The 72,089-nt window shown below is 38.0% G+C and overlaps 1 protein-coding gene across 2 annotated transcripts; it reads right to left on the bottom strand.

Moving 5' to 3' along the window:
- Positions 1-26,758: 26,758 nt before the first annotated feature.
- Positions 26,759-50,783, bottom strand: LOC131144466 (calnexin homolog). Of its 2 annotated transcripts, none has more exons than XM_058093137.1 (7): positions 50,524-50,783; positions 50,273-50,365; positions 50,060-50,129; positions 27,681-28,810; positions 27,513-27,584; positions 27,308-27,424; positions 26,759-27,210 (listed from the first exon to the last, which is right to left on the bottom strand). In XM_058093137.1, exons 2-7 carry the CDS (start codon positions 50,351-50,353, stop codon positions 27,049-27,051), a joined length of 1,632 nt encoding a protein of 543 aa, XP_057949120.1. In that variant the 5' UTR covers positions 50,354-50,365; positions 50,524-50,783; the 3' UTR covers positions 26,759-27,048. The 2 variants fall into 2 exon arrangements, with proteins under 2 accessions (XP_057949120.1, XP_057949121.1); XM_058093138.1 differs by having other exon boundaries at positions 50,514-50,655.
- Between the last annotated feature and the right edge of the window lie 21,306 nt (positions 50,784-72,089).

Raw genomic sequence — 72,089 nt, 5'->3', positions numbered from 1 at the left:
TCTTTCAATTATTAAAAGAATTAATCGGTGATATACTCCCTTGAGCTTCAAGTTAAATTCCATATTGTTATTTACTTTTAAGTGTATTATAGTGCTAAATTGTTGTACTAATCAGCTCTTTGTGTGAACAATTCTTTGTACACAAATATTTGATTTGTTTCTTGTAGATTGACGATTCCAAGGATTGTTTGGATCATTGGCTAAGTAAGGGGATGTTACTTAGAGAGGCGGGCTCTAGCCTAATTGAAGGAGTGACCGAACGAGGGTACATCGTTTGGAGAGGCGGGCTTTAGCCTACTGAAAGAGTGTGTAAACGGTATTGTTCTGCCCGAAAAAGGAACTGAATTTAGTAATCCTTTGGTGGTTTGCCAAAGGCGAGGACGTAGGGTGGGTATAAGCCGAACCTCATAAAAATCTCGGTCTCACTCTCTCTTTCCCTTACACTTTATTTTCAACACATATAAATTGCGTGGATGATTTAATTTTTAATCATATATACTACGTGTATTTGGAAATCAAGTAAACTTAAAGTCTAATTTTGATTTGGGTTGCGAAAACCGAAAGGGAGTACATTGGTTAAACCATACTTTGCGGAAACCATAAGGGAGTACGTTACTTGGTTAACACTCAAAGATAAATTAACTAAGAGTTTATTTGAATTCTGAATTTTGGGAAGAGTGTGAATGTTTTGTTGGGAATTACTTTGAGAAAGCTAATTCATTATCAAAAGGATTGCAATTTAATCACAGGGCTTGAATAAAACTTTCATATTTTCAGGGCTGCAAATAAACAAGAGCTGAAATCTTGTATCCTATATATCTTGGTTTGAATATTGTGTTTGATTGGATAATTGGTTTGGTTGATTGATTGATTATTTGTTTGTTTAAGCAATAATGTTGTGGATTAAAAGAACTAAGTTCTTGTGTGATTGGTAAATTAAACAAACAAGTCAAGAATTGGTTAAAAGAAATAAAAAGAAGTCTTAAAAGGAATTAAGAGAAAAATTTTAAAATCCAATTCACCCTCCCCCCCTCTTGGGACTACACCTTTGTTTTCAGTCATGCTGAAAGATAATTAAGACCCCAAAGCTTCCTGTAAGCTCCTCCAAAACCATGACGTGAAACGTGGGTCTTGGTCTGATACTATAGACGCTGGCACACCATGTGATTTTATAATCTCCTAAACATATAATTTCGTCAGTCTGTCCATGAAGTAGTTGACTTTAATAGGAATGAAGTGAGCGGTCTTCGTCAATCTATCAACGACCACCCAAATAGTATTCTGACCATGCGGTGCGTAAACCTGTCACAAAATCCATAGATATATGATCCCACTTCCACTTTGGGATGTAAAGAGGCTGCAACTGACCTGCTGGCCTCTGATGCTCAGTCTTTACTTGCTGGCACGTCAGACACTACTACACAAACTTGGCAATTTCCCTCTTCATGCTACTCCACCAATATGACTCCCGCAGATCCCTATACATTTTAGTACTACCGGGATGAATCGTGTACAAGGACCTATGAGCCTCCTCTAAAATAGTCCTTTTGATATCAGTATCTACAGGCACACATAATCTGGTACGGAACCACAGAGCTTCGTCATCTAAAATACTGAACTCCTCCTCCTGTTTGTCCTTTACCTTAGTTATTAGCTCCGCTAATTCTGCATCATCCCTATGAGCGGTTTTAATCCTTTCCTATAGAGTAGGCTACACTAGTAGGTTGGCAATAAATACCGGAGGATCACTCTCTGCTAATTTTACATCGAGTCTCTCCAGATCCATTTGGATCGGATGCTGAACCTCCATAGCTGCCAGTGCTGGTCCCACTAATTTCCTACTCAGAGCATCAGTTTCCACGTTTGTTTTCCCTAGGTGGTAACCAATAGTGTAGTTATAATCTTTAATAAGTTCCAACCACCTCCTCTGTCTTATGTTCAGCTCCTTTTGAATGAAAAAGTACTTCAAACTTTTGTGATCGGAGAATATCTCGCATCTCTTACCATGCAAGTAAGGCCTCTAAATATTTAACGCGTGTACCACTGTAGCCAATTACAGATCATGGGTAGGGTAGTTCTTTTCATACTTTTTCAACTTTCGGGAGGTATAAGCTACAACCCTACCATGCTGCATCAATACACAACCGAACCCTTTCAAAGATGCGTCATTGTAAATTACATAACCATCACCCCCTAATGGGATGATCATCACTGGTGCAGTGACAAGCCTCTGTTTCAGTTCTTGAAAGCTCCATTCACAACTGTCATCCCATTCAAACTTGACATTCTTCCTAGTCATACACGTTAGAGGCCCTAATAACGCTAAGAATCCCTCAACAAACCAACGGTAATAACCTGCTAGCCCCAAAAAATTCATGATTTCCTGAACGTTCTTCAGCCTGGCCCAACTCATTACTACTTCAATCTTGCTGGGATCCACAGAAATTTCATCCCCTGATATAATTTGCCTTAGAAATGCCACTTTCTCCAACCAAAATTCACATTTACTGAACTTAGTATACAATCTCATTTCCCTAAGCGTCTGAAGTACCAATCGTAAGTGTGCCTCATGCTCCTCAAAACTCCTCAAATAGACCCGTATATCATCAATGAAAACCATAACAAAATGGTCTAAATACTAATGAAAGATTATACTCATCAAATCCATGAATATAGAAGGAGCATTCATTAGACCAAAAGGCATAACGAGGAATTCATAATGCCCATATCTGATCCTAAAGGTTGTCTTTGAGACATCTTCTGCTTTTACTTTCACCTGGTGGTAGCTTGATTTGAGGTCAATCTTGGAATAGACCCGCATAACCTGAAGTTGGTCAAATAGATCGTCTATACGGGGTAGAGGATACTTGTTCTTGATTGTCACCTTATTAATTTCCTTGTAATCTATACACATCCTCATAAACCCATCCTTCTTTATTGTTGGCCTAACTGGGCTTTTCAATCAGTTTTGGTGATAACAAACAAAGGATATTCTAACTTGGAATGGTTGAGTAATGGTGTTTCAGGTTTGACAAGAAAACAAGGATCATTATGGACCATCAAGCTACATTAATTAACAAGTGATCCAAGAGAAGCTCAAAGCAGCACTAGATCAATCAAAGCATGGGAAACTAAAACCAGCTCAAGCTAAAGTCCAAGGGATTTCAAAGTAACCATGAAGTGGATGATTTCAAGCTTAGAGTAAAAGGTTTTAGGATGAGCAATGTAAGTACTTCAAAGTTAAATATATATTAAAATATCATTTAAAGCTCTTTAGGGGAATTATATGGACTTAGAGACCTATTTTAAAACTTCAGAAAATGTTTTATAAAAGAATAAAAAAAAAAAAAAGCAAAACATATTTTGAAATGGAAATGGAAAATCAGAAAATAAACTGCTCAGAAGACTGAAGTGGCAACTTTAGAAGACTAAACTTTAAGTTTAGTCGTCTGAAGAATTATTTTGAAACATAGAAACTAGCAGAAGCATCTCAGAAAACTGAACTTGACTTCAGTCGTCTGAACCCGAAACTTCAAAAATCTGAACCCTAACCTTAGTCATCTGACCCTATATCCAGTTCAAAATTTTCAAAGGTTAAGGAACTTTAGAAGACTGACCCCGAAGGTTCAGTCATCTGAACACTGTTAACGGGCAAATTTTTTAAATGTTTCAAATTTTAAATATCAGTTGCTTGTGCTCCAAAATTTAAAAAAACTTGGGAAATACTCCAAGTAAACTTGGGCAACACAAAATTACTTATGAGAGGCTATAAATACATGGTTTTGCAAATTAAAACATACTAAGATTTGAAAAATCTGCTCTAAGCTCTCTTGCATTCAAAGTTTCTACTTGCTCAACTACTTACAATCTGAAAGTGCTGACATTCTGAACGTGTTGATCATCAATCCCTGAGTTCTACATACTGATTGCTCATCTAAAAAAAAGGGAACTTGGTGAATTCTAATTTAAAGCTCCAAATTGTATTTCATTCTTGATATTTAAATTCTGAAGTATATATATTTGAATTGTACTAACTTGCTCTATGTGTGAGCACTCTTTGTACACATCCACTTGCTATTTCTCTTGTAGTTATTGGACGATTCCAGGCTTGTTGGATCATTGACCGAACGAGAGTACATCGTTTGGAGAGGCGGGCTTTAGCCTGCTTGAAGGAGTGGTTGTAAAGGTGTTGTTCCGCCCAAGAAAGGAACTAATATAGTGGAATCCTTTGGAGGTTTGCCAAAGGCAAGGACGTAAGTTGTGTTGAAGTCGAACCTCGTAAAATATCTGTGTCTCCCTCTATTCCTTACTTTTTATTTTTTGCACAATATATTCTTGTGTATGATAAGTGCAGGTTGCAGGGCTTAAAATCCATATTTAAAGAAGACTCTTGATTTTTAGAAGGTACGTTTTAATTAACAGTTTGTGGAAATCCACAAGGGAGTACGTTGGTTAATTTGTGGAAATCTTGATCAAGAGAAGCGCAATACAAATTTCATTCAAAGCAGGTTTGCAAACAACTACAGAGCAGCTGACAAAAAGTATAAAAAATCTTGAATGATTGTTTGACTTTCTTACTTTGGTTGATTGGATTGTGTGTTTAATTTTTCAGTATCTTGTGGTGTGATTTGGTTATATTTATAAGCTGATTAAGTTACTTTCTTGTTGTTGCATTTAGACAAGTAAAAAGTTTAAAAGAAGATAAATTTTTAAATAATCCAATTCACCCCCCCTCTTGGGAAAGATATTCTAATTTCATTTTCAAATAACACTGGAGCTCCCCATGGTGATACACTGGGAAAACATCTAGAAACTCCTTAACCACTGGTGTATTGCCAAGTTTCAATTCATTTCCTGATTCCTCCTTTACAAAAGTCATAAACCCCTAACAACCATCCAGAAGTAGCCTTCTCACTTGTATACCTGACACTAACTAAGGTGGGGAACACACCTGCGACCCCACAAACCTGAATTCTTGCTTGTCTGATGGTTTGAAGATCACCTCTTTCAAATGAAAGTCAATATTAGCATAGTTAGCTGTCAGCCAATCCATACCCAGTATTACATCGAACTCATGCATGTCAAGTATAATTAGATTAGCAAGTAGTACTCTCCCCTGAATTTTGACGGGATAACCTATGAGCACCCTATGACACTTTACCACTGAACCAGCCGGTGAAGCTACTAACATTTCTACATCTAATAACCAGGTCTCACCTCCAGACAATTTAATGAAATTCACAAACATAAAAGAATAAGTAACACCCGAATCAAATAAAACAATAGCATGGCATGAAAAAATAGTAAGGGTACCTGTCACAACGTCTGCGGTAGTCTCAACGTCTCCTGGCGTCAGAGCATAAACCCTCGCTGGGGCTGCATTCCTCTACTGACCTCCCCTAAACTACCTGGGAGTAGGAGCAGTACCAATAGGTGTAGGAAAATCTCGTACCAGATGCCCCGATCCTCCACAACGATAACTTACACCTCTCCTTGCTCGGTACTCCCCTAGATGCCTCTTTCCACATATTTGACATATAGGGTAGGTCTGAGCACCCTGAACCTCATGGCCACCAATCTCCTACCTCTGACCACTGCCGCAATTTCCTTTCCTCCACTGACCCCAACCAAAGTCCTACTGAAAGCCTGAACGTGTGGACCTCTTCTTCTGTCCCTGCTCCTCTGCACCCAACCGCTCACCGGCCTCAACCAAAGCTGCTCTATCAACTAACTCAGCAAAGTCCTGTATTTTCAACACCATAACTTGCCTGTAGATCTCAAGCCTCAAACCCCTTTCCAACTGCCTTGCTTTCTTTGCTTTGTTAGGTATGATAAATGGGGTGAAGCGGGACAACTCGATAAACCTCATCGCGCACTACTGGATCGACTGTTGTCCCTGCTTCAAATCCAAGAACTCTTCCACTTTAGCTTCCTTGACAGTGGTTGGGAAATATCTGTCAAATAAGTTCTTTAAATTGGTCCCATGTCATAACTATTAGCGTCGTCCTCTGCTGCTTCAGAAGTTTCACCGCAGTCCACCACATCTTGGCCACCCCTGTCAGTTTATAGGTGACGAAGAGGACCCTCTTCTCCTACGTGCACTACAATACTGCCAAAACCTTTTCGATCTCCTGCATCTAATTCTCGGCAGCTGCAGAATCAACTCCTCCTGAAAATTTCGGAGGATTCATCTTGGTAAATTTCCCTATCGTGCACCCATGGCCTGTAGACGAGCGTCCTTATTCTCTGGAGTTTCGTGCAATCTTAGTCATAACATGCTGAGCTACACTGCGTAATACGGTGTCTAGATCACCCCCGCCTACACCCGAAGGTCCAACTCCATCACTGCCACTCGCAAGAGCACTACCTCCTCCAGGGTCCATCTTAAAAATACAATAAACATGACTTAGGGACCCTATCCTTATAACTTACGCATCTAACAAAAATCCCTCATCTTGACATCTTTATCTTATTTCAAGATTCAGTCCTACACTTTAGAAACACAATCCGGCAATAGTTTACTATGACTTTCTTGAAATCGTCACCCCAGGAAAGACACCGAAACCACCACGGAAGTCCTACCTTTAAACCTAAAAAAAAAAAAATCTCAAATCATTTTCCTATACTCTGGTATTGTTTCCGCTTCACTTTTGAGTGTACAGAACCTAGTAACCTAGGCTCTAATACCAAACTATAATGATTTGCCTATTTTACCATAATCATTCTTTTTCCATAATAATATTTAATATAATAACCATGTTCAGCTGATAAAATATAATCAACTTGGACCCATGAGTACCACAGATATACCTAAAATACAATTCTAATACCTAAGTAGCGGAAAACATAAAAACATATACATAACAAGTCATCCAACCAATACAATACCAGAGTTTTCCAAACCTGTCAAATACATATACACATCTCAAAAAGACAAAAAAAAAAAAATTGTGCCCTAGGACCATAACCCAAAAACCCTAGCATAACGGCTTACCTTTCTGACAGGTAGGACAGTCGACTTCTAACGTTGCGGAGCTCTATCTGCACTTCTATCTGGGACTCCTAAAATGTTAATATAGTTAGGGTGAGACACCTCTCAGTAAGGAAAATAAACTAACATCAGTGTGTGGCGTTATGAGCATTTTGGTGTTATACATATAAATAGTATAATAAGCATATTTGGTAAAATCTGTCTGCAGCATAACTGAGTAAAACATCATTCGTCATATCATAATAAAGCATACTAGATTTCTATACATAAAAATTATCTTATATAACTGTACAGTACTAAAATAACACCCAGGATGGATAGCTAGCTGATGTCATGTCTTACCCCGACATGACTAGGTTGTGCAGCCCAAAGGCAGGACCTAGCAATAGCTGGCCGACCATAGTAGATCAATCATAAGTTTGTAAGTAGAATGGCCCTATCCCACCTAGTTCTGTACTGCCAGGGGAACAACTCCACTCTACACTGAAACCACATCGACTGCCATCTCCCACACTACTGGTCATGTGGAAGCACTATCATAATTCTGAACATATAGTTACAGTACTATGCTCCTGAAAACTGAACTAAACCATACTATCCGGATTCTGATAACATATAATATGTTTCATATACTGAACATAACTATTTCATATTTCATAATAATATCTGACATGATAATATTTCATGAATTTTGTCTTATCATACATGATAATGGCATCTGCGCCAACATGAATCACGACATCTGCGTCGGCATAACATAACATGAATCATGGCATGTAACGCCCCAACCTGGGTCTGCCAGGGAGCACTGTGTCTCTCCTCGTCCACCTGGACTAGATAACAAGGGGGCGGGCCTTATTGGACTAATGACTAGCCCCACAAACTAACACGTGTCATTTTCAGTGTGTTTTTGTCCTCACTTGCACACTTCCTGAGAAAACTTCCCAGGTGGTCACTCATCCCAAGATTGCTCCAAGCAAAGCACGCTTAACTATGGAGTTCTTATAGGAAAGCTCTCGAAAAGAAAGGTGCACCTTGTTGATATGGGTAGTAACATCTAATCTTTTAAGTCTTTCATCCGTGGGGTATCACATTCTCCCCCACTTATAGAATGTAACATCCTCGTTGCGAACTCACATTTCCAAACCCAGGCGATGTGAATCTTATCACACTTCCGGCTGGGTGTTGGCTCTAATACCATTTTTCATAATTTCATAAATACGGCCTCGTGCCGAACATTTCATACATATCATTCTGAAAATAAATCAATTATCATGTATTTCAAAATCATCATATACTGTATTATTACGTAATTCCTGAAAACATGTTTATTCGTAAAATTATCGAAACATAATACATTTCATGAAAAATAATACTCATACCACGCAATGCTGAATTAAATCATACGTTCCATCTAAAATCGTAATTCCTATATACCGCAGTATTTTCCCAAATATACATTTACTCAATAATATTCATATATAATATGTGTTTTTATGAAAATCAATTTGCTGAGAAATAATGGTAATTTGCGTGGAAAAATAACTTCTTTAGTTTATTCCCTTACTTGGTCCTAAAAGCCGTCTTTGATACATCTTCTGCCCTCACCTTTACTTGATGGTAACCTGATCTGAGGTCAATTTTAGAACATACCTGTGTACCTTGGAGCTGATCCAACAAGTCATCGATATGGGGTAGAGGATACTTGTTCTTGATTGTCACTTTATTAATCTCCCTGTAGTCTATGCACATCCTCATAGACCCATCCTTCTTCTTCACAAACAGTACTGGAGCTCCCCACGGAGATACACTAGGACGTATGAAGCCCTCATCAAGTAAATCCTATAACTGATCCTTTAATTCTGCTAATTCTTATGGCGCCATTCGGTACGGTGCTTTAGAGATGAGTGTTGTACCTGGAAGTAGATCAATAGGGAAATCTACCTCAAAATCACGTGGAAAACCTGATAATTCATCTGGGAACACATCTGTAAATTCTTTTACCATAGGCATATTAATAAACTTCAATTCATTTTCTAACTTTTCTTTCACAAAAGCCATGAATCCCAGACAGCCATGTGAGGTAAGGATTGCACTTGTGACCCTGTGAATCTGAATTCTGGTTTTCCTAGAGGTCTGACTATCACTTCTCTTGCACGACAATCTATAATAGCATAATTAGCTGCTAGCCAATCCATGCCGAAGATGATGTCAAACCTGTGCATATCCAGCACCACCAAATCAGCAGATAAAATTCTCCCCTGAACATCAACTGGACAACCATGGAGCATCCTACTACATCTCACCGCTAACCCGGTCGGTGTAGCCACTAATAATTCGACATCTAATGATTGTGTTTCAATCCCACACAATTTAACACATCCCAAGGACACAAATGAGTATGTGGCACCAGAATCAAAAAGTACAATAACTTTAAATGAAAACATATTAACCGTACCTGTCACCACGTCGTCGGCCGCCTCAGCATCGCCCGACGTCAAAGCAAAAACCTTGGATGGGGCCATATTCCTCTGCTAGCCTCTACGTGGCACCTGGTAGCCACCTCAAGCAGGTCTAGGAGTAGGAGCAGCACCAATATGTGTCGGACACTCCCTCATCATATGTCTTGGCTCCCCGCACCTGTAGCAGACACCTCGCCCGGCACGACACTCCCCTAAGTGTCTCTTCCCGCAAGATGGGCAAGCTGGAGATGGCTGCACATACTGGAAACCGCGATTCTCGGTCTCCTATATACGGTCTCTGTAATAGCCACCTCTCTTCCACGAAGCACGACCGACTCCCTGCTGGGAACCGGAAGGTGTGGATCTCTTCTTCTGCCTCTGCTCATCAGCCTCCAGCCGATCACCAATTTCTGCTATAGTGGCTCGGTCAACCAGCTCGGCGAAGTCTTGCAACTTTAGTGTCAATACCTGCTGTATATTTCTCTCCTCGGGCTTCTTTCAAACTGTCGTACCTTCTTTACCTCATCTAGAATGATGTACGGAGCGAAGCGAGATAGCTTGATGAACCTCATCGCGTACTGCTGCACTGACAGCTGTCCCTGCTTCAGATTCAGGAACTCTTCAATCTTAGCCTCCATGGACAAGACTGGAAAATACCTATTGAAGAATATTTCTTTAAACCGCTCCTACGTCATCTCCACAGGTGCAGTCCTCTGCTGCTCTAATAATCTCACCGTAGACCCCCATCTCTTGGCCTCTCCAGTCAGTTTATATGTGGTAAATAGTACCCTCTGCTCCTCCGAACACTGCGGTACTGCAAACACTTTCTCTATCTCCTGCACCCAGTTTTTAGCGATTGCAGGATCTGTCCCTCCTAAGAAAGCCAGAGGACTCATCTTAATAAACTTCTCGATCGAGCAACCATGGCCTACCAATGGACCACCATGTTCCTTTGAACTCCTGACGATTTCTGTCATAACCTGCTATGCCACGCTGCGCAAAACGGCATCTGAATCACTACCCGCAGTGCCTGAGGGTCCAGCACCCTCACTCCCACTAGCGTGGGAACTACTACCACCAGGGTCCATCCTGAAGAAAAAGTAACTTAACTCAGAACCCCCTTCACTATATATATCATCCAACTCATATAATATATTCTCCTAATTAATTCATCATTTCTAATCTTAATTCAAGGTTCAATCCTACAACCTAGATACTCAACCTGACGATAGTTTACCATGACTTTCCTGATATCGTCACCCCAGGAAAAACACACAAACCACCACGGAAGTCCTGCATCTAGACTACAAAAACATACCTCGAATCCCCTTATCCTATATGTAACGTCCCTCAATTTCTTAACATAAAATGTCACATAATAGATAAAATGGTTAACCCGAACCCATGGGTAACGGGGACACCTGTTATTTACAGCGAAAACCTAAGCAGCAGTAAGTATAAAATTGAAATCATCCATCCATCATACATAATACCAGAGTTTATTACATCATCAAAATATTGTATTTATACACAACTATCAAAAAGTCAAAATAACACTAGGACCATACAACAAAAATCTCCTGGTCATAGTTCAACGCTTACCCTTCTAGTAAGGAAGCTCCACTCACTCAACGGCGGCCTTGACTCACCAGTTTCTCTGGGTTTCCTGAAAAGTTAAATAAGTTCGGGGGTGAGACACTTCTCAGTAAGGGAAAGTAAACTAAATACAGCTGTGTGGCAACATGAATATTTAATATAATTATACGTATACAGTACATTTCATATTTCATAAATGTTCATCATACCATACTGAAAAATCACATGCTTTCGTATTTTCTAGTAAGTCATCTCATACATAAAACATTTGCTATACTAATAATACTGAAAACAAACTCAGGATGAATAGCTAGTTGGTGTCATATATTACCCCCCATGATGGGTTGTGCAGCCCGAAGGCGGGACCCGACAATGGCTGGCCGACCACTGCCGAGTCAAATATGTCTGTAAGTACGATGAGCCCACGACACCCTGGTCCAGACTGCTAGATGGACGTCCACACTCTACTGAAAGCCACATCGACTATCCATCTCTCATCCCCTCGTGGAATGGTTAGCACTAATATGAGCGTAAATATCTGATCTACATATATAGCTATGGTACCGAGCCCCTGAACTGAACTAAACTAACATCCTGGTTGTGATATCATATAGTACATAATCATATATATAACATCATTATGGCCTCGTGCCGAAAATATAGTAATTACGGCCTCGTGCCGAAATCATAAATACGTGGCCTCGCGCCAATAACGTAAATACGGCCTTGTGCCGATAACATAAATACATGGCCTTACGCCAATAACATAAATACGACCTCGTGCCGATAACATATATACGGCCTCGTGCCGATAACATATATACGTGGCCTCGCGCCAAAATCGTTTCAGGTATTTACATTCAAAAAATAACTCATTTACCATATATTCGTCAAACTCAATATAACATAACTCGTCTTTTCAAAATACCTAAAAATATGCTTTACTCGTAAAATCATTCATATCATGATTCACTTCACATAAAATAATGTTCATGCCACACATATGTCGTTTAAAGTCATACCTCATATTCTAAAATCATCATTTCTAGCATCTTATACATACATATACATTTAAATCATAATAGAAGTAATTTCCAAACATACATTTCATATGAGATAATCAAATATAGCATATGTTTTTCTGAAAATAAATGTGCTCATAATTAATAATAACTTGCGTGGAAAATAAATGCTTTAGTTTATTCCCTTACCTGACTACTGAGAAAGCCCCCAAAATATCCTAGGCTAACCCCCGTATGACTTCCTGATCAATACTTTGAAACTCAAAACCCCCAGTATTAAACATCAATATTTTCATGCGTACATCATTTCCTATAACTACTATAAAGTCTAATTTGGCTTAAAAAACCTTACCTCAACCTTGGGATGATTTCCAACTTCGTCTTCCCAACGATCCGCTCCAGTAAACTTGTAAAGAACTCCGCCAGGAGCGTCGTGGTAGCTTTGGATCGTCGATCCGGCGTAAAAATAGCCCAAAAATGAGGAGAGAGAGAGATAGAGCACCGAAGAGAGGAGAGAGAGAGAGTGGAGAGGAAGCTTAATAATGAAGATAACTCGGATTTTCCATATTTATAGACAGGGGATTTCATCGACGAGCCCATCCTTCGTCGACGAGTCCTTCACAAATTTCGTCGACGAATTCCACTCCTCGTCGACGAAATTCAGTCGGCTTCAGAACCCCTCTCGGTATTTTCTCGTCGACAAAGCCCTGTGTTCGTCGACGAAATCCTTAAATCCTTCATCGACGAAACTCTATGTTCGTCGACGAAGCTTGGCAGCTTCCCTTCTGTTCCTGTTTTCATTTTCCCCTCCTCTTTATTATTTAAATTCCATTTTAAACTTGGGTCGTTACATCCTCTCCTCCTTATAAAAATTTCATCCTCGAAATTTATCATTCATGTAATTCATCATCCCCTATGACGCAAAATGGTCTACTTATTTTATTACTTACCCTCACTTATGGCGGAGGAATACCGTGGTTACAACTCAAGTTCTGGGAGATTACATATATCAAAAGAAAATTCCTCCTAAAACTAAAATATCTCACGCTATCTAAAACATTACATGTACCTGTACAAAACCATTACATATTCTACTTACATTTCTAATTACATTTAAGCTTCTGGGAATAGTTGCGGATATTTCTGTCTAATCTGTTCCTCGAGTTCCCAAGAAGCCTCTTCTATTGCATGATTCCTTTATAGAACTTTTACCATAGGAATCTTCTTACTACATAGTTCCTGCTCTCTCCTATCCAGAATTTCCACTTGTACCTCCTCATAGGCTAGTGAGTCACTGAGCTTCAACTCACCATAACTGATAATATGAGAAGGATTTGGGATGTATTTTCTTAACATCGATATGTGGAATACGTCGTGAATTCTGGATAATGAAGGTGGTAAAGCTAACTTATAGGCCACCGGTCCCACTTTCTCTAAAATCTCAAACGGACCGATAAACCTAGGGCTAAGTTTACCCTTCCTACCAAACCTCATAACTCCTTTTAACGGAGCTATCTTCAAAAACACGTGATCACCCACGTCAAACTCTAAATTCCTGCTGCGAGTGTCAGCATAACTCTTTTGTTGGCTCTAAGCTGCACTAATTCTTTCCCTGATAATCTGAACCTTATCGCATGCCTGTTGCACCATCTCTGGACCCACAACTCGCCGCTCACCCATCTCATCCCAATATAAAGGAGATCGACATCTCCTACAGTATAATGCCTCAAATGGTGCCATGCCAATACTGGATTGGTAATTGTTATCATATGCGAATTCTACTAGTGGCATAAGCTGAGTCCAGCTACCCCCAAAGTCCAATACACACGCTCAGAGCATATCCTCTAATGTCTGTATTGTCCTCTTAGTCTGTCCATCTGACTGCGGGTGGAATGTCGTGCTAAATGATAATTGAGACCCTAGAGCCTCCTGCAAGCTCCTCCAAAATCGTGACGTGAATCGCGAGTCTCGATCTAACACAATGGATACAGGCACCCCATGAGAACGAACTATCTCCTAAATGTAAATATGCACTAAACGGCTGAGGAAATAGCTGATCTTGATTGGGAGAAAATGGGCAGACATAGTCAATCGATCTACTATCACCCAGATGGCATTATGGCCATGTAATGCCGTCGATAGTCCTGACATGAAGCCCATAGATATATGATCCCACTTCCACTCTGGCATAAACAACGGCTGCAACTGGCCTGCCGGCCTCTGGTGCTCAGCCTTTACCTGCTAGCACGTCAAGCACTGGGCTACATACTCAGCAATTTCTCTTTTCATTCCACTCCACCAGTAAAATTCTTGCAGATCCCTGTACATTTTCGTACTACCAGGATGAACTGTATACAAGGATCTATGAGCCTCATCTAGAATAGTCCTCCTAATGTCAGCATCAGTAGGAACACACAATCTAGAATGAAATCGTAAAGCTCCGTCATCTGAAGTGCAGAATTCCTGCCCCTAACCATTCTGCACTCTGTCCATCAACTCTACCAATTCTAGATCTTCTTTTTGGGCAGCTTTAATCCTTTCCTGCTGGCGATACATACTGGAGTATTACTCTCTATCAATTCAATGCCGAGTCTCTCTAGATCCATCATAATCGAACGCTGGATCTCCATAGCTGTCAACGCTGATACTCCAGACTTCCTGCTCAGTGCATCACCTACCACGTTTGCTTTCTCTGGGTGGTAACTGATAGTGCAATCAAAATATTCAATCAACTCTAACCACCTTCTCTGTCTCATATTCAATTCCTTCTGGGTGAAGAAATACTTCAAACTCTTATGGTTAGAGAAAATCTCGCACTGCTCGCCGTATAGGTAATGCCTCCAAATTTTTAGTGCGTGTACTACTGCAGCCAACTCAAGATCGTGAGTAGGGTAGTTCTTTTTGTATTCTTTCAACTGTCTAGATGCATACGCCACTACCCTACCATGCTGCTTCAACACACAGCCAAGTCCCTTCAGGGACGCATCACTGTAAATAGTATACCCCTGACCCCCAGATGGGATGATCAGTACTGGTGCTGTGACTAACCTCTGCTTCAACTCCTGAAAACTCTGCTCACAGCTATCGTCCCATTCAAATCTGGTATTCTTCTTTGTCAGTCGTATCAGAGTCCCTGATAAAGCTGAGAACCCCTTGACGAAACAACGGTAATAACCACCTAACCCTAAGAAACTCCTAATCTCCTAGACGTTCCTCGGTCTAGCCCAATTTTCTACCACCTCAATCTTACTGGGATCTACAGAAATTCCATCTCCTAAAATAACGTGTCCCAAAAACACTACTTTCTCGAGCCAGAAATCACATTTGCTGAACTTGGCATATAGCTTCTTCTCCCTGAACATCTGTAAAACCTGCCTCAAATGTACCTCATACTCCTCATAGCTTCTCGAATAGACCAGTACATCATCAATAAAAACAACCACAAACTGGTCTAGATATTGGTGGAAAACTCCATTCATCAAATCCATAAATACTGCAGGAGCATTCATCAGACCAAATGGCATAACGAGAAACTCATAATGCCCATACCTAGTCTTGAAAGCCATCTTCAAGACGTCTTCTGCTTTTACTTTCACCTGATGGTAGTCGGATTTGAGGTCAACTTTCGAATACACCCGTGTACCCTAGAGCTGGTCAAACAAGTCATCTATACGTGGTAGAGGATATTTATTCTTAATAGTCATTTTATTAATCTCTCTGTAGTCTATACACATCCTCATGGTCCCATATTTCTTCTTCATAAATAAAACTGGAGCTTCCCATGGAGATACACTAGGTCGTATAAAGCCTTTATCAAGCAAATCTTGTAACTGGTCTTTCAATTCGGTCAACTCTGTTGGCGCTATTCGGTACGGTGCTTTAGAAATAGGCGCTGTACCTGGAAGTAGATCAATGGGAAAATCTACTTCACGATTAGGTGGCAAACCTGGTAATTCGTCTGGAAACACGTCTATAAATTCTTTCGCCATGAGCGTATTGATAAGTTTTAATTCATTTTCTGACATTTCTTTCACAAAAGCCACAAATCCCAGACAGCCATTCTGAAGCAGTCTCCTCACCTGAACAGCTGAGACCATCTGAGGTAAGGATTGCACCCGTGACCCTGTAAATCTAAATTATGGTTTCCCTGGAGGTCTGAATATCACTTCCCTGGCACGGCAGTCTATAATAGCAGAATTAGCCACTAGCCAATCCATGCCGAAAATAATGTCAAACTCATGCATATCTAATACCACCAAATCAGTAGATAAAATCTTCCCCTGGACATCAACTGGACAACCACAGAGTACCCTACTACATCTCACCACTGACCCGGTCGGTGTAGCCACTAATAATTCAACATCTAACGATTGTGTTTCTGCCCCACATAATTTAACACACTCCAAGGACACAAACGAATGTGTGGCACCAGAATCAAAAAGTGCAATAACTTTAAATGAAAACATACTAACAGTACCTGTCACCATGTCGCCAACTACCTCAGCAACACTCGGCGTCAAAGCGAAAAACTTTGGCTAGGGCCATATTCCTCTGCTGGCCTCCTCGTGGTGCCTGATAACCTCCTCATGCAGGTCTAGGAGCAGGAGCAGTACCAGTCTGTGTCGGACACTCTCTCATCATATGCCCTAACTCCCCGTACCTGTAGCAGACACCTCGCTCGGCACGACACTCTCCCAGGTGCCTCTTCCCACAAGATGGACAAGCTGGAGATGACTGCACACCCTGGAAACCGCGATTCCCGGTCTCCTGTCTCTAGTCTCTATAATGGCCACCTTTCTTACACGCAGCACGACCGACTCCCTTCTTGGAACCAGAAGGTGTATACCTCTTCTTCTTCCGCAGCTCCTCAACCTGCAACCGCTCTCCAATCTTTGCTATAGTGGCTCTATCCACTAGCTCAGCAAAATCCTGCAACTTCAGAATCGATACCTGTTTGTATATTTCCCTCCTCAGACCTCTCTCAAACTGTCGTACTTTCTTCGTCTCATCCGGAATGATGTACATGGAGAAACGAGATAGCTCAATGAACCTCGACGCGTACTATTGTACTGACAGTTGCCCCTGCTTCAGATTCAAGAACTCTGCAATCTTAGCCTCCCTGGAAAAGGTTGGAAAATACCTGTCGAAAAATATTTCCTTAAACCGCTCCCATGTCATCTCCACATGTATAGTCCTCTGCTGCTATAATAACCTCACTGCTAACCACCATCTCTCGACCTCCCCAGTCAGTTTATATGTGGCAAACAGTACCCTCTGTTCCTCAGAACACTGTAGCACTGTAAATATTTTCTCTATCTCCTGCACCCAATTCTTAGCGACTGCAGGATCCGTTTCCCCTAAGAAAGCTGGAGGACTCATCTTTAGGAATTTCTCGATCGTACTACCGTGGCCTATAGATGGACCACCCTGTTCCTTCGAACTTATGGCAATCTCTATCATCACTTGCTGTGCTATGCTGCGTAAAACGGCATCTGAATCCCTACCCGCAGCGTCTAAGGGTCCAGCACCCTCACTCCCACTGGCGTGGGCACTATTGCCACCAAGGTCCATCCTGAAAAACATGTAACTTAACTCAAAACCTCATTCTCTATACATATCACTCAGCTCATATGGTATATTTTCCTAATTAACTCGTCACTCTTGATCTTAATTTAAGGTTCAATCCTGCAACCTAGATACCCAACCCGATGATAGTTTACAATGAATTTCCTGAAGTCGTCACCTCAGGAAATTCACACAAACCACCACGGAAGTCCTGCATCTAGACTACAAAACTAAACCTCAAATTCCCTTATCCTATACTCTAGTATTATTACTGCTGCACTCTAGAGTCTACAGAACCTAGTATCCTAGGCTCTGATACCAAATGTAACGTCCCTCAATTTCTTAACATAAAATGTCACATAATAGATAAAATGGTCAACCCAAACCCATGGGTAACGGGGACACCTGTTACTTACAGCGAAAACCTAAGCAGCAGTAAGTATAAAATTGAAATCATCCATCCATCATACATAATACCAGAGTTTATTACATCATCAAAATATTGTATGTATACACAACTACCAAAAAGTCAAAATAACACTAGGACCATACAACAAAAATCTCCTGGTCCTAGTTCAACGCTTACCCTTCTAGTAGGGAAGCTCCACTCACTCAACGGCGGCCTTGACCCGTCGGTTTCTCTGGGTTTCCTGAAAAGTTAAATAAGTTCGGGGGTGAGACACTTCTTAGTAAGGGAAAGCAAACTAAATACAGTTGTGTGGCAACATGAATATTTAATGCAATTATACGTATACAGTATATTTCATATTTCATAAACGTTCATCACACCATACTGAAAAATCACATGCTTTCGTATTTTCTAGTAAGTTATATCATACATAAAACATCTCTTATACTGATAATACTGAAAACAAACTAGGGATGAATAGCTAGCTGGTGTCATGTATTACCCCCCATGACGGGTTGTGCAGCCCGAAGGCAAGACCCGATAATGGCTGGCCGACCACTGCCAAGTCAAATATGTTTGTAAGTACGATGAGCCCGCCACACCCTAGTCTGGACTGCCAGGTGGACGTCCACACTCTACTGAAAGCCACATCGACTATCCATCTCCCATCCCCTCGTGGAATGGTTAGCACTAATCTGAGCATAGATATCTGATCTACATATATAGCTACGGTACCGAGCCCCTGAACTGAACTAAACTAACATCCTGGTTGTGATATCATATAGTACATGATCATATATATAACATCATTACGGCCTAGTGCCGAAAATATAGTAATTACGGCCTCGTGCCGAAATCATAAATACGTGGCCTCGCGCCAATAACGTAAATATGGCCTCGTGACGATAACATAAATACATGGCCTCGTGCCGATAACATATATACGTGGCCTCGCGCCAAAATTGTTTCAGGTATTTACATTCAAAAAATAACTCATTTACCATATATTCGTCAAACTCAATGTAACATAACTCGTCTTTTCAAAATACCTGAAAATATGCTTTACTCGTAAAATCATTCATATCATGATTCACTTCACATAAAATAATGTTCATGCCACACATATGTCGTTTAAAGTCATACCTTATATTCTAAAATCATCATTTCTAGCATCTTATACATACATATACATTTTAATCATAATAGCAGTATTTTCCAAACATACATTTCATATGAGATAATCAAATATAGCATATGTTTTTCTGAAAATAAATGTGCTCATAATTAATAATAACTTGCGTGGAAAACAACTGTTTTAGTTTATTCCCTTACCTGACTACTGAGAAAGCCCTCAAAATATCCTAGGCTAACCCCCATATGACTTCCTGATCAATACTCTGAAACTCAAAACCCCCAGTATTAAACATCAGTATTTTTATGCATACATCATTTCCTATAACTACCATAAAGTCTAATTTAGCTTAAAAAGTCTTACCTCAACTTTAGGATGATTTCCAACTTCGTCTTCCCAACGATCCGCTCCAGCAAACTTGTAAAGAACTTCGCCAGAAGCATCGTGGTAGCTTCGGATCGTCGATTCGGCGTAAAAATAGCCCAAAAATGAGGAGAGAGAGAGTGGAGAGGAAGCTTAATAATGAAGATAACTCAGATTTTCCATATTTATAGACAGGGGATTTTGTCGACAAGCCCATCCTTCGTCGACGAAATTCAGTCGGGTTCAGAACCCCTCTCGGTATTTTCTCATCGACGAAGCCCTATGTTCGTCAACGAAATCCTTAAATCCTTCGTCGACGAAACCCTGTGTTCGTCGACGAAGCTCGGTAGCTTCCCTTCTGTTCCTGTTTCCATTTTCCCCTCCTCTTTATTATTTAAATTCCATTTTAAACTCGGGTCGTTACACTATACTATGGCATTATTACTGCTGCACTCTAGAGTCTACAAAACCTAGTATCCTAGGCTCTGATACCAAATTGTAACAACCAACTCAACTTATCACATAATAAACATAAATAATAATAAGATCAAACCGAACCCATGGGTAGCGGGGATAGCCTGACATAAATAGCGTAAATCTAAGCAGCAGTAAAAATAATTTACATCCATCAAACCATTAATTACATAATACCAGAGTTTACTACATTCCCAAAATACAGTATTTGAATACAATTTCCAAAACATCAAAATAGACCTAGGATCTCACAACAAAAATCTCCTGATCCTAGATCAAAGCTTACCCTTCTAGCAGAGAAGCTCAACTCACTTCCACTAGCGTGGGCACTACAGCCACCATGGTCCATCCTGAAAAACAAGTATCTTAACTCAGATTCCCTTTTCTATTCATATCGCCCAACCAATATAACATATACTCCTAATTAATTCATCCCTCCTGATCCTAATTCAAGGTTCAATCCTGTAACCTAGACACCCAACCCGACGATAGTTTACCATGACTTTTCTGAAATCGTCACCCCATGAAAATCACACAAACCACCACGAAAGTCTTGCATCTAGACTACAAAACCAGACCTCAAATCCCCTTATCCTATACTCTGGTATTATTACTGCTGCATTCTAAAGTCTACAGAACCTAGTATCCTATGCTCTGATACCAAACTGTAACGCCCCAACCTAGGTCTACCAGGGAGCATTGTGTCTCTCCTCCTCCACCTGGACCAAACAACAAGGGGGCGGACCTTATTGGACTAATAACTAGCCCCACAAACCAACACGTGTCCTTTTCAGTGTATTTTTTTCCTCACTCGCACACTTCCTGAGAAAACTTCCCAGGTGGTCACCCATTCCAAGATTGCTCCAAGCCAAGCAAGCTTAACTATGGAGTTCTTATGGGAAGGCTCTCAAAAAGAAAGATGCACCTTATTGATATGGGTAGTAACATTTAATCTTTTAAGCCTTTCATCCATGAGATATCACAAGGCATCTGCGCTGGCATATCATAATATACTGAACTTGATTTTTCTGTACTATTAAACATTATATTCATAAAATTTATGATTCTTGTATTATTTTATAATTGCCTAGAAAACTATCAAGTCATGTTTGATCTGGGAAAAATATATTACTATGATAAACATGATTATATGGAAATTTAAACTCATGCCACACAGAAATGGGTAACCTCCTGAATGTAAAAATCAATTCCAAAACCATAATTTCTGATAAAATACGTTTAAATCATATCCCTATTCATAATAGTATTTCCCAAACATATTTATATAATATACATATTTTTCTGAAATTTAATGTTGTAGAATAATAAATAATTTCATGAAAAATTCTGACTTTGTTTATCCCCTTACGTGACTTACTGAGAAGCCCACAAAACACTCAATCCTACACCTGCAGTGTTCCCAACACAATACCCTGAAATTAACATTTTTCCTAACAAAACTTCAGTATCATCGTCCCTAACATATTCTCCTCAGTCCAAAAACATCAAACACCAAATAAAACTGAGATTAGCTAACTTACCCAAATTTTGGGATGGTGCCCAAGTTGGCCCAACCAACGATCCACTCTTGCAGAAATGAAGAGAAACTTCCCAAGAGTAGTGTGGCGTCTTCAAATCGTCGATCTGGAGAGGAATCAGGCCGAAAATCTAGAGAGAAGGTGAGGAGGGCGAAGTTGGAGAGAGAGAAGGAATTTGCATGCCATTTTCTCGCTTCAAATCCGGGTTTAGCATATTTATAAAGTGTAGACTCGTTGATGAGCACTTACACCTCATCAACAAATTTCAGGCCCGAAAACACCTCTCTCGATAATCCCTCGTCCACAAGACACATGTCCCTGTCAACGTGCCCCAGAAGACCCTCATTGACGAACGACCTGGCCTCGTCGACGAGGCTTGCTGAACACCCTTAGAAAGCTTATTTTCTCCCCTCTCTTTTAATACTTAATTTGGTAAAATTTTTCAGGTCTCTACACTAATAATACCCCTTCATTACTCATTTTTAATTAAGATATTAGATTGAAAATCCTCCAAAATATCTTTGAGCTTTATTTTCAAAATCAAGCAAAAAGTTTTATACTCTCTTACATTATTCACTTAAATTTTTTTTTTGAGAGTTTTGATTTGTTCTTTTACTCTCTTCATTAGCAAATCTATTGCTCTTGAGGATTGTTTAAAGAATCATTTGTTTGGGCATATATTTTTACATTCAAAACATTTTACTCTCATTTAAGCTTTTATTTTTGAAAATCATTTTGAGATTATTTCTTGAGTTTTTCCCATATTATTTTCTTGATAAATATTTGTTGGGAAAACTCTTCTTAGCCCGTGAATCTTTGCATTTTCATTGCAAGATTCATAAGCTTACATTGTGTTTATTGCATAAATCTTTTTGTAAGCAAATCTCCAATTTCTCCTACACTTTATTTTGAAAAATATTTTAGGAAATAATTATTTTTGGGTTATTGATCTTTGAAGAACACTTATTGAAATTTATTTTAAAGATCATTATCCTCATTTTCTTTCACATTTTTCATAACTATATTTTTTAGAGAAATACCACACATACTCACTTGAACTTAATTTCATATCACTACATATAAAGCTTCAACTTGTACATCTCTGCTTTTGTAGAAGCATTTTATTTGTACAAAAATATTATTTGTTGTATTCTAGGCGTGGCCTGAAGAGGGAGACTTGCCCTGTTAAGAGTCCAAGATTGGCTCAAACCCGATTAGGAAAGTTAGGATTTGCACCATCCTGTAAAGGGTGCATATTTTGGCTCAACCTGGTAATTGAGTTGAGGTGTCTCCGCCTCATAAGGAGAATTGGTTGTGACTCAGCCCCCGTAATTTGAGTTGGGGAGTCTTCGCCCCATAAAGAGAGTGTAAGTGGCATCACACCGCTCGGTTAAAGTGAGCATTTAGGGAATCCTTGGGTTGCTGACCTAAAGCGAGAACGTAAGCTAGTTTGGCTGAACCTCGATAAAAATACCGTGTCACTCTCATTCCCTATACTCTTTATATTTCCGCACTTTAATATATGCACATGTATGTTTATATTTGATTTATTATGAATGTTGCGCATGTTTTAAATATTTGAATATTTGATGGGGTTTGTGATTGCTTAAAAAGACCTTAGGTTGTGTTATAATGACTGTTGTTTAAGATTGAACACACTTAACTTAGGAAGAAATTTTTTTAAATACCCCATTTTCCCCCTCCCCCCCTCTTGGGAATACACCAATACTATCATCCTATCATCAGATCACCTTAGAATATGCTCACCTTGTGGGCAAGGTGTTTTAAAGGGGAGGGTAATGTCACAAGTAGCAAAATAAAGGAGCAATAATGGTATATTTCGGTTCAAGGAATAATAAAGCAGCAGACTTTGTGAAGAATCAATGTGGATTGGGGAAGAAATTGAGCAAAGAGGTGGGTGGCTCAAGCATTTTGGGGAAAATGTCGAACAAATGAAAGAAGAAGACTTAGAGAAGTTTTGGGAACACAAAGGGATATCTATGGGATGAAACGGTGAGTTGGGGAATGGTTCTCATAAGGGCTGCGGGCTGGACAATGTTCTTATGGATCATTAGGCTTGTTAGATTTGTTTCAGGCCTCTGTTAAAGACCAATTGGGTCGGTAAGCAGACCTGGAACCCTTGGCCTAATTTAGCCCATGCATATTCCATTTAGTAATTATTTAGATCGAATCCATCTGTTTGAAATAGTTAGAGGAGAGAGAAAGTTAGTTCCCTTTATCAAGGGAATTGAACCAACATGCTAGACATTCAGGATTGGCTAGGGTAAATCTGGGTCTGGAGGATGCTCCCTCAAAAGAGCTTGGTTCCTTTCACCTGTGATTATTTTCTCTCTCAATTCCTGTAGTTTTCAATCTTTTGATATAATTTCATTACAATCATTCCACAATTCTATCATCCCTTTCATTTCTTTACTGTTTCATTCCATCATCTGCCATAAATCCATATTATTACAGACCATAAATACCATTACTAGTTCAGATTTGTTACACCTTCTCTCAACCGCCAACCACAACTTTTGTGTGTGGGTGCGCACAATATTGGGGAAGGGAGAGTTCGAAAGGAAGCTAATGAAAATGAGGCACTTAACCAAACCTAATTTGTCAAATACCTATCCAAGTTAGAAAAGTCATTTATAGAAAAACTTAAAAAATATTTTTAAAAAAAAAGAAAAAAAAAAAGCTCATAAGAATAATAAAAAAATTTAAAGTATAAGTATTAAAATTGAATGAGAAGGTTTTGAAATAGAAAAGCTTAAAGAATAAAAACTCCCTTTAAAATAGACTTAGGAGTTTATTTCTCAAAAAAAAAACAGATTTACTTATTCTTGAAACTAATGACTCTTCAGGTTTATTTTTGGGATCCCTACTAAAAGTCATACCTAAGAAGTGAAAAAACTTCTCTCTAAGTTCTAAAGGAACAAAAAATTTATGAATAACTAATATGTGGATATAATTCTGAAAAATATAAGCTAAATGAACAGAACTACGTGATATTTGAAAAGGAGCTCTTTGTCATAAAAAATAGAATTAAGAGATTTCAAGTTTACTTAGCACATGTCAAATTCTTAACTAGAAGAGATAATAAAGCAGTAAGAGACTTTCTTAAAAAGAAGAAAGCATAAAAAAAAAATCAACAAAGGGTAAGTTGGTCGAATTATATCTCTCAATATTCCTTTGAAATTGTACATATTAACTCTTCTTGGAATGTTGTTATAGATTATCTTAGTAGAAACTATGAAGATGAATAGAATGACTAAACAAGTCTTTGGTATTTTTTAAAAAAAATTAACTTCAAGAGTCATATATAATGAAACAGCAAGCAACTAGACAACTTGAAGGGAAAGAAAATTCAAGTCAACCAAATTTGACATACTCCCGAAGAAAAAATGACTACAAGAAATGCTAACCAAGCATGGAAGAAGAATTGACAAAATTTGAGATAAATGACAAAAATTGGTATACACCAGTAACTTACTCCAAAGCGGTACTAATCAAGCTAAACCAATAGTTATTGATGAACCACATATTTCAAGCAAGCATTTTTATGATCCTCTTAATAGAATATATGGAAAAACTATGTTTTTGAAAAAATAATTGACTTTAGAATATCAATGTCCCAATTGGCCAACAAGTTGACTAAGTTCAATGCCAGATTGACAAATTTAAAAAACATCATAAAAGGTACGATCTCAAAGATAGACTTTGAAGGTAATGTTAATATTGAGATCTCATATATCTAAAACCTAATGAAAATTTTAGAAATAAATGTTGATAATCCAAATTTTGGAAGGGTCAAAAGAATATAGTTGTTTGATGAAGCTAAAGAAAGACTTCCCAAGGAAATCTTCAACACAATTGATATGGAAGTAAATTCCCAAAGGATAAATCATTGAAGAAATCAAGGAATGTTTTGTTCATGATTATTTTTGCCACATGAAAAAATTAATAATTGATTTTCAATTCAATAAATCAAGCATGGAATCATTTGAATGGGGCCTTGTAAGCAAAATTGTTTTTAATCCGCTAGAACCACTACGATACAAGGATTTTTCTGCTATTGTTAAATCAATTATACATAAGATGGCCAAGAGTTGCAAAAGAAAAAAATTTGAAGTTCACAAATATCTGAGATGGAGATCAAGAGAAACATTCTTCCAACCATACAGATTTGGCACCTTCATTCTTATTGGGATATCCATTATCCTTAAGAAAATAAAAATCATTCAGGTGCAACCAAAACTGAAAAAGAAATGCTTCTTTGGTCTTGGGTTAATCTTTTGAATGAAGCTAAAAGGAATCTTGTTATTGGTTTAAAGAAAAGAAGATTTTGAAGGAATGGTGACAGATTGAAGAAGATTAATTACAAGATTTCTATAAGAACTCGTTTACAATTTTCATAAAAATCAAAAAAGTCAAAGCTTACTTAACAAAAGTAAATTTACAGAGGTTGGATATGTCAATTGAAGTCCATCTTTCAGTAGATGATTTCAATAAAGAGTATAATGATATGAAACAATTAAATCAATAAGCCAATGATAACTATTGGAAGAGTTTAAATTCCCCAACCAGGCATAATCTAGAAAATATGATCGAAGGATGAGAAATGGCACCATCAAGACATAGAGAACCTCCAAGAAGGCTATAAAACAAGACATTTCTTTATAGGAAGATAAAACTCACAATGTCTTCTATCATAACAATGGGAGTTTTACATTTGTCTAAATAATATTATCTTCCCCCATCTTCATTTTTCCTCCATCTGTACAAGGAGGCTAGTTATTTGGGAAACAACAAAGAAGAAAGAAAAGATTCACCTGTTCCTCCTATGTTCTAAAGTCTTAACCAAACCTTTCCTTTAATGTGTCATCTTTTCCAAGTGGTTGTAAATATTTTTATTCATGTTTGCAAGAACTTGTAACCGTGTCATTCGCTCGTGTCCGTGTTTATGATTCCATTGATTTTAGAACCAACAAAGGTCAATAAGAGATCATCTCCTGTAATTAAGGCATTTTATTATTAATAAAATTTGTCTTTCAAGGTTATTCTTTCCATTTTTGTGCCTATATATAATTTCTTATTTTATTGCATCATTCTAAATATACCTGGACCAACACCTGTTCCATAGTCCAAGACCACCCAAAATCAACTACCACGAGCACTCCATCCATTATTTCAGCCCAACACAAGCAACCGAAAACACGTGCACACATTTATACATAGACAAGACAAGTCGAATTCAACACTGAAAAACTAAGCACATACAGAGACAGTTTATGAGGAGGACAACTCGAGCCAGATGGCACTGAAAGTATTTGAGACAAAAGAACATCAGGACAAACCCTCATTAAAGAACTTGTCCCTACTTGACCCTAATCTCACAGCAAAATTTAAATTTCCCTACAAGTTTTCATCTGAATATCCCACATAAAAATTATCCAGAAACAGAAGCAACCATCACTGCCAACTCAAATCCGTTCAAGTTTCCCTTCTGGTCCTCCTGCGAGGAGCACTCACATCTTCCCTCTCATCCTCATCTCTCACGCCTTCCTTCTCATTCTCATCTTCCTTTTCTCCATTTTTTCCTTCATCTTCCGAGGTCTCTGCAGCCACTCCACTCTTTGTCTCCGCAGCACTGACCTGCAACCAACCACCACAATGATGGCATTAGGAAATCCCACAGTACGTAAGCTGCCCCAGAGAAAGGCAATTATAATGTGAGGTATTGAAACCATACCATTTGCTTTTTCCCACCAAAAAGGAGTCTTAAAAAGACAGTCAAGATAACCACCACCATGGAAACCAGGATGCCAATTGTTAGCTTAGGCTGTTTTTCACCTTTTACAATGAGATCCTGCAAAACAGACATGTACTCTCCCCATCATCGCAAATCTCCAACTCAAATTCGAAGATGCATACCATAGATAAATTTGTTTGCTTACATTGATCTTGGGTTTGTATGCTTCCAAGAAAGGAATGTCACCTATCTTGTATAAGAGATCAAAAACCTTCTTCTGCTAGAGCATTTTTCCATGAAAATTAGTCAATAACATTACAGGAAATCATATGATACAGAAGGAACTAGAACACAGATGGGATCAGAATTTTACCTGGAAGCCAGAAAGTCCACCCAATTGACCGGAAGCTTCTTCCTCAGCCTTCTGTTTTTCTTTCTCCACTTCAAACTTTGGTTTCCATGTTGTTTCTCTGTATGATCCTGCAACTTTCTCATCACTAGCTATCAAAATATTGTCAAACAAAATGCCATCTTGCATTGTCCAAATCTCAATGCCAATGGCAGCAATGGGCTCAAAATCAGGTTTGTCAAGCTCAAAGTAATCAGGGTTTGGGATCTCCTGCGGCTTCCAGATGCCTTTATAGTCCGGATTGTCAATTAGAGGGGCATGCCATTTTCCTTTGTAAGCTGGATTCCTCTTCATTGGCCTCTTCCATTCCCCACAACCCGGTGCCATCTCACACTTCGGGTTATCAATTTTTGGTGCTTCCCACTCACCATCCTCCTCATCATCCCAATCTTCAGGCTTTGCAGCATCAGGATCATCAATCTCCTCAGGCTCATCATCCAACCACCCTTCAGGCTTCACAGCTTCTTCATCTTCAATTTCCATTGGTGCATCCTCATCCCAATCATCTGGTTTCACTGCATCTGGATCTGAAATCTTTTCCCTCTCATCCCAATCCTCTGGCTTCTTGTCGTTTGGGTCAGGAATAGACTTGGCAGGTATCAGTGCAGGTTCAAAATCTTCAGCTGAGAAAAAGTTTGCTTTCTTCTTCTCCTCTCCATCTATCAAAATCCGCAGCTCATTATCAGGTTTCAAAATTGCAGTATACACATGGGAGAGTTTGTCAGAAGGCACAGAGGGTGGGTACTTGAGATGATGCTCCACATACTCCCCACTCTTGGGGTTCTTGTGCTTTATTATGAAGTGCACCTTATTGGTGGACCCACATTTGTCAGGTCCAAACATTATGGAGTATGGAGACTCATTATCAAATTCTTTTGGTTTCCAGCCAGCCTCTTGGGTTCGGAGGTATTTCAAGTATGCACCACCACATTCTAGCCCATTTTGGAACCGGACCTCAAACTGTAGGACAACAGTCCCATCCTTAAGGCTGACAATCTTGTCAAGTTCTTTCACAATTGCATACTTTCTAGCCTGTTCGCTGACAAGAAGCCCAAAATCCTCATGTCCCTCACTTGCAGAGTGCCTCCATACACCTACTCAAGAAGAATATCATGCAAATGTATACTTTGCAATTTAGAAAAGCCAATCACAAAATAGACACCAACACAACATTACAAAGCCTATGTCATGGAAAATATATCTGCATGCACAGAGGTAACAAACACAACTTGAAGCTTGCACTGAAAACAAGGATTTGCCAGTACAGAGTAATGTGAAAACATACGAATTCTAATTCATTCAAGATGAATCAATAAATAAGGACTTGCACTGAAAACAAGGATGTGCCAGTACAAAGTAATGTGCAAACATACGAATTCTAATTCATTCAAGATGGATCAATAAATAAGGACAAAACATGTTATGCTGCACCTTCATCACTGAAACTATCAGCAGTCACAGAAACATGTGTTGTGCCATTAAAGCATGAGTCGTGTTTGTAGCCAACGGTTGGCAAACTTTACAATTTTAGATAGACAAATTCACTAGAACAGATAGGGACACATCTTGTCCACTTGTAAGACTTTCTGACTGAAAATCCCACAAGGTAAGCAATGGAACTTTAATAACTCAAAACAGATACACATGCCCAACAAGCCAAAATGGTTTAAAACTCAGGACCAGACCGACCAAGTTCAACCAGAACCGGTCGCCAGGCCAGTCTGGTCAACCTCCCAGAACAAATAATACTTCAAACCAGGGTTGACCTGGCCAACCACCAGTTGGAACTGTCCAGTACCAATCTAACATGGGGGGTGGTCAACCCAATCTTAGCTTTAAAAAGAAATTGCATTGCTGAGAGTGCCGATGTGTGGACTTGAACACAAGACCTAAATTCACCAGCAGCTTACCACCGCATGAATTTCAGTTCTAAGTTCATTACGGAGTAAATAATATATGCAGTCCATCTCACTCATTGCTTTCCCTTGCACTAATAAGTTCATCTAACCTTTCTCCAAAAATTAATAATTTAATAAAACAATACACACACACACACACACGCTACATTTAAAAATAATATAATAAATTTCAAATAATATTTTATAAAAATAAGAAAAGTTGTTGAAATTTTATTTTTAGATGGCTGTTAGTGGTCTTATTTAGCTATAATACTAATATATGTGATTTGATTTTAACAAGCATCTTTAATATTTATATGGAATCAATGTAACATTATTTTCATAACAACATTATTAAATCTAATATCATACATATATATAAATAGTGTCCTGCTGACATCATCCATTCAACCACCATTTTGTTCCACCAGTTCGACCGACCCAGTGTCTTCCCTGAGTTGGTCACTGGTTTAAAATTTAAAACATGACAAATAGATTATATACATATTTTCTACCAGCATAAACAAGCATAAACGTGTACACCATAGACTAAGCAAGCATAAACTTACAACTTGACAACTGAAACCTTCGGAGGGCAACTAATATAATTTTAATAACTTAACGAGTAATATATATATACACACCCAACAAGGCAAATAAATAATATACATATTTTGTACCAGCATAAACATGAACATGTGCATTTTTTTAATTATACAAAAAGGAATATTAGAAAGAGAAGTTGCAATCTAAGGGCACAAGAAATCCACCCAAAAAAATAAAAACAGCAAAAACAAAAAAAAAATTAAAAAGTAAAAACATAACCAAGGAAACCCTGTTTCAATCCCTTTCCATCGTAATTCACTGAGCATTCTAAATTTGATTTGCTAGCTCCCTCCAACCCTTCTTTGCTTTGTACTAACATCCAACAAAGTGCACTTTGTTCCTCCAGCATCACACATTTTTAAATCCAATTTCTAAATCATCTCTTTTGCTTCTAAATCCTTCCTAGAAATCACCTCTGCAGGTATAGGTAGAATTCCATCGTTGCACTGCACTTTATTATCCAACCCATTCAAACAATGCTTTAAAAGACAAAGACGAAAGGCAAAGCGTTTTAACCCTTAAGAAGCAAGGCGTAAGCCTTAAGCCACTAGGGCATTAGCCTTTTGAGAATTTGTTTTAAGAAAAAAATATGTTAAATAAACTAAATATTTAAAAAAAATCACAAATATAATGTAAAAAAGAAAAATTAGATATACTTTGCAAACTACTTGTTCGCTATTCAAAAATTGATAACCTGAATACATGACATCAATCATGACAGAGATAGCTATACTGTTACAAAATTCAAACTATTATAATGATCTAAGATACAACTCTTAGTTATTTTGAAAAGGTTGAGGTTCAAGATTTTTAGAAATCACATCATATTATGACATCCTTTTATACAAACATGTAGTTAAAATTTTCTAACCAATCCTAACTTGAAAATCAAACACTCAAAACCCTAAAACCCTAAGAAGGCGCAAAAAGCGTGCCTTTTGCAAAAATGTACAAGCCTCGACATGTAATGTGTTAACCTTTTTGAAATTTGATATTTTAAATTGAGCCTCAAGGCATTTAGGCATGTCTTGCCTTGAGGGAGCCTCGATTGAGCCTTTTAAAACACTATTTTATAAAATAGAAACCCCCTCCAATCCCTCCAACAAGGCTGGATGAACATATGATAAGTCCACAAGATCATCACAAGAATGAGAAACATATCCATATTGTTCCTGAATCTCATCCAACAGCAAACCCCCATCACAATCAAACTCACTCATGCCATCACTATCATTATTTGAGAAATCTCCCCATTTCTCAACCTCCTATCCTTTGCTAACTCCATTACAACCTACATCCTTCATCTTAGCAAGTGCATCTTCCATGATACTCAACTCGCCTACAGAATCTCTCCTTAAACTTTTTAGCCCTATCTCACTGAAATGTTGTCTCTCTACTTTATCTAGTTTCCTCCTTTCCGCACCCATCACAGCATCCTTCTAACGAGTATACACCTTAGAACCCTTATATTTTTCAAAATTAAAATCTGAAACATCAAGATTTGTACCAGCCTCAAAGCCCACAAAAAAACCAAATCAACAACCAATTTGATGCTTTTGTTATTATCATCATTTTCTTCTTGAACTAATTTTAAACCAAGCTAAAATAATCCTGGTTACACACTGAAAAGGGGATTGGATTTCGTTAACTATCTGAATACCCACCTCCCCCTTATTTGGCTTCTGATTTTGGCCATGGAAGTGGATTTATTCCATGATAGGTATCGGACATGGGAAGAGCTAGGACACACCCCCCTTTTGAACTAAAGAAAGGCCCATAACATTATTATTATTCCAAGCTTATTCTATTGAATGGTCCAAATTTGTTAAGAAAGAAGCCCCGTCTTTCTCACATACCTAACCCAAATCCAAAATGAGAACCAGAAGCCACAAACCAACCTATGTACCCTCGTCTTCCCAATGGCAACCCTAGCTGCCTTCACAACACTTGCAATGACCATTGCAACCCTATGCACTTTCACCTTATGGATGTTCTCCTCTGAACAAGAAGCAATGTTATATACAATCGTCACTCAGAATTCCTTCAATTGCGAATCTCCCCCACACTTATGAACATGTGCATCATAAGAAAGCATGTAAGGCTTTTGCATTAAAGCTTAACAATGGAGGGTAGGAACCAAGTCGCCATGATTTAGATCAGCCCCATACAAGAGCACCACATTATTAACAAATAACAAGTGCATTTTTTAATCAAACAAGGTAACTATAAAAAGGCAAGTACCCAACCTGTTGGTCATTTTCCAAAGCAAAACAATTAAATAATAATCCAATACAACAACCACCTGACCCCACCTAGTGGGACTTAAGGCGTGGTTTGTTGTTGTTGTCTGTTTCTTGTTTTTTTTTTTAATAATGAGAAGGTACGATCTATGGGGGCAAGGAGTCTGCTAGATAACAATGAAATACTATCAAAGAGAAAAAGAAAAATGAAAGAAAGCAAAACACTCAAGATCACAAAATTAACCTAGACTAAATTAACCAAGGAGACCCCTCTTCAAACTCGTTCCATCATAATTGATCGAGCTCTTCAAATTCACTAACTCTCTTCAACCCTTCATCTTTTGACTTTTGCCACAGCCCAATTGCACTTCATTTCCTCTAAAATCAATCAACTTTAAATCCATTTATCCAAGAGAAACTGAGCTTCTACCTCCACTAATATAGGAAAAATTCCATCCCTATGCAATAAACTATTAACCAGTCCATCATTTTAAAAAATAGATACTCCCTTTAAACCTTCTAGTGCGGGAGGATGAACGTAAGATAAATCCACAAATTCATTAAAAAAAAAATCAGAAACAAACCATATTATAATATTGTCACTTTCTGAATCTGGAAAACCCCCTCCCCCAAAAAAAAAAATTCTGTATCACTTTTCCTTGCCCCATTGCTACCCCCAATTTCCTTCTTTGCATGAGAGTCTTCCATTATGCTAAATTCCCCTTTAGAATATCTCTTTAATATCTTTGGCATTGATTTACCAGATTTTTCTCACTTATCACCAAACACCTACCTCATCTCCACACCCATATGAGCTGCCTTCCTACGAACATAAACCTTGTTGCCCTCACATTTTTTAGAAATTGGACAAAAAACATCAAAATTTCCCTCCAAGACAGCTTCCAATTTTTTACCCTTTTCCCGCCTACCTTTTAATCCTTCTTCGACACTAATCTCATCTTTAACATCACAATCTTGTTCCAAAACTAACCTGCTACTATTCTGAATTTGTTCCTAAGCTTAATCATTTCAATTTGTATCCTGGAGAGTTGGAACCTATGAAAGAAGTCCATTATCAAAAGGTCAAAAGTCCTCCTTCCCACTTATCAACTCCTAAATACTAGGAATGGTAATTTGGGGCTGCCCATTATTGGGATCCAACAAATACCTGAATCGTCTTGTTCATTCAGCACAGAACCCAGAGATGTGGTCTTCCCTCAATCTCCATATTACTGCCCACATCAGACTTTCCTAAACATTGGGCCTACTCAAATGATTGCCCCAGTTTAGACAAGAGACACGTACCTCCTTTTGCAATTTTTTGGGCCAAGTCCAACACAAGGAAAAAACCACCCAGCCCACTCTTCTTCATGATCTCCTCCCAAAAACAACCCAAGCTGCCTCAGAGAGATGCACCACTCCCCCTGGAATCCTAGCTTCCTTCACATTCTGGTCAATTGATTCTGGTTGGTTAGTGCTGGAACCTGTCTTCGAGAACCCATAATCCTTCTTCTGTATCCTCCACACCTATAGCACTGCTCCTCTTCCGACCTCCCTATCCTGATTTCAGATCGATCTTGACTTCTGCAACCTTCGCCCTCGCCCTCCTCTATTTTACCTTCCCGCCGCACTTCAACTCCACAATCTGGGATGAGAAGAACCATCTGCAACTACACTTCCAAAATCATTCTGAAATTCCTTAGCCAACTTGCTGAATTCTCTCACAAAGTGACGCCACCCCTCACTCTTTGAGCCACCGGGAATAAATACTGAAAATTTCTTACCTTCCCACCCCAACCCTAACTCCAAAAAATTCCCCACCTTCATCCACCTAATAGACAGCCAATACTGTGTAACACCCTTGCACATACATCAAAATCCCGTCCATCTGACTGAAAACTGAAAATCCATCAGCAAACCAGGATGCAGACTCTATTGAAAATCTAACCTCTAACCAACCTGTTTTGGACATCATTATTCTCAAACACAAGCACAGATGAAACCCCCCCTGCCCTTGTCCAAGTGCGGATCAAAGGATTTTCCCTTGATCTGTAACATTCGATTCAACATACCCTACAGCAGTAAGCTTCATAGCAGTGTATCAGATTGTTTCGCAAGAGAAGAAGAGAGAGAAATCAAAAGATCCCTGACCTTCCCGCTCTGAGCCCCACAAATGACCTTCAAAAGAAGAAGCTTTGACCTTACAAGGGCTTTTACGAATATGAAGCTACGAACTTGCAGTCTTGCACGCAGTAGGTTTCCACTACCTTCTAAAGAGCTTATTGCTAGGAAGTACCAGAGCCAAGGAATCAAAGAAAAATCTTCCTCCGATGATCGCTGCTTCTGGTCTATCTCTTCTGTGGCAACTCCTTTGGCTATCGAAGCAGCACTGGCTACCTTCGAAGCCCTAGGAAGATTCATGCGAGAAGGAGGGTAAGCTGTCTCGCAAGGGAGAGAGCCCAGGAGTACTGCTAGGCCAGCCTGGTATTATTAATTTAAAACTCATTCAAATAAAAATTAGTTTGTTTGTTTGTTTTTGTACAATAACTAAGCCTAAAATCCCACCCGATCTTACTCTTCCTCCTACAATCTCAAACATTACCCTCTCACTGGAGAATTGTTTCAATTGCATTGCAAATACTCAAGACCATCTTATCCACCCTTCCTTTAAAACTTATTAAGTTTGTTTGTTTGTTGTTGTTTTTTTGTTGTACAACAACTAAGTCCAAAACCCCACCAGGTCTACTCTTCCTCCTACAAATCTCTAACATTACTGTCACTGGAGATATGTTGCAAATGCCCAAGACCAACCCACCCACCCTTCAAACTTATCTTTTAGAACTGCTATGTCTAGCTTAGCACAGAGATGTTTTTCTTCACTTTATCTTGAGAGTTATACCACTCTGATGTAGGACGCAACAGCAGAACAGAGTGAGAGGATTGAGGGAGAGAGACAGAGATAGAAGAAGAGAAGAAGGACAACAAGAGATAAACTATAGCAGGGCAGAATACAGGGTTAGATGCAGAACAGGGAGAGACTGAAAGAGATAACAGGACAGAAAATAGGACATAACAGAGAGGAGAAGCGAAAGGAAAAGGACGAAGGGAGGAGGAAGAAGAAAATTCGAGGGAGGGCAGAGAGAATGGAGGTGAGAGAGAGAGAGAGAAAGGCTGCTGTGAAAGAGCTGCTTAACTTTACATAATAAGCCAATATTTATGGCCATCTAAGAAACAGTAAAGATAAAACTACAAAAAAAAAAGAAAGAGAACAGACACATACACACACACACATATATATATATATATAATAACTCCAAAAAAATCAAAAATTACAAAATAACCACACAGTATTAAAATTACTCAAATAAATCAATATCCCAAAACCAATATAAAATCCCTAATTTTTTAAATCTACGCCTTTTATAGAACTGTTTAGAAGGCAACAAAAAGCAGTCCCCTCTCCCACGCTCATCCATTATAGCTTACCAAGAGAAAAACAATTTCTCTCAACATTTCATATCAGTAAGTCTGGGTAAAAAATATTGGTTAAGCCAACAAGATAATTAAAAAATGCACAGTTCAACAGAAAAACAGAATGATCTACAAACATTAGGTTCTCAATATCACATTAGGATTTAAACTACTATTTTGTAACTTAAATCATTCTTCACTTTCATATTCAATAGAATTATAGTCTAATACTCAAATCATTCTTCACTTCTATATTCAATAGAATTATAGTCTAATGATGCTTTATGGCCTTCACATCATTCAGGATTTATTGCCTCAATAATGACTAAGAAGCTTGGGCTGATGACATTAAAAGGATTAGTACAGTGAAATAGTAAAAGATGTGATTCAAAAACCTAACAGGCAGACTATCTCTATGTTGTTCCTGGTCATGAGTTGATGACAAATAATCAAGTTTCTTTTTAATGCAAGTGATGAAATTCCATATCATTAAACCATGATTGCCCATATTTTTTAATGCAAGTCACATGTCAATTTACTTTAAAAAATTCAATAAAATCATGATTCATTAATCAATAGCAGCAAACTTCTTTGATAAGTATATTAAACAGATGAGTATAACACAAGTAAATTTGTTTTCTTTGATAAGCTTAAAAAATATAATTTCTAAATTTACTTAGTAATACGATTGTGAAATATCTATACAGATGCTAGCCACTTAAAAAGGATAAACTTCATTAACATTTTTATTTCAGTGTCGCTTCAACTCAAAAAAAAAAAACTTAAAAACAAAGTACACGTCCAAGTCATTGGTTTCATTAATTTTCCCTGGATGATCTTTCCTAATCTGCAGATTCAAGAACATGTGCAGTCAAATATGTCATCCTGGGATCCGAATGTTTAAAGAGTTTGTAACATTAAAAAATAACTGCAAAAGAAGGGGTGTGAAGGAGAAAATAGAAAAGGAGTTGATCAGTGCGAGCATTTTATTTTATAATAATAAATTTGCAAAAAAGTACTAGCTAACAAATGTGTATAAAGAGTACGTAGATTTTAGAATAAATATATCATTAAACATTTAAAAATCATGAAACCTTATGTGACCACTAAAGCACAATCAAGAAATATTACGTAACAATTATTACATACAAGCCATGAAGCAGTCTATAGAAGTCCTTGCAAAATCATACACTAGACACTTGAAATCATTGATTGCAGCAACAGCAACAACAAACAAAGCCCTTAAATCCCACTAGATGGGATTGGCTACATGAATCCTCTTCCACAAATTTACACAAACATGGGCAAATTCTTCTGACAATTTATGGGCTATTAAATCCTCACTCACTATCTCATTCCAAGTTATTTTAGATATATCTCTACCACTTCTACAACCACTAACAATAACTAGCTCACTCCGCCTCACTAATGCACTATTTGGCCTAAATTGCACATGCCCAAACCATCTGAGCTGCCCCTCCCTAATCTTCTACACGCGCTATTGCTAACTTATCTGCAAATATATTTCGTTGTTTGCACAAGATAAGAACTTTATTGCTCAGGGAAAAACAAAAGAATACAACAGGAGCAGCACTCTCACAGCAGGGACTGAAACCAGAGAAACCTAACTACTACCATGAATGCTCAAGGAAAATTAATTTTAGTCTAAGTTTTACATCGTGAGCAATTTTCCAAAATAATCTCTTCAGCATTGAAACTCCACTTGTAAGTTGTGATGCATCTCGCACACAGCCGTTCCCAAGCCCGAGTAAAGGAGGAGGGTTGCATTAGGTAGCAAACAACCAGCATAAAACATGTCATATCATCATGATATGAATCCTTCACGATTATCCACTGGGGAATCCCCTATGAGCGACGCATTGCACCTCTACCACTTGGGTGTAGCAAAAAGTGGGCTAGGTTGTCGCCCTCATCATCTTAGCGCCTGAGTATGGTGTCAAATATGCAAGGGTTCCCCTATCATTATGAACGTGGACAGATAAAGAAGTTAGTTCAAGAGACTAGGATTAGATTAGCAACTTGGAAATAGGGACATTTAAGGGTAAAAGCATGGAAATTGTGGGGATAATGGTTAGAAGAAAAATTAATGTAATCTGTCTTCAAGAAACTAAGTGGGTGGGAGAGAAAGCTAGAGAGATTGAAAGATCAGGATTTAAACTTTGGTACACTGTAAAAGAAAACATAAGAATAGGGTAGGAATTATTGTAGACAAAAACTTAAAAGAAAACATTGTAGATGTCAAAAGATTAGGGGATAGAATTACAAAAATCAAGATGGTCTTAGGCCAAGAAATAATAAATATCATTAGTGCTTATGCCCCTCAAGTAGGCTTAGCAAATATCAAGGACTAAGAAAATATTCATAAGAGCAAATATAAATGGACATATTGGAAGGGAAAATAAAAGTTATGAGAGGATAACTGGAGGATATGTATATGGAGACAAAAATGAGCATAGGAAGATGATCTTAGACTTTGTCATGTCATATGATTTTATTACAATGAGTACTTGCTTCAAGAAGAGAGAAGAACATTTAATAACCTTGAAAAATTGACAAAATAAAAGTCAAATAGATTTTTTCTAAACTAAGAGGGTAGATCATTTATCGTGTAAAGATTGTAAAGTTATACTAGGTGAAAGCTTAACCACACAACATATAGTTTTAGTGTTAGATATATGTATTAAAATATGGAAGAGAAAAGATAAAATAAACCAATGTAAGAGAACTAGGTGGTGGAACCTAAAGGGTGAAAATATAATAAAATTTAAAGATAAAATGATTAGAGATTGCAATTGGGCTATAAAGGATGTGTAGACACAACACTCTTCGGAATAGGATAGCTAGCTCTATTTTAAAAGATAGCAAAACAGATTTTAGGTGAATCAAGCAGAAGATTTTCGAATAGCAAAGAAAGTTGGTAGTGGGATCGAGCTATCAAAAAAGTTGTAAAAAGAACAAGAAAAAAAAATTAGTATAAAACATGGCAAAAATATAGAAGCATGGAAAACATTGAAAAGCATAAAGGGGCAAGAAAAGATGCAAAGAAGGCCTTTAGTGAAGCTAAATATAGATCAATTAATAATTTTTATGCTAAATTAGACACAAAAGAGGGGGAAAGAGACATATTTAATAAGCTATTCAATGAAAATCAAGTAGAAGACTTAAACTTAGAATTGATAAATGAGGAAAAGACTAAAAATATAAGATTTATTCACAAGATTAGAGTTAACAAAGTTAAGTTTGCTCTAGAAAATATGAAAAATGGAAAAGTTATAAGTTCGGATAACATCCCAATTGAAGTTTGGAAATTGTTAGGTGATAATGGAATTATATGGTTAACTAATTTATTTAACACAATTATAAAATTAAGAAAATGTCGGACAAATGGAGAAAAAACACTTTAATACCTATATACAAAAATAAAGAAGATATTCAAAATTGTAATAACTATCGTGGAATTATACTTATGATTCATACAATGAAACTGTGAGAAAGGGTAATTGAACAAAGATTAAGGCTAGAAACAAAGGTCACGGAAAATCAATTTGGTTTTATGCCTGAGAGATCTACTATTAAAGCTATTGTTCTTTTAAGCAGGTTAATAAAAAAGTTTTGAGGTAAAAGAGAAACTTACATATGGTATTTATTGACTTAGAGGAAGCATATGATAAAGAACCTAGGGTAGTTTTGTGGTGGGTTTTAGAAAAAAGGTTGTATGTAGTAGGTACACTGATGTCCTTAAGGATACGTATGATAGAGTAATTACTAGTGTTAGGACTATAAGTATAGAGACTAGAGAATTTCCAATTACAATAAGTGTATATCAAGGATCTACTTTGAGGCCTTATCTTTTTGCTTTAGTGATGGATGAACCAACTAGGAGCATCCAAAATGAGGTTCCATGATATATGTTGTTTGCAGATAATATTGTTTTGATGATGAAGAAATCAATAGCACTAGTAGATTTCAATAAGTTGGATCTATTATGCAAGCTGAAAGAGAATTAAAGAAGATGTAATACATGGAGTTAAAACAGGTTGGGTAAAACGGAGAAGTGCTTCGAGTGTACTTTGTGCTTGCAAAATACCCTTAAAATTAAAAGGTCAGTTTTATAAAACAACTATAAGACCACCTATGCTCTATGGATTAGAATGTTAGTCGACTAAGAAACAACATATTCAAAAAGTAAAAGTTGCCGAGATAAGAATGGTTAGATGGATGAGTGGTTTAGCATTAAAAGATAAATTAAGAAATGAGCATATTCATGATAAGTTAGGCATAGGTCCTGTAGAAGATAAGGGAGGGACAACTTAAATGGCTTGGGCACTTGCAACATATAGTGCACCAATTAAGAAGAGTGAATTCGTTACTGTGAGAGGCAGTAGAAGGGATAGAAGTAGATCTAAAATAACTCGCAATGCGAGAGTAAGAATTTAATAGCCCTAAATTTGTCAAAGGAAATTGTCCATGATCACATAAATTGGCAAAATGGGCTCATGTAGCCAAACCCACCAAGTGGGACTTAAAGCTTGTTGTGGTTGTTGTTGTTGTTGTCTCTTCAGCACTGACAGAACTTTGGGCATAGATCACCAAGTTTCTTAGCCTCCAAACAAGGTAGATATCTGCAGCCTAGACTAGTCTACCACACATATGTTCATTCCTTCTTTTAAAAAAAAACAAAAAAAAAACAAAACAAACATACATTCATACCACTCATCCACCTTAACACTCATTTCAACAACTTTTACTTTTTGGATATGTTGTTTCTTAGTTTTTCAATATTCTGATCTATATAGCATTGCTAGTCTTATAGTCGTCCTATAAAACTTCCCTTTTAAATTTAAGGATATTTTACAATCACACAACACGCCTTAAGCACTTCTTCATTTTATCCACCTTGCTTTAAGTCTATTTATAACATCTTCTTCGATTTCTCCTTCGATTTGCATAATAAATCCAAGATATCTAAATCTAGTAATACTATTAATTTTTTGACCATCATAATTTTTTCTCCAATATTCCTCCTACCATGACTAAAATTACATTATATATTCATCTTATTTCTACTTATCCTAAAACCTCTAGAGTAGACCTAGAAAAATGGATAAAAATTCACTAATTCAAATCAAATCCAATCTTCTTAAACCAACTCATATCAAAATTGTTGTTAAACAAGTCAAAAATGGTTTTAAAAAAGCTTACCCATTGTTAAACAAGTCCAGTCAATTCAATTTGACAACGATCCACTAATTCATTGAGAAAAGGGCTTTAACCTATTTACTATTCACACTTTTCCCAATACCCACTACCTAACTACGCCAATTTCCAAGTCCATTTGCAGCTTGCAAAGGACCAAAAATCAAAGACCAACCCTCCCAATCCATACTTCCCAATTACCCTCCCAATCCATACTTCCCAATTACCCACTTCCTAAATAGCAGTTCAATATCATCATTATAGGACTTTTATGCCATACAATATGCCAAAAGTAGCCACAATTTGGACACACGTTCCCAACTCCCACAGTGCAGTGGCGCATCCCGCACAATCGGCTATTCACGTTCATGCACTTGATTTTTTCTTGATTCTAAAATGTTTGAACATTGAACTTCAATCATCCATTCATGTAATTGGTTACTAAATGTATTGCAATTAACCAAATTATAAATTAAAACACAACTTTATTTATTAAGTTGCAAAATGAATTACTCATTAGTAGATTAAAAAATTGTTGTTAGGATGGCGAATGGATTATCTTACCTAAGCCGCCATCAATCCATCACTTAATTGAGTCAATTATGAATTGTCATTTGTTCATCCGATTACCCACCTAATCCACCACAGATTATCCAATCTAATCCACTTTGCCAATTCTACACTACATTCTAAAGCTTCTCTCCGTAATTCTAACCTAGATTCTACTCCACCCTAATTTCCCGATCAAGGCAATATCACCTGCAAACAATATACACCATGGAACCTCATTTTTTATACTCTAGTAAGTTTATCCATCAAAAATGCAAAAAGATAAAGAGTGTGAATCTTGGCGTACACATATTGTGCATGGAAATTCCCTAAACTCTCCATTTATAGTTCTAGCACTAGCTACTCTATTGTGCATATCCTTAATGACATCAATATACTCATACATATCTTTTTTTTGCTCTAAATCCCACCAAAGAATTTCTCTAGGTGATATTAAAAACCAAATGCAAGTACCTCTTCTTTTTCCTAAACTTTTCCATTACTATTCTTAAAAGATATATTTACACTCAATCTCCTAAGCATAAAACCTATTTGATTTTTTGAGACCCTGTTTCTAGCCTTTTTTGTCATTGTTCAACTACCATTTCCCGTAGTTTCATTGTATGTCTCTATATATAGGAATTAAAGTGATTTTACTCTTCATCTAGCAATTTTTTTTTAGTTTTTATAATTGCGTTAAATAAATTAGTTAACCAAATAATTTTATCATCACCTAAGCATTTCCAAACTTCAATTGGGATGTCATTTGATCCTATAACTTTTCCATTTTTTATCTTTTGTAATGCAAACTTAACTTCATTAACTCTAATTTTGCGAATAAATCTCAACTAGTAGCTTTTGCCTCATTTGTGGTTCAAGTTTAAGCCTTCTACTTGGTTTTCATTAAATAGCTATTTTAAAGTAACTTCCCCATCTTTTTTAAAGTAACCAAGACACTATCATCCTCATTTTTTATACATTTTACATTCCCCAAGTCCTTGCTCGTTCTTCCTCTAGTTCAGTAAATTTAAATATGTCACTTTACCCTTCTTTTGTATCTAACCTAGCATATAAATTATTTTATGCTCTATGTTTAGCTTCACTAACAAACTTTTTTTGCATCTTTTCTGACCTCTTTATACTATTCAAAGTTTTCTATGTTTCTACATCTTTTTTTTCATAGAAGACAAATTTTATTAAAACTAAGAAGCATAGTAACATGATGGAGGGCAGGAGACAGGAGTCCTCACTGGATAAAAAAAGATACAAAAAATCTATGAAAAAAAATCTAAAAGAAACAAAAAAAAGGATACAAGTATCAATCACAAGAGAGCCGCCCTCAATATCTCACGAGGTCGGTTAGCGATAATCTCCAAAAATCCAAGAGAGTTTGCCTAAGGGCTGCAAGGGAAGTCACTGTATCCCAAAGTAACCCTAAGCAAGTTGAGCAACCTTTAAAACTCCTAGCATTCCTCTCAATCCACAAGGTCCAAAGGATGGCAAAGACAGCCGCAAATCAAGGAGCTCTTCCATTTCTATTCTTTCCAAAACACTTGAAATTGACCTATAACAAGTCGCCCAATAATGCACAAAAAGATGGGCATTTGTTGTGCTACTTACACAACAGATGAAGAGCACATTAGGACTGAAAAATTTATGCGGCTTTCTCCTCTGAAGCACAACATGCGCACTAATACTTTCCAAGATCACAATTCAGTCAAATGCTCAAATCTTCCCAATTATCTTAGTCCTCCAAAGACTGTGATTCCAAGGAAAAAGGGTGGGGGAAGGAGGCTTTAAAAGGTGAGAGAGAAAGGATTCAGAAGTGAACGTACCTGAGGAATCACCCTGCCACACTCTCCCGTCGTCATGAATAGTAGGGACATGATGGTCCAAAAGAGAAAGAAGGATAGAGAGCTCTTTGGAATTTTGCAAAATTGCCCTCAAGAAGAAGCAAGGTATCGTCACCAAACCAAAGGGGAAAGATCTTCACTTCCTCCTTGCCCAAATTCAAACCTCTAGTAACTCCCCTACCCTGATTGTTGAGAAGCATCCTACCAAGGGTTCAACAACTAGGGAGAACAAGAATGGGAGAGTGGATCCCCTTGTCTAATACCCCTACCCCTAAAGGCCCTACTAAACCCCTCTTTAGGTTAACCACTGACGACAACAAAGAGATGAGTAACAAGTATCCTATTTCGTTGATTGTTGATCTGTTTGATCAGCTGAGTCATGTCAAGTATTTCACTAAACCCGACTTGAGGTCGACTACTATTCGGTGAGAATTGCTTATGAGGATGAGCTGAAGACAACTTGTGTGACACGGTATGGGACATATGAATTCTTGGCGATGACATTCGGGTTGACAAATGCGCCCGCGACATTCTATACCTTGATGAAGTCCTGGATGATATTGTTGTCTATAGTTCTACTCTAGAAGAACATAAAGAGCATCTGCGAAAGGTGTTCGACAGGCTGAAGGAGAACAGTCTGTATGTAAAGAAAGAGAAGTGTTCTTTAGCTCAGCAGAGCATCAAATTCCTTGATCATGTGATTGAGCAAGGTCATATCAGGATGGATATGGAGAAGGTGAGAACAATTCAAGAATGGAAGATCCCAACGACGGTGAAGGAGTAGCGTTCCTTTCTTGGTCTTGCCAACTATTACAGGAAGTTCGTAGAGGGGTACTCGAGGAGAACTACACCTTTAACAGAACTACTGAAGAAGGGTCAGGGGTGGAACTAGATAGAGACGTGTCAAGAAGCCTTTGATGACTTGAAGGATGTTATGATGAGAGATCCAATACTTGCTCCTCCAGACATCATGAAGCCCTTTGAGGTGCAAACAGATGCATCAAACTACGCCTTTGGAGGAGTCTTGTTACAGTAGGGACATCCTTTTGTGTATAAGAGCCATAAGCTTAGTGAAGCAGAACGGAAGTACGCAGCTCAGGAGAAGGAGATGCTAGCGGTGATACATTGTCTCCGTGTGTGGCGACATTACATACTTTGGTCAAGATTTGTGGTGAAAACGGATAACTCTAGTGTTAGTCACTTCTTCACACAACCAAAGTTGACACCAAGCAAGGTCGGTGGCAAGAATTATTGGCAAAATTTGATTTCTCATTTGAGCACAAGGTGGGGCGCCTGAACCAAGTTGTTGACACACTAAGCAGGAAGGCCGAGCTAGCGGCCTTGCAGATGCTAACACACTTGACCATGAGTATCGTCACCACGACGATGCGGAAGCGCGTCAAAGAGAATTTAGCCAAAGATCCAGTTGCGCAGAACCTTAATAAGTTGACTGAAGAGGGGAAAGCACACCTATTTTGGATGGAAGACGAATTGCTAATGACCCATGGTAGCCGGCTCTTTGTGCCACAAGCTAGAGATCCAAGGAAGACACTATTGAGAGAGTGTCATGATACCATGTAGGTCGGACATCCAGGATGGCAGTGCACTTTGGCATTACTGAGGCAGAGGTATTATTGGCCGCACATGCGTGATGATATGGTTGATTATACCTGGAGTTGTCTCACGTGCCAACAAGACAAGGTGGAGTGGAAGAAGATTGCAGGGCTGCTGGAGCCCCTACTTGTACCAACCAATACCATCCAAACCGTGGGAAAGTGTCTCACTGGACTTCATCATCAACCTGCTCAGAGTGGGAGATGCAAGGTCAATACTTGTGGTTATAGATAGGTTTTCGAAGTACGATACGTTTATACCCGCACCAAAGTATTGTTCAACAGAGGAGACGGCACAACCATTCTCTAAGAATATTGTAAAGTATTGGGGCGTTCCCCAAGATATTGTTTGTGATCGAAACTCAAGATTCACCGGTAACTTCTGGACAGAACTTTTCAGAATCCTTGGTTCACAACTTGACATCTCTTCGAGCTACCATCCACAAACATATGGACAGACGGAGAGATTCAACGGGCTACTAGAAGAGTACTTGCGCCATTTGGTCAACGCCAACCAGAAGAATTGGATGCAACTACTTGATGTGGCCCAGTTCTATTTCAAAGCCCAAAAGAGCTCAACAACCAAAAAGAGTCTTTTTAAGCTTGTTACAGGCCAGTAGCCGCTGTTGTCTCACACAGTGGACGAGCCATTCAGAGGAAATAGTTCTAAAGCGTACATCTTTACCAAAGAATGGAGACAAAATGCAACCCGAGTCTACCTGGAGAAAGCTTCTAAGCAGATGAAAAAGTGAGCATATCAGGGAAGAACATCACAGCACTTCCACATAGGTGACTTGGTGCCTGTTAAGCTCAATCCTGAACAGATCACGTCACTATGAGTACGAGATAAGAGACTACTTCGTAAATATTAAGGACCAACCCCCATCTTGGTCCAAGTCGGGAAGGCCACTTACAAAATTGACCCTCCAGCTTGGATGAAAGTGCATCCTGTGTTTCACGTCAACTGCCTTGACCCATTCAACGCTGACACCGAAGATCCAAGCAGAAGTTAGTCAACCAAAGCAAAATTGAAGACAATGCAACCCGACAGACGAGAAGTTGAAGACATCCTTGCAGACAGAGAGTTCACATCCTCAAGGAAGAAGCAATGGGAGTTCTTAATGAAGTGGAAATGCCTTGGCGACAAAGAAATCAGTTGGGTTTATGCGCAGATATGCAACCGTTCGTAGACAAAATTAAAGTATACCTAGCGTCAAAGTCTACGAGGACGCCAACCGCATAAATGGGGGAGCGTCGTCATGAGTCGAGCTTGTTTAGGGCATTATGCTTGCCTGTGATTGCTTGCCTCGTGCGTTTGGGATGAGTTTTCATCATGTAAATACTAGGGTAGGGTTGTTTTTCTTTCCCTAGGCTAAAACAGGGAGTATGACTACCTGGTCCTATTGATGTTTCCTAGTGCCAAAGTGAAAATAACATAGAAAGTTCTTTAGGGGAGGGTGAGTGTTCATCAACTTGTAAAACTCACTAGGTATTGTCAACGTGTTTAGCCTACTTGCCTCCCTCGCTAGACACACATTCTTAACGGAGGTGTTGATAATGAATTACGTTGCTTGAATGTTTACTGCTTAAGTGTCATTGCTTCCGCTTATATTTGCTTGAATGACAATGAAAGTGTTTTGTTGATGAATTTGTGGTAAACGCTAGGCTGGCTAGTTAAACAAGAGGGCTTTAGCTAGCGTCGCACGGTATATTCACAAAGGTGTGAAATATTCAACCCGTGACACCTTAAACTACATTACATTATGAACATGCCCCTAAAATACACAAATGCCACAAACAAGCCCCCAAATCCATATAATGCTATACTAATTAAACTAAACACGTAATCAAATACTAGTCTACTACTAAACCCAACAACCCTCGATCCAATTCTTCTAAGTATTCTCCAACAAGGATCTTCCCAAGGTCTTGCTTGTTGTCCTACATCAACTCTTCCCCAGTTAGGGAAAAAAAATCGACCTAAAATTTTGAAATGTTGAAGGATCATAATTAAGAAGCAAACTTGGATTATTCGAAATTCAGCACTTTTGAGTGATACAAGAAACCACAATTCTTTGCCAACACCATAGACTTGAATTGAGAGTTGCCACTGATAAACACATCAAGAATGACAAACTCAACAACAGGAAAGTTTGAAGGAATTTGGATGTCTTCAAACACATACATTTTCTTCCTTGCAATTTCTTCAAGTTGAGTAACTCTAACAGATTCTTTGTTTTGGTCGGGTAGTAGTGCAGGCTTCAAGATGATATTCTTACCATTATAGTGAAAGACGTGTGTTATAATGTCCTTGAGTCACACCCAAATCATCCAATCAAGGAGAATCAAGAAGTACATAGCCAATCTTCATAGGTATAATATCACACCAAAACATTATCAAAATAATCACCGATTTGGATAGGAACAAAAACATCTTTCATAAACATGTAAGGTAGTATTATCAATCCAAGACAACTCATAAGGCTCTAAGTGAGAGGTTCTGAATGAAGTTGCATACGAGTGACTCCATTTGTAGAAACCATATTCGTAGGACATCAACCATCAATGATAATTTTGCAATCATTTCCTCCAAAACTTGATAAAGGTGTGGAAAAGCTTGAAAATGTGCCCTAGATACAATAATCCTTTGTCCAATAATTTGTCACCATATTGCTAGATTTGTACATATACTCACTGCAACTATGTATCAGCAAAGTCCTTAACACAATTTGGCCACAATTCTCATTCTATACATGTAAACGACAACTCACTCTCGATTATAAAAAACTATCTTCAACTCACCTTTAATCTTGAGTAGTGCATAGAAATGAAACAAATTCATTTAAAGAACCCACAAATTACCAAAATAAAACCTGATTTTTTATGCTGCCAGCAACAATTTCTTGCTTTTCCTAGCAAATTATTGAGCTTGCTTACAAAATATTGTATCCACAAGCAAAATAGCTTGTTACAGATCAAAATAGAAACAAAACCCGAAATATCGTGGCTAGAACCGATTTCTGGCGATTCTCGCAGCAGCAGGAGAGTCTGGCAGAATCTCACTTGCAGTCGCTGGCACGTGGGAAGCGTGCACCGCCAACAAGGATCGTTTGATGATGCTTTTCTAGGAGGTGGTAGATCGAAGGATGGTGAATCAAATGGTAATGGTGAGGGTCAACCAACTCCAGCAAGGGTGAATTTTGAAGGGGTCAGCTAAAGGAAAATTTCAAGTGGTGCGTAAGGTTTCACAGCTGGTCAGATGTCAAATTTGTTTAGAACTGATTTTCATTTTTTTTCTTCACTAATATTTTAGGGCAAAGAAGAATTAGAGAGAGAATGAAGGGAGACAAACAAAGAGAAAAGACAAGAAGGAAGAAGCAGCAGCAAAGAGGGAATGGAAGTTGCAGAACTATGGGGAGAATGAAGAAAGAAGAAAAGGAGGAAGAAGACGAGTGAAAGGGAAATATGTCGGAGTTGAAATGGAAGAATGAGATTGCGTTCAGGCTCTAATACCAAATGAGTAGGGGTAGCAGCAAGGTTCTATAGCTATGGAAGAGATTACAAGAAATTGAAGAAAGAAAGGTAGGGGAAGGGGGAAGAGAGGAGATACAAAGGGAAACTCATGTTCACTTTAATTAATTCAGCATCAACTGCTTACAACAAGGCTTTCACACACTATTTATAAGAAAGCTCTAAACACATGAAATTACACACATACCCCTAAAACTGCATTAGGTTACAAACATTTCCCTAGAAAACAGAAATACTACAAACAATGAAACAAGGCCTTTATGTGCCGCATCGTACAACCAAAACTCATTTTTGTACCCACTTTAGGATGTTCCGATTTCTTCTAAAACATTACAACGTGCTCACGAGTAAGGAGAACACTTGCCCCATAAAACATTCACATGTGCAATAATATGTGAGAGAGAGAGAGAGAGAGGGCACTTTAATTACACACCACACGAGTGTCCTGGTTTGGTGTGCTTATCTTTAAAGAGCATGAATAAGAAAACCACAACCACATACAAACCTATGCTTGTACTGTTATACCCAATTTAGTTGTCCTTCAATCCATGGTTTTAAATCCTAGTAGTGGGTAGCGTAACCTAACCGTAACAGGAAGCGGGAGTAGCAGATGTTGCATAACAGAATGCAGGTGTAACGGCCTTAAATTTTTTTCAAGCACGCACAACCTTCGTAGTGGCCTTTACGTAACAATTGCAGTCCATAACAACTGCTACAGCCGTGATTTTTCTTCCCACCAATTTTGTGGTGCGTAACAGTATCGGTAACCCAAAAAACCGTTACATAACAGCGTTACGTAACAGTCGAGGCCGTTATTTGAACCCATGCTTCAATCGCATTATGGGGGTTCAATTAAGGACCATCCTGCCCACAATTGGCTCTGTTGAGTACTGAAATATGCAACTTATTCGTGTTTAAACTATAGAACTATGAGCCTGAAAAAAGACTGAATATTGATTTATCCTCTTTTGCTGGCATCATCATGGACATAGATACATGTGGCTGTGCACTTTTATTTTGCAGGAGGGCTTTATAGGAAGCACATTAAGGAAACAAAAAAAAAATGAATATTTGAGTGACCATCAATAAGCAGAATTCCAGATTGCAGAAATCAAAATAAAAAATGGTAAACAGTAAAGTATCCAAAAGAAAAAAGGAAATCAGCCAGCAACTATGATCCTTTATTTGGTACAAGATTCCAAAAACTTAATTGAAACTTTGAAATTCGTAATAACTCGTGCTAACTTGCAGCAAAAACAGCGACGGGAATATTTTCGTAGCAGTAGACAGGATAGCTTAAGAACAAAAACTTAACAGCGTTCAACAAATCTAAAAATAATCAATATTGGTTAAATGAAATCGCACCTTTATAGTCATCTTTCTCAGACGCAGTCCACCTCCCCTCAAATGACTCATCGAAGGACTCGTAAAATATCTAGTTCGGCAAAACCAAAAGATATGTAATTCGTAACCCAGAGACAATTTTTTCATTAAAGCAGAAATATGGTCTTCAAACAGCATAGAAATTTGGAAATGAACAAAAGCAAGTATGTTTTTTAAAGTATCGAGTATTTTTACCGGATCTGAAGCGCAGATCTGGAAAGCAACGCAACCAATCAGCACCAAAATCAACTGCAGATGGATCCGCCTCCCCTCCATGATTTCAAAACCCTAATTTTAATCAGTTAAACCAAATTATCAAACCCCGGACATCACACCACACAGATGAAATCACAAGAACCAGAGATATAACAACAAATTTACTTAAAACAGAAAAGTAATTGATGATTCGAGTTGAAATTTTAAAGAAGAAACGAACGGCTTCTAACCGGGAAATCGCTCAGTCGATGCTCGATTATCGACAGATGACCCCAATACAGGATGTTCACTCTGAGTTGGTGCTTCGAAGCCCTATTTATGCGCCTTTTTTCTTTTTTTCACAAAATAGAAATTACGAGTGGAAATGTGTAGCTGCTTACGCCACCTTTTTACTGGCAGGCGGCAATTCACTGTAGTCAAAAAAAAAAAAAAAAACATTTTTTTTTCTTTTGCTGTGGAAAATTTTCGGTGCGCTTGCTAGATTTTCAATTCAAGGTGTTTTCTGGTTTTGTTCCCTTTTAAGAAATATTTGAGAGGCATATTTAATTGTGAAGAATGTTTTTATTATTTATTTTTTTATTTTTAAAAAATTTATAAAATTTAAATTTTTATAAAAATTTAACTCACTTAATGTCTAAATTTTTTCACACACAGCCGGTCTCAAGCCCAAGTAAAGGAGGAGGGTTGCGTTAGGTAGCTGACAGCTAGCATAAAATTTGTCAGATCACTATAATATGAATCCTTACCTAATATTTGTTGGGGCGTCCCCTACGAGCAACACGTTGCAAGGGTAAGTTAAGTCGTCCCCCCGAAGCGACACGCCATGTCGATGCCCAAGTACAGTATCAAATATGTGAGGGTTCCTGCATCATTCTGAACGTGAGCAGGTAAATACGTTAGTTCGGGAAATTATGATTAGATTAGCAATTTTGAATATAGGGACACTTACAGGAAAAAGCATGGAAATTGTGAATACAATGATCAGAAAAAGGATTAATATAATTTGTCTTCAAGAAACTAAGTGGGTGGGGAAGTAAGTTAGAGAAATTGATAAATCAGAATTTAAACCTTGGTACATTAGAAAAGAAAAACATAAGAATAGAGTAAGCGTTATTATAGGCGAAAACTTAAAAGATAGCGTTGTGAATGTAACTAGAGTAGGAGATTTTTTTTTTTTCCAAAGAAGGGCGGCACCTTTATTTATTTATTAATATACCCTCACTTTTGGCGGAAGATTACCGTGGTTACAAAATAAGCAATGAGAGATTACAATAGAAAAAAAAAAAAAAAAAACTTTAAAGGACTCCCAAAAACAACACCAATAACCAACCAAAACCGGGCTACAAATCCAAACAAAACAAAATAAGGACCTACAAACCAATAAAAACACCCCACGCAACAAAACAAACAAACGAAAAAAAAACCTCGTATAAGCATAAACCAATACCAACAAGAAATCAGCTAAACATGTCTCTTATAAGTCGTATCCATTTTCTCCAATTTATACAAACCATTGATAACTCTAGGAAGTTGACTACTTATGTTCTTCAAGTCGGCTTGGCAAAAAATCTTAAGAGATAATTTTTGGAAGATATGGATAGTATTATACAAGGCAGACTAGGGATAGAGAAAATATTTATAGGAGGAGATTTGAATTGACACATTGGAAGAGATAATAAAAATTATGAGATGATACATAGAGGATATGGATATAAAAACAAAAATGAGTCTAGGGGAATGATTTAAACTTCGCTATGTCATATGATTTTAGTATAACGAATATTTGCTTTAAGAAGAGGAAAGAACACTTAATAACATTTAAAAGTGGACAAAATAGAAGTCAAATAAATTTTTTTTCTAACTAGGAAGGTTGATCGTTTATCATGTAAGGAATGTAAAGTTATTCTGCGTGAAAGCCTGGCCACACAACATAGAGTCGTAGTGTTAGATATATGTATAAAAAAATGGAAGAAAAATGATAAAATAAACCAATGTAAGAGAACTAGATGGTGGAACCTAAAAGGACAAAATATAATAAAATTTAAAAACAAAATGATCAAAAATGGAAATTGGACCATAGAGGATGGGTGTAGCACCCCCAATAATAATCCATAGTAATTAAAAATAATGACATCATCATGCTATTTATGATACCACACATGCCATATCTATGGACCCAGTGGGGTCTCAAGTAATACCATCCTATAATAATTTAAACAAACAAACAACAGAAGCAAAGTATACTGTTACTACCATTCATACTAAAGTACTACCTCTCAACCTTAATATCAACATCTCCCTAAAAACATATTACAACCCTGAGTAACCATAAACCACTAGATATAACCAAAACTGTGTCCCAGAACTACTCACTGTCAGCTAGCTCATCTAGGTCTCGCCTCGGAGCTCCTAGACTCAATTTTCCGTTGGTCCTAAAAAAATTGATATGTTTGCTGGGGTGAGACACTTCTTAGTAAGGTGAAATAAATTATTATCAGTGTGTGGCCGATTTGAGTTCTAATGTAATCAGACACCTCACTTAATTTACTTTAACTGACAAATATGGCATTTGTATAATCTAACTCACACCTCGATAATCTAAAAAAGTCGTCCACAAAACGTCGGTAGTACCCTACCAAACCCAGAAAGCTTTTGACCTCCTGAACATTTCCTAGTCTCACCTAATTCACCATGCTTCTATTTTACTCAGATCTACTAATATGCCATCCCCGGTGTAAAGACCCGAAAACTTAAAATGATTAAAATAATTAGGAATAAATAAAATTAATTAACTAATTAAAATTATTAACCAATTAATTAGTTAAACATTATTAAATTGATGTATTAAATAAATAAATAAATAAAAATAGTATGAAGAAAAAAAATGAATTGAAATAAGATATATACATATACATGTAAGTTATAATAATATATATATATATATATATATATGTTTATAAAATAAGGATATAATATTATGACGTTATAATATAATATATTATATCATATACAGTATGTCAATCTAGATACTTATCATCCAGATTGAATTGGAAATATCAAAACAGAGAAAGGGTTTCACGCCTCTCAAGCTTTCTGTCTCTCTCACTTCCTGTGTCTCCGTCCTTCTCTGTCTTCATCTCTTCTCTTCTCAATTTCTTGATGGGTTTGCAGCGGATCGAAAAACGGAAGGTGTCGTTAGATTCCTAACTCTGCCATCGACATTTCCACTATAGTAGATTTGTCATGGGAACGACTTAGGCACTACTCCTGGGGAAAGGTAATTTTTCCCCATTTTTCCAATTTCACTTTAAATATGCGGTTAAATAGACGATTGGGTACCACCACGTGGTCCTAATCACGGTTGTCGTCATGTTAACGTAGGTAAACTTCCAATTGGGGTTTTCTAAGTCCCACTCCAAAGCGAGAGTGAGATTTAGAAAATTCGATAAATTAGTTATATTTGCGAGTATAATTATTTATTTGGAAATTAAGGCCCTAGGAAATATCTAAATAGTATTTTATTTATAAATAATTTAATGGAACTAGGGTTTTTGAATTAAGGTCCAGGTGAGCGCCGCGGGCATCTGTGTGAGATTCCTGTCGGTGTAGTTTGAGAATTCAGGTAAGGAAAAATTATATATTAAATCAAAATTTATAAATTAAAGTTAATAATTTACGTTATATTATATGTATATTTTGGTGTGAATTATTAAAATGCCAACCATGTAAAACTATGATTTCTGAGTCTAGGACCACTTATTTAGTTATGTATTTGTGGAAATAAACTAAAGAAAGTGGAAGGAATTTTCTGAATAATTATGTAAGAAATGGAAATTGTATTTTCAGTAATTAAATGCTAAATGTGGGTTGACCTATTTTATAGGAATATGTATGAATTTTACTGTTAAATTGTATGACATGAAATTCTGTGCAAATATATGTTAAATGTATGAGATGCAAGTTAAGTAAGTAAAGCATTGAGAATAAAATATGAAATGGACTATGTTGCTTGTGTATGTTAAATGCAACCATGTAAACGTAAGACAACTGAAAGACGGTCATGTTAGCAGATCTAGCACACTTCTGTGTAGACTAACTGATGACAGCTAAAAGGAGCTATAGACTAATTGATGATGGCTAAAGACCAGCTGTAATACGAAGGAAAGAAAGGAAAATGTTATGAAATGACAATAAAATGACATGGTATAAAATGACAAATGTAAATGATCTAATGATGAAGAATTACGTAAAAGGAAATACAATGCAATGTTTAAGTTATGAACATGAATGGATATGTATGATTAAATAAAGACAGAAAGAATGATGTATTATGATATTAGAACTATTTATGTATGTAGAACATGTTACGGTTGGGCGAGACAAACTCTTTGCCTAAGGGCTTGCTGAGAAAGGCGAGTGCACTAGTGACTTTAGATGTGGCAATAGCTGCATAACGTACTAGGGCAGAGGGAACCTACTTGTATGGGCGGGTGGATTTCTCTATCCTTAGGGCCTTTGTCGATAAGCTATTGTTGAACTGTGTGAGTATGAGATCAATCTAACACTTGAGGGCTTACTGAGTAAGGTGAGTGCCCTGGTATGCTTTAGTTGTAACCCTAGGGTTGCCTGAGTATTAGAGTAGAGGGGTGCTACTTGTTTGGGCGGGTAATCACCCCTATCCTTGGGTAATCTCGTGAGTTAAACATTTGCATATGATTGGTAGGTTTAGAGAATGATTTCAGAAATTATGTTAACGATTTTCAAATGTTAAATATTATGTTGTTATATAAACTCATGTTGATCACACACTATTTTAATATATTGTTTCTTCCCTTCCTGAGATGTGTCTCACTCGAATATGATGATTTCTTTTAAGGACATCCTCGAGGTCAAACTTAGAGAGCTCGAGGGTATTTAGCCATTTTTAGGAACATAAAGATAAAGGGTATATGTTTGTTAATACTTGGGGATGTATATATTTCATGTTTTATGTCGTTATGTGTTAAGTCTGTTAAGAACAGAATGGTTGTGAACATACTGAAATGTTTGGAGATTTGTGTATTTATAAACATGCAAGTGTTGGTTGGATATTGTGAAATTTAGATAAGGTTAGTAAACTCTGGTATTACGAACTTATGGTACTATAGGATTATGTTGTATGGAGATTTTGTTTATGTTTTTCGCTGCGTATATGTTAACTTATGGATTATCAGGGATTTTATCAAGTATAACGCACCGAACCCGGGTTTAAGGGTTCGGGCCGTTACATTGGTCCGGTGAAGCAGCCTCCTTACCTATAAGGCCGACACTAACTGTGGTGGGGCGCACACATGCGATCCCACAAATTTGAATTCCTGCTCACCCAAGGGTTTGAAAATTACTTCTTTCTAATAACAGTCAATGCTAGCGTAATTAGCTGCCAATCAGTCCATGCCCAATATCACATCAAACCCCTGTAGGTCTAATATCATGAGATCAACTGGTAACACTTTTTCCTGAATGCACACTCGAAAGTTTTTCAGTACCTTCTTACACCTTACTATAGATCCAGTCGGCGTGGCTGCATATAACTCAACATCTAGCAACTGTGCCTCGACCCAGATAATTTAGCATATCTAGACGACACAAAAGAATGGATGGCACCTGTATCAAATAAAACAACAATTTTATATGGTAAAGCAGTAAAAATACTTGTCATGACGTCTGTGGCGGCCTCAGTGTCTCCCGACGTCAAAGCATAAACCCTCACCGGGATTGCATTCCTCTGCTGGCCGCCACCCTTAGGTGCCTGATTATATCTTTGGATCTGTCTAGGGGCTGGTGCTTTGTTCAATGGCCAATGACAATCCCGCGCTATATGTTCGGGTCTACCACAACTATAACAAACATTATTCCCCAATCGGCATGCTTTTGTATGTCTTATACCACAATAGGGCAAATAGGGTATGCATGCTCGCCCCAATACCTATGATCTCCCATCTCCTATCTCTGAGCTTTGTCAAATCTATCTCCCCTCCAATGGCCTCATTTATAACTCGCCTGAAATTCCGGAGGCACAGGCCTCTTCCTTTGACTCGGGGTCCCCACATCTCTCTAGCTTGGTACTCCTACATTTTTCTGCTTGCTCTCCTTCACCGTTGTGGCCCTGTCGATAAGTTCAGAGAAGTTCTACAGCTTTAGAACTGTCACCTGTTTATGAATTTCCTACATCAAACCCCTCTCAAACATCCTTGCCTTCTTACTTTCATATGGGACAACATAGGGGGCAAAGTGTGACAATTCAATGAACTTTGTCACATATTGTTGTACTGTGAGATTTCCTTGGGTTAAATTTAGAAATTCTACCACTTTAGCCTCTCTGATAGTGGTAGAAAAATTTTTGTCAAAAAATACCTCCCTGAAGTGGCTCAAAGTCATAGCCACTGGTACACGTCTCTGCTCCTTTAATAATTTTGTAGTCGTCCACCACCTCTCGGCCTCGCATGTCAACTTGTACGTGGCATAGAGGACTTTATGCTCATCGGTATAGTGGAGCACCGTCAATATTTTTTCCATCTCCTACATCCAGTTTTCAACCACTATAGAATCGGCCCCTCCTGAGAACGCTGGAGGATTCATCTTCGTGAACTTTTCAATAGCACAACCCGATATGTTAATGGTTCTCCTTGCTCTCTAGATGTAATAACTCGGGAAAAAAATTTTAAAAAATTAATAAATTAAAATTATTGATCAATTAATTAGTTTAACATTATTCAATTAATGTGTTAAATAAACAAATAAAGGAAATAGAAAAAAAAAGTAAATTAAAATTATTTATTAGTAATTAATTAGTTAAACATTATTAAACTAATTAATTAAATAAATAAATAAAAGAAATAGTAAAAAATTTAATTAATTGGAATAAATATATATATAAAATATTAATATAATATAAGTTTTATATATATATATATATATATATATATATATATATATATATATATATATATACAAAACTTAACTTGTGAGGAAATTGGAAAGCAAACAAAAAAAAAAAAGAAAAAGAAAGAAGGAAGCCTGAAGCTTCCTAAATTGCAGAGAGAGTCTGTGCTCTCTCTCGTCTCCGCCTCTCTTTCTCTCTCCTCGATTCGTCGGCCTAACGAGCACCAATCAGAAAATGGAAGGTGTTGTTGGATTCCTAACTCCACCACCGACATTTCTATTGGAGCGGATTTATCGTGGGAGCGGTGTAGGCACCACTCCTAGGAAAAGGTATATTTCTCCTAATTTCTTAATTTCTTATTAAAATTTGTCATTAAATCGACGATCAGGCACCATCACGGGGTCCTAGTCGTGATTGTCGTCATTTTGACATAAGTAAAGTTCCAATTGGGGTTTTCTAAACCTCACTCCAAAGCGAGAGTGGGATTTGAAAAATTTGGTAATTTGACTATATTTAAGAGTATATTTATTTATTTAGAATTTAAGGGCCTATGAAATATTAAAATAATATTTTATTAAGGATTAATTTAATGGAATTAAGATTTTTTATTCAGGGTCCGGGTGAGCGCCGCAGGTATTTTTCAGGGTCCCTGTTGGCGTAATTCAAGAAATCGGGTAAGGGGAAATTATATATTAAATCAGATTTTATGAAATTAAAGGTAATAATTTATGTTATATGATATGTAGGTTTTGATGTGAATTATTAAAATATCAACCATGTAAAGTTCTGATTTCTAAGCCTAAGACCACTTATTTAGTTATGTATTTGTGGAAATGAACTAAAGAAAGTGAAAGGAATTTTTTGGATAATTATGTAAGAATTGGAAGTTGTATTTTCAGTAATTAAATGTTAAATGTGGGTTGACCTATTTTACAAGAATATGTATGAATTTTTATTGCTAAATTGTGTGGCATAAGATTCTGTGCAAATATATGTTAAATGTATGAGATGCAGGCTAAGTAAGTAAAGTACTGAGAATAAAATATGATATGGACAATGTTGCCTGTGTATGTTAAATGTAACCATGTAAATGTAAGATAACTGAAAGACAGTTATGTTAGTAGATTCTAGCGCATTTCTATGTAGACTAACTGATGACAGTTAAAAGGAGTTGTGTTAGTAGATTATAGCGCATTTCTATGTGAACTAACTGATGACAGCTAAAAGGAGCTGTGTTAGTAGATTCTAGCACATTTCTATGTGGACTAACTGATGATGGCTAAAGACCAGCTGTAGTACGAAAAAATGAAATGAAAACGTTATTCAATGAAATGACAATGGAATTATCATGGAATGAAATGACAAATGTGAATGATGTAAATGGGAAAGAGTCACTTAAAGTGAAATGAAATGCAATGTTTAAGTTATGAACATGAACAGATATGTATGAATAAATAATGATAGAAAGGAATAATGTATTATGATATTAGAAGTATCTATGTATATAGAACGTGATGTGATTGGGCAGGGCGTACTCTTCGCCTAAGGGCTTGCTGAGAAAGGCGAGTGTACTAGTAGCTTCAGATGTGGTAGTAGCTGCATAACGTACTAGGGCAGAGGGAACCTACTTGTATAGGCGGGTAGATTTCCCTATCCTTAGGGTCTTTGCCAGTAAGCTATTGTTGAACGGTGTGAGTACGAAATTAATCTAACACTTGAGGGTTTACTGAGTAAGGTGAGTGCCCTGGTATGCTTCAGTTGTGACCTTCGGGTTGCCTAAGTATCAGAACATAGGGGTGCTACTTGTATGGATGAGTAATCACCCCTATCCTTGGGTAATCTCGTGGGTTAAATCTTTTGCATGTGATTGATTAGGTTCAGAAAATGATTTCAGTGTTATGTTAATGATTTGAAAAATATTATTAAAATGATATTTATATACCTCATATTAGTCACACGTTATTTTAATATATTGTTTATTCCCTTACTAAGATGTGTCTCACCTGAATATGAATTTATCTTTTTCAAGATTTCCTTAAGATCGAGCTTTGAAAGCTCGACTTTTTTATAGCATTATTGAGAAATAGAAAAAGAAAAGGGTATATTTCTATGTTAATTTTGGGGAATGTAAATATTTATGTTTTATGTCTTAATATTTTAAGGCTGTTGAGTAAGGAATGATTGTGAAAATACTGAAATGTTTTGAGAGTTATGTAGATTTATGAAAATGCAGGTTATTATGGACTATAGTTAGAATTAGTAAACTCTGGTATTATGTTATATGAACATTATGTTTATATTTTTCGATGCGTATATATTGATTTATGGATTATTAGGGATTTTATCAGGTATAACGCGCAGAACCCGGGTTTAAGGGTTCGGGGTGTTACACTGGAGTTATGTGCAATCTCAGTCATAATTTGCTAAGCCACACTACGCAGAACTGCATCTGAATCTCCACCACCCTCACTAGAGGGGCATACACCATCATCTCCACTAGCGTGAGCACTTCTACTCCCAGGGTCTATCCTGCAATAAGATAAACATAGTCTGAGGACCCTATCTACACAACATAACCAACCTAATTATCTAACTGAAATTTTATATCCTCAACTAATCTATCATCCTTACTCTCAATTTAAGACTCAGTCCAATAATTAAGAAACACAACCCTGACCATATTTTACTATGGCTTTCTTGAAATTGTCACCTTAAGAAAGACACTAAAAACATTACGGAAATCCTGCTTCCTGATCATGGAACAAAACCCTAAACACTCATCTTAATTCCCCTAACATTGACTCACTATATTCCTGGTCTATTCCTATACTCTGGTATTGTTTTCGCTGCACACTATATGTGACGCTCCGATTTTCGTACATTTTTTCTAACCAATAATAAATAAATATTCACTCGTCAACAACAACATTCATAAATCGGTCACGTCAACAACCCTATTACCATTCATATGACTAGACCCGCATTAGGTACCAGGTAAAAAATTATTTCATTTACACAACCTAATAGCGGAAGATAATACATACTTCACCACCAGAATACAATACCCAGAGTATTAATATACATATACAAACACATTACCATCCCATACTAAAAAACAACTCAACTCTAAGGGAATTACACCTCCCCTAGTCCAAAAACTCACCCTGTATGTCAGGGTCTCAGCTCCTTAAGGTCACGGAGCTCTATCACCTGGCCTATCCCTATTCCCTGAAAAGTTTAGATAATTTGGGTGAGACACATCTTAGTAAGAAAGAATAAATTATTTACAGTGTGTGGTCATATCAATTCAGTTATAACACACTTTACTTTTCAAATCAACATTGCATTTGAGAAAAATACACTCATAAATATATTCTTATAATCATATAGATATACCACGCAAGCTTTTATAAGTTTTAAAACCATTTTTCAAATTCAATCATTTCCAATATATATTTACCTGCAAAATTCTTAAGAATAAGGAAGATAACCCGCCCATACAGGTAGCTTCCCTTTGCCCTAACACGTTATGCAACTAGGCATGATCACATCTGATACCTATCAGGGCACTTACCTTACTCAGTAAGCCCTCAGGCGAAGAATTTTACTTCTCTTCAATTGTTTATATTATTAACTCACACAAATCCATTTCTCAATTTATCATTCTCTATTTCTCAATTACCATTATTTCTTTCATTTCTCATTTTAGCCAATTTTATCATTCTTTCACTTTCCATTTCCATTTTACTATCCGGCTTATGAGTATCCTTGGTATCAAATACCAACATCGTGTCTGTAACTCATGGCCACCTTGAGAATCTTTCTTTTCACGCTATACTTCCCCCCATGGTCAAGTTTGTGCGACCCGAAAGCTGGACTTAACCGCGGTTGGCCGACCTGATTAGATCAAAATATCATATCGCATTTATAGTACGACTGGCCGGCCTATAGCCCTGATCCAGACTCAAGGGGCACAAAAACTCTACAAAATGGCTCAGTCGACTGTCACGCCATACACTCCAAGAGTCCGTGTGGTTGCACTACACCACTAGCAACGGTACCGTGCTCAATATCACAACCTATCATCAGGGTTTCCATAACCATCCATCAGGGTTTACTACCACATACCCGCAATCATTATGCGTATTGACATTTCATCAATCATATTACAATTCTATTTTGCAGTATTCATATTTCTCATTTTCACATTTCAGTATTTCCATATCAATATACATCATTATTCTCGTATCAGTATATCTTAATTCATCTCAATATAAATGTTCTCTTCGTTTTCTGTGCACATTTCATCATCTCATAATAGCATATATCGTGTTTCACATATTTCAACATTTCTCAAAATACCCATATCAGTAACTTGCAAAATCTCATTTTTCATTCAAATCATTTATACTCATATATAAATATCATATTTCATTATTTTCCACTAATCACATCAATAATTCTCATTTCAATATTTTCTCATAAATTACTTATCGTTATATTTCACATATTTCAATATACATCATATGCCACACATTTTTCATCTAATATTCATAATATATTAATTTTACACTCCAAAATATCACAATTTAATATTACTCAAATGCTACACAATTTATCTGATATTTATATCATAATAAATTCCAGACAAAATACCATATGCTCATTTTCACATATTAATTCAAATAGTAGCTCTGAAAATATTGTTATAATTTATTCCCCTTACCTGGCTTACTAAGAGTCTCATTAACACCCAGATCCTATGCCTTCGGCGCCCGAAACTCAAATCCTGCAATTTGTATTTTTCCCCAGATTAATTAACTTATTTCCGCAAAAGAATACTCATATAATCTTCCCTAGGCTCCATGTACCCCAAATTAACATTTAAATTATTATTTAACATTTTCACTTAATTTTTTGAATTATGCCTGCGGGTCTCAAAATTACACCCGCAGCGCTCACGTGGACCCTAAATTACAAAAATTTGACTTCAACCCTAGATGCTCAATATTCTAACATTTCTAAATCAACACTAATTAATTAACAATTAGCCCCTTAATAACCCCCTTATCCTAAACTTGGGGTTATGCCTACGACGACCCCACAAGAATTCCGCTCCGCTAGTCTTGTAGAGAATTATCTCTAGATTCTCGTGGTGGTGTTCGATCGTCAAATAGACTTATATTTTGCAAGAAATTGAGAAAAAAAGGGAAATTAGCTTACCCTAGGAGATACGCCTACGTCGCTCCTACCACCAATCCGCTCAGATAGAAATGACGGCAGCGGAGAATGGAGTCCAGCGTTATCTTCTGATTTCTAATTGGGTGAGAATCCATCACAAAACTAAGGAGAGAGGACAAGAGAACGAGAGAAGAGAGAGAAGTTTAGAGGGGGGGCTGCTCCTGCATTCGCCTGAAGCTTCTTTGAAGCTTCAAGTGAATTGTTATATATATATATATATATATAAATATAATAATACTAATAATAATAAAAATAAAAATAATATATTTAGTTAATATTAATAATGATATATTTTATTAATAAATAAATAAATTTTAATTATTATTTTTTAAATAAATTTAATTAATTAATTATTATTATTTTTTTGGGAATCGCCCACTAATCTTGTATAATCATTTTTGGGGTTATTACATTCTCCCCTCCTTATAAAAATTTCGTCCTCGAAATTTGCTATTCGTCTGCTTCCCATCCTTAGAGAAAACACCTCTAATTTTATTATTTACCCTCACTTATGGCGGAGGAACACTGTTGTTACAAGGAGGGTTATGGGAGATCACAACTATTCAAAATTCTCCCAAAACTATTCACCTTTCAAAACTAAAAATTTTATCTATCATACGTGACACTATACAAATAAAAATACACAGTATTATTCCTTTTATTCTGACTGACTCAACTCTAAACTCCACTAAATAAGTGTGGGTATCTCGGGCACATTTGATCCTCCAGTTCCCAGGAAGCCTCCTCAATGACACAGTTGCGCCATAAAACTTTCACCAATGGAATCTTCTTCGTGCGTAACTCATGTTTCTTCCAGTCAAGAATCTGCACTGGCACTTCCTCATAAGCTAAAGTATCACCCAACTCCAGTGCTTCATAGCTTATCACATGGGAGGGGTCTGGGACGTATTTCCTTAGCATAGAAACGTGGAATACGTCATGAATCATAGACAGGACCGGTGGTAATGCCAACCAATAGGCAACTGGACCCACTCTTTTAAGAATCTCAAATGGCCCAATATACCTATGGCTCAATATACCTATGGCTCAGCTTACCCTTCCTCCCAAACCTCATAACTCCCTTCATCGGTGCCACCTTCAAGAACACGTGATCTTCTGCGTCAAACTCCAATTCTCGCCGACGAGTATTTACGTAACTCTTCTGTCGGTTCTGTGCTGTTCTGATCCTGTCTCTGATGAGTCTAACTTTATCCTAAGTCTGCTGTATCAGCTCTGGCCCCAATATCTGTCTCTCCCCGACCTCATCCCAATATAACGAGGATCGACACCTCCTACCATACAGCGCCTCATACGGTGCCATCTCAATGCTAGCCTGGTAGTTGTTGTTATACGCAAACTCAACCAGTAGCAAATACTGCATCCAATGACCTCCAAAGTCCAGCACACATGCTCGCAGCATATCCTCCAAAATCTGTATTGTCCCCTCCGTCTGCCCATCTATTTGAGGATGAAAAGTTGTGCTGAACGACAATTGAGAACCCATGGCCCCTTGCAGACTCTTCCAAAAATGAGATGTGAACCGTGGGTCTCTGTCTGAAAATATGGACAGTGGGACGCCGTGGAGCCTAACTACCTCTTAGATATATAACTCGGCCAATCTGTACATGGATTAGCTAACTCTGATATGCAAAAAGTGGGCAGTCTTTGTCAGTCGATCCACCACTACCCAGATAGTGTCCTATCCATGCAACACCGGCGCTAATCCTATGACGAAATCCATCGCTATATGCTCCCACTTCCACTCATAAATGTGGAGTGGCTGCAAAGATCTTGCCGGTCTCTAGTGCTCAGCCTTCACTTGCTGGGATGTCAAACACTAATCCACATACTGGGCTATCTCCTTCTTCATGTTGCTCGACCAAAAGGACTCTCGAAGATCCCTATACATTTTAGTGCTACCTGGATGTACAGTATAATGAGACCGATGTGCTTCCTCCATAATAACCTTCTTGATTTTAGGGTCAGTAGGAACGCATAACTTGGTACGAAACCTCGACGCTTAATCATCTGAGACGCTGAACTCTGTTTCCTGACCATCATGTACCTTCCCCATAAGCTCTTTTAGTTTTGCATCATTCCTCTGAGCTACTTTAATTCTCTCCTGTAGAGTTGGCTACAAAACCAAATCAGCAATAAACGCCTAGTGATCGCCCTCTACCAGCTCCACACCGAGCCTCTATAGATCCATCTGGATCGGATGCTGAATCCACACTGCAGACACAGATGAATCCACTAATTTTCGGCTCAAAGCATCAGTGACCATATTAGCCTTTCATGGGTGGTAGCTAGTAGTGTAGTCATAATTCTTTATTAGCTTCAGCCATCTCCTCTGCCTCATATTTAATTCCTTCCGCATGAAGAAATATTTTAAACTCTTATGGTCAGTAAATATCTCACACCTACCCCATATAGATAGTGCCTCCAAATCTTCAGCACGTAAACAACAGCTGTCAATTCTAGATCATGATTAGGGTAGTTCTTCTCGTATTCTTTCAACTGTCATGAGGTATATACTATCACTCTCCCTCGCTACATTAACACACATCTGAGCCCTTTATGGAACACATCACTGTAAACTACGAACCCCTCTTCTCCTAAAGGAATCGTCAACACAGGCGTAGTGATGAGTCGTTGTTTCAAATCCTAGAAGCTCTATTCACATTCATCAGACCATTCAAACTTCACTCCCTTCCTGGTCAATCTGGTCAATGGGTCTGACAGTCTAGAGAAGCCCTCAACAAACCTGCGGTAGTACCCATCCAATCTCAGGAAACTCCTGATCTCATGCACATTCTTTGGTTGTACCTAGTCTACTACCTCCTCAATCTTACTCGAATCAACAGAAATACCACCCCTGGATATAACGTGTCCAAGGAAGGTATCCTGTTCCAGCCAGAACTCGCACTTCTTGAGCTTTGCATATAGCTTCTTCTCTTGCAATACCTGAAGCACTACACTTAGATGCTCCTCATACTCCTCTGGGCTCTTCGAATACACTAGTATATCATCAATAAATACTACCACAAACTAATCCAAATACTGGTGAAAGACCCTGTTCATCAAATCCATAAACACTGCAAGAGCATTCGTTAACCTAAATGGCACAATTAGAAATTCAAAATGTCCATATCGTGTTCTAAATGCCGTCTTCGGAACATCTTTCATGCTGACTTTCACATGATGGTACCTGGAGCGTAAGTCTATCTTCGAAAAGATCTGTGTCCCTTGTAACTAGTCAAACAAATCATCGATACGCGGAAGCGAGTATTTATTCTTGATAGTTACTTTATTTATTTCCCGGTAGTCGATGCACAACCTCATCAACCCATCCTTTTTTCTCACAAACAAAACTGGTGCTCCCCAGGGCGACACATTGAGCCGAATAAACCCCATATCTAACAATTCCTGCAATTGTTCTTTCAATTCTTTCAGCTCTGCCGGTGTCATTCTATATAGCGCCTACAAAATCGGTGTTGTCCCCGAAACTAAATCAATAACGAACTTTACCTCACGATCAGGAGGTAGTCCCGGAAAATCCTCAGGGAATACATCAGGAAAATTCCTCACCACTGGGATATCCTTCACCCTTATCTCCCCTTCCAATACTGCCTTCACACAGGCTAAATATCCCAGACAGCCTTTTGATAGCAATCTATGTGCCTGAATAGCATATAGTAATTGAGGTGGGGTGCGCACACGTGATCCCATGAATCTGTACTCATGTCCCTCTGAAGGTTTGAATACTACCTTTCTCTGATGGCAATCAATGCTGGCATGATGGGAAGCTAGCCAGTCCATTCCCAAGATTACCTCAAACCCATACATATCTAGAACCACTAGATTAGCTGACAAAGACCTCCCCTGAATACCCACTGGACAGTCCCTAAGTACCTTTCTACATATCCTTACAGTCCCAGTCGGCATAGCAACAGACAAACTCATATCAAACTGTTGAGGTTCAAATCCACAACACTTAATATATTTTTGGGTGATAAAAGAATGAGTCGCCCCAGAATCAAACAAGACAGTAGCTTTAAATGACAGTATTGAAATAGTACCTGTCACCACATCTCTTGCCGCCTCAGCATCTCCCGGTGTCAGTGCATAAACTCGTACCAGAGCAGTATTCCTTTGCTGCCCACCTCGAGGTGCCTGATAGCCTCCTCTGTATGGTCGAGGAGCAGTCGCTACCACTGGAGGTTCCTGACAGTTCCTTGCAATATGCCCAGGCTAGTGGCACTGATAGCAGACAACTTCCCTCGCTCGGCACTCTCCTAGGTGCCTCCTCAAACATTTGGGACAAGGAGAGGGCATCTATCTGCCCTATACTGCTTGATCTCCTCCTCCCTGTCGCTGTCCCCCTCTGCTGTCATATCTCCTCCACGGCCCTCGATTGGACCCTGCATGAAAATCAAAAGGTGCGGGCCTCTTCCTCTAGCTCTATGCTGCTGCACCTCTCTGTAGGCCGCTCTCAATCATCTCAGCCCTATTTACTATCTTTGAGAAGGTCTGAGCTCAAAAACCTATGACCTGCTCATACAGGTTCTGCCTCAGGCCCTCCTCAAATTTCCTTACCTTCCTCTCCTCATCTGGCACCAAATACGGGGCGAACCGGGACAACTCAATAAATCTCGCTGCATATTGTTGTACCGTTAAAGGCCCCTGTGTCAGATACAGAAACTCTGATGCCATTGCACTCTGGGTCATAGCGGGAATGTAGTAACCGGGAAAAATAAAATTAAAAAAATAAAAATAAAAATAAAAATAAATTAATTAAATTAACAAGTAAAATGAATAGTATGATAAGGAATATATATATATATATATATATATATATATAAGTTATTAGGATATATATGTAATACATATAAGTTAAAAGTAATAATGATATATATATAATATGCAAGTTATCTTAAAGTGAGCTTCTCCAAGAAGCTTCGTTTAATTAATAGTTATCATGATATTAATATATATATATATATATATATATATATATATATATAATTGTATTAGGAAGCTTGCTTTAATTAATAGTTAGTATGATATTAATATATATATATATATATATATATATATATATATATACATAATAGTGCAAGCTTCTCCAAGAAGCTTGCTTTAATTTTGGAAGTGCTCTCTCTCTCTCTCTCTCTCTCTCTTCGATTTCGGGCCAGTTTTATACTGGATCGACAAACCGAAGCCACCACGACGCTCCTGGCAAAGTTCTCTGCAAATCTGCCGGAGCGGATCGTCAGGGAAACGAAGTTGGATTTCACCCCAAATCCAGGGTAAGACTTTATACTCAATGTTTGGATTTTTGACAGTTGAAGAAAGTGATATACGAATTGAAATATTAAAGTTTAATACTGGGAGTTTCCATTTCCAGGGATGTTGATTGGGAACGTTAGGAATCATCCCTAAGTTGAGGTAAGGTTTTTTAAGCCGAATTTGGCTTAGTGGTAGTTGTAGAAAATGTTGTGCATACGAAAATACTGAACTTTAATTCTGCGAGTTTTCGTTTCCAGGGTTGTTGAGTTGGGAACCCTACGAGTGCAGGGAAGATTTTCTTAGGGGCTTTGCAGGAGTCAAGTAAGGGGATAAACTAAGCTAGTTCTGTTTTGAGAAAATGCATGTATATATATGTAGCATCTGGTTTTAGGAAAAATAAATATATTTATATATATGATTTATATTTGGAGAATACTGTTTAAATGATGATATGTTGAATATGTGGAAAATTTGTTCAGTGTGGCATGAGTATAAAAATGTTGTAAAAAACTATTTTTTAGGAATGGGGATGATATGGATTTCTATGATGGAAAACCGGCGTACGGGCCGAGATATATATATGTGATTTGCCGGCATATGGACCATGCTATGTGGATATGTCTGCCGGTGTACGGGCCGTACTATGTGGATATGTTTGCTGGCATACGGGCCGTGCTATGTGGATGAGATTTGCTAGCGTATGGGCTGTGCTATGTGATTTGCCGGCGTACGGGCCGAGCTATGTGATTTACCAGCGTACGGGCCGTGCTATGTGATTTGCCGGCGTACGGGACGATAATTTTCATGATATATGTATATATGAAAAATGATATGCATGATTTGATAATTAATGATATGAGTTATCCATGTATCACGATTTTAGTATATGTATATGATATCAGAACCTGGTTGGCTTGGTCTAGGCTAGCACTTGCACGGTATCGTTGCTATGTGTCCATGGTCTTCGTGATCATGATATTTGTGTTAACGCCATTATACGGAGTGGTGTGAGATTGGATGGTTGATGTGGTTATTTTCAAGAAGTGTGCTGTTATCGCCCCTGGTGTACGGACCAGTCTGGGTAGACCCATCGGACCTACAGACTACTGTTTGACTTGACAGTGGTCGGCCAACCATTGTCAGGTCCCACCTTCGGGCCAAACAATCCAGTCATGTGGGGGTAATACATGACAACAGCCAACTAACCTACTAGGATTGTTTTAAGTTATTATTATGATATGAGATGAGATATGCTTATGAAATGCGATATGTTCTGCCATGTTTTGATATACATATGTTTTCCCAGATTTGATAAACAGTACTGAATATGATATGTAAGGTATATGTAGAACACTGTATACTCATGTTGCCACACACTAGTATTAGTTTATTTCCCTTACTGAGAGGTGTCTCACAAGGAAGATTACCCGCCCATACAGGCAGCTTCCCTATGCCTTAATACGTTATGCAGCCAGGTATGGCCACATCTGATACCTATCAGGGCACTCACCTTACTTAGTAAGCCATCAGGTGGAGAGTTTCACTTCGCTTCAATTGTTTATATTATTAACTCACACAAATCCATTTCTCAATTTATCATTCTCTATTTCTTAATTACCATTATTTCTTTCACTTCTCATTGTTAGAATTGGTGTATTCCCAAGAGGGGGGGTGAATTGGAAATTTAAAATTTATCACCTAGGTTGAACTGGATAAACAGCAGTATATACACAACCTAGGGTCTGCCTATTCAATTTCCAAACGCGTAGATAAGTATAATGTGAAATTTAAGTCATACGCATCATTCACCCATAACATACATGTGCGGTAAATATAAAGTGCGGAAATATAAATGAACACACGATATGTTATCGGGGTTCGGCCAACCGTGCCTACGTCCCCGCCTCAAGCTCGCAAGCTAGAGGGTTCCACTAATAGCTCACTTAAGGGTGGAGCGGCACCGTTTACAACTAGGTCAAATTAACACAGGGTTGACCTCAACCTTAACCAGGTCAAATTAACACAGGGCTGACCTCAACCTTAATCAGGTCAAATTAACACAGGGCTGACCTCAACCTTAACCAGGTCAATTAGCGGGACTGACCTCAACCTATACGCCTTAACAGGACGATGCACCTAGCTTTCCTAACCGGGTCTAAGCTAATCCGGGACTATTCCAGGGCTAGTCTCCCTCTTCAGGCCCGTGCCTGGAAATACAATCAAGGTGTATTACAATGAACTGGTACAGTGATTGTGCTTTTAAGTAAAGCAGATATGTACCCAAATTCGCACAATTACAAACACCACAGTATGATTCAATATGTAAGCTCAATGTGGTCTAAGATGTCAACTCTCAAATAGATTTACTATCGTTGTAATGAGTACGTGAGAGTGCAAACCTAAATGATCTTTGTATCACAGGCTATTCAATCTAAGTGTTCAAACAAAGATATTATCCAAACTTCATATATTTCAATCAACAAGTTTTCTCAATATATATATATGTATATGAAGCTCTAGCAATGTATAAGTTTGGTTTGCAAAAGGAGTTTAATCTTTGTATTCAACTATGGATATAAATCAATGAATATTGCAACAAAGATTTTTCTCACACAAACAAATATCTCTTTAAAGCTTTATCAAGACAAAGCACGCTAGATATTTGAATGTATTTTGAAAATGTTTTGCTACCAAAAACAAATACAATCTTCTTAAGATGTTGCAATGAAGGTGCAAATCTTAGAAGATCTATCAAAGTCTTCTTAGGATAGACTTATTAACAAAGTCTCCTAAGAATACTTAGGTTTAGCTCTCAATGAAAATAAATCAATCTAATATGAATGGGAGAGCAAACCTATTAAATATAAACACTCAATCGACTTACAGAGGATTTAAGAGATCGAAGAAGGTAAGCATGAGTGAATGGGGATTGGATATGAATATTATAGGATTTGGGATTTTCAGAGAATTTCTCTTAATCAATATTTTTAATCCCATACTAATTATCCCAAATGAGGGGGTATTTATAGACAACCCTTGAAATATAACCGTTGGGGACCTATTGGGAATAATTAGGAAAGTTTAATGACCTTTCAAATATTTTAACCCTGCTTAAACCATTTAATCGCGGTAAAAAAAAAGGGCAACCCGAGAGGTCCGGTCGACCAAAAGTAGCTCGGTCGACCGGCACTCAAGTAGCTCGGTCGACCGAGGGCATTTTGCACTAAGGGATCGGTCGACCGGGCAGGGGCGATTTTTCAATTTTCCGAGGTTCGGTCGACCGGACACTTTTTGAACTACATGGCTCGGTCGACCGGAAAGGGAAATTTCCCAAACTTCCGAGGTTCGGTCGACCGGGGGACTTTTGAACTGAAATGCTCGGTCGACCAGACCGCTGGGAATTCTCCCAAGACCCTTCGGTCGACCAGGTAGTTGGAGTACAAGAGTGGTCGGTCGACCGGGAGGTCAAACGGTTGACTCCCAGGTGGTTCGGTCGACCGAGGTCAAATGACCTATAAGGGCTCGGTCGACAGGGCCAGGGTCAAATAGTTGACCCGGACCGGTTTCGGTCGACCGGGTCAATTTGAACTGTTTGGCTCGGTCGACCGAAAGTGCACCAAGTGTGCATTTCGGTCCCGAATTGACCCAACTCAATCAATTTCAAGTGCCTAATAAACATATGTGCATATGTGTGTGTCCTAAAGCCACTTGGGGTCCAATTTTGAAGACACCGAAAAAGTCCGGTGTCGGTCGACCCTAGGGTCTGTCTAAGGTCCTTTCTCATTCATGGTTTGGTTTGAGCTTACGTATTATCATGCATGTGATGTGTGTGAGCTTATCACAAACCAAAGACCTATTTACTATTACAGACCTTTCCTACTCAACTATTACAGACCCGAATATAAATTACAACAACTCAATTATATCAAGGGTCTTCAGAGTCTTCGTTTTCCTCCGGGTCTCCGAGTGCCATCATAGGATACTGCCAAGATAAACCTGCACATCAACTTGGCAATCATTAAATACCTGAGTATTTGTCATAATCAAAATAGGGTATGACCCATAGGGTCAACACTCATTTAACCCAATTTTATCATTCTTTCACTTTTCATTTCCATTTTACTATCCGACTCATAAGTATCCTTGGTATCAAATACCAACATCGCATTTGTAACTCATGGCCACCCTGAGGATCTTTCTTTTCACGCCATACTTCCCCCCATGGTCAAGGTTGTGCGGCCCGAAGGCCGGACCTAACCGCGGTTGGCCAACCCGATTAGATCAAAATATCATATCGCATTTGTAGTACGACTGGCCGGCCTATAGCCCTAAACCGGACTCAGG

The sequence above is a fragment of the Malania oleifera genome, chromosome 12 (genome assembly GCF_029873635.1).
Source record: "Malania oleifera isolate guangnan ecotype guangnan chromosome 12, ASM2987363v1, whole genome shotgun sequence".
NCBI classification, from domain to species: Eukaryota; Viridiplantae; Streptophyta; class Magnoliopsida; order Santalales; family Ximeniaceae; genus Malania; species Malania oleifera.
The sequence above is the reverse complement of the archived record's forward strand: the minus strand, read 5'-3'. Positions and strand labels throughout refer to the sequence as shown.

What these genes read in the sequence shown, in the direction of transcription:
- LOC131144466 (XM_058093137.1), bottom strand. Translation starts at nt 50,353, where the DNA reads ATGGAGGGGAGGCGGATCCATCTGCAGTTGATTTTGGTGCTGATTGGT. An exon ending in TGAGAAAGATGACTATAAAG is followed by an intron (nt 28,811 to 50,059) that starts GTGCGATTTCAT and finishes CTTCTTGAGTAG; the next exon opens with GTGTATGGAGGCACTCTGCA. An exon ending in GTGGACTTTCTGGCTTCCAG is followed by an intron (nt 27,585 to 27,680) that starts GTAAAATTCTGA and finishes ATGCTCTAGCAG; the next exon opens with AAGAAGGTTTTTGATCTCTT.